Source organism: Dermacentor andersoni, chromosome 7 (genome assembly GCF_023375885.2).
Source record: "Dermacentor andersoni chromosome 7, qqDerAnde1_hic_scaffold, whole genome shotgun sequence".
NCBI lineage: Eukaryota > Metazoa > Arthropoda > Arachnida > Ixodida > Ixodidae > Dermacentor > Dermacentor andersoni.
The window spans coordinates 136,732,671-136,804,759 of record NC_092820.1 but is presented as its reverse complement, the minus strand read 5'-3'; the positions used below and the strand labels follow the sequence as shown (position 1 = coordinate 136,804,759).

General features: G+C 45.7%; 3 protein-coding genes and 1 pseudogene across 3 annotated transcripts in view; 2 read left to right on the top strand and 2 right to left on the bottom strand.

Moving 5' to 3' along the window:
• The window catches only part of LOC126534590 (uncharacterized), a 42,251-nt gene extending 37,049 nt beyond the window's left edge, over nt 1-5,202 (bottom strand). Inside the window, exon 1 of the mRNA XM_050181858.3 lies at nt 4,790-5,202. Within this exon, the coding sequence (XP_050037815.1) occupies nt 4,790-4,838 (49 nt within the window). The 5' untranslated portion in view covers nt 4,839-5,202. The remainder of the gene's footprint in view (nt 1-4,789) is intronic.
• An 11,887-nt stretch (nt 5,203-17,089) lies between these two features.
• On the top strand, nt 17,090-46,119 carry LOC126534562 (uncharacterized). The gene is made up of 4 exons (XM_050181823.3): nt 17,090-17,612; nt 21,681-21,755; nt 39,584-40,394; nt 44,545-46,119. Exons 1-4 carry the CDS (start codon nt 17,259-17,261, stop codon nt 44,697-44,699), a joined length of 1,395 nt encoding a protein of 464 aa, XP_050037780.1. The 5' UTR covers nt 17,090-17,258; the 3' UTR covers nt 44,700-46,119.
• Nucleotides 33,285-33,463, top strand: LOC126535004 (U2 spliceosomal RNA; annotated as a pseudogene).
• An 8,423-nt stretch (nt 46,120-54,542) lies between the features above and the next one.
• The window catches only part of LOC126534589 (uncharacterized), a 19,671-nt gene continuing 2,124 nt past the window's right edge, over nt 54,543-72,089 (bottom strand). Inside the window, exons 2-6 of the mRNA XM_050181856.3 lie at nt 65,266-65,430; nt 63,379-63,508; nt 59,518-59,663; nt 57,581-57,713; nt 54,543-54,873 (exon numbers count right to left, since the gene is read on the bottom strand). Coding sequence (XP_050037813.1) covers nt 54,597-54,873; nt 57,581-57,713; nt 59,518-59,663; nt 63,379-63,508; nt 65,266-65,323 — 744 coding nt within the window. The 5' untranslated portion in view covers nt 65,324-65,430 and the 3' untranslated portion in view covers nt 54,543-54,596. The remainder of the gene's footprint in view (nt 54,874-57,580; nt 57,714-59,517; nt 59,664-63,378; nt 63,509-65,265; nt 65,431-72,089) is intronic.

The window sequence follows — 72,089 nt, the reverse complement described above, 5'->3', positions numbered from 1 at the left end:
AACAAATCTCACGATGACCGTAGACAGAAATGCGATTAGCGTTCAACGAATTAGCGACACGCCGTACGACTTAAGCGACGTTTTTTTTTTTAAATCTGTAGTGGTAATTTTGATACTAACGTTGCGTCGGCTACGTGCGATATGCGCCACTTTGCTATGGCACTCACCTGGCAAGGTCACTCATGAGCATGACGGCATTACCACAAGGCAGTGACGTCAAAGGAATCAGGAAAAATAGAACGATGACGATGGAAAGGCAAAGGCGGTATGACAACGACAACGTGGCGATGAGATGGCGATTCCGAAATGATCACGAGGGTGTAACGATGACTGCATGACTAAGACGGCATCAGTACAACGGGAGGACGGACCATGGCGTGACGTCGACGGTATGATGACAACCGGACGACGGAGCCGGAACGACGACGATGCATATGCAGGACCACGGCAGCATGACAGCAACGGTAACACGAAAGATGCATGGGGGCGACTGTATGTCGATGACGTGATGACGGTGGTTGCAGGATAACAGTATAAGGACTGGGGGATGACGTCAAATGTATGAGGACGATGGTGGGACGACGACTGTATCAGGAGGACTGTGTGACGAGGATGGTGTGATGACGATGGCATGATGAGGATCGGATGGTGAAGCTTAAGTGACGACGATGGAAGTGCTGCGATGGCATCACGATGAAGGTATGAAAATCAATGCTTGACGACTGTATGACGACGATGGCTTTAAGACAAGGGCATGACGAGAGTCAGAAGACAGAGCTGGAATGACAATGACGCAACGAGCACGACGGCATCACGGCCGCAAGCTACTCACAACGAGGTTATGAAATTCTTCTACATGTAGGGCCTTTCCACCCCCTCACCGCAAGCTGAATAGGGCGCAATCCGTTTCTCTTAGACTGTTCCAGACCGTGTCTGGCCGTCCTACATGAAGTCATTGCATGAAGTTATTGCATGAAGTTGTTGCAGTTATTACGTCGATGTAAATCGCGACGACGCCTGCCCATCCTGAGGGCTTACTTCCACTCTGACTCACATGCTCTGGGAGTGTGGGTGGAGATACCCCAATTTCAGCGAGGAGGAGTGATGGGACTCGCTTCTGCGTAGCCCCACCTCTAGACAGGCAAATCCTGGCTGTCGGGCGTGCCCGCTACCGGGCCAGTGGGCTAGACCTGCCGCTCCCGACGTGGGACTAGCCGGGTGCGCGGCGAGTTCGCGTCCTCGCCGGACCTCCAATATAATTCTTTCACTCACTCACTCACGTCCCTAGTGGCCCAAACTATTAGACAACATGGGCCACTGAATCGGCGTAGAAGGACTTACGACTATGGAACGACCACGACGGCATCACGAGAACGAGCACGTATCTAACCGTCGAAGCTGTTAGACAACTTGGGTCACTAAGCCGGCGTTGGAGAATTGATTGATTGATTGATTGATTGATTGATTGATTGATTGATTGATTGATTGATTGATTGATTGATTGATTGATTGATTGATTGATTGATTTAAGTGCGCGTTAAAGAACCCTAGGTGGTTCAAATTTCCGGAGTCGATAGATAGATTAACAGCCTCAAGTAGGCAAAGAATGCTAATCGCATTAAAAGAAAGAACACGTTCACCGCGCAATCAAAGATGGTCGCACAGCTCATTCTTCTTGCACAAAAAGTGCAGAGCGTAGCAGTACTCGCCAGTCGCAAAGGAGCAGCCTTATTTTACACCCATTCAATTATGTCAACTGGGGTATAGCGTATCACGAACGCTAAACTATCTACGCATGTACTCCGAAATAAGAAATATCCAGGTTTGAATAATTACTCTAGGGTACGTATGTCGCAAGTACGAAATTGAAGCTGGTGAGTGGTCGAGCTATGTCCAGATAGTAGGAATCCTGAGGCCAGCACAGCGATTTTGAAGTACGCCGCCTAAAGTCGAAAAAAAAAAATGTGTTTGTGTTCAACTTAACACTGTCTCGAAAAATCGTTCTTGCGAATATCGGCACAAAATTAAGTATAGCATCGATGCACGCGACGGAATTTCAGTGCGAATATTTCGTAAGTTGTATTTAGCGGGTGGGCCAACTCAGTTCAAGTTTCGACTCAAGATAATGTACGATAAGGGATGGGTTGACTTTGTGGACTCGTGACAAAAAAAAAAAAGACAGAAATTATCTGTCCATTCCGCAAATAAAGCCTCAGGGAGCGGAAACTCCCTTTACGGATCAGTTTTTCAGTCACTAAATTGATACGATATATTAACTTTCCTTGATTGGCTTGACAGTTGGATGAAGCATTAAGGGATAACAAGCCCAGAATTAGTATTGTATGCCGACACCCGTAAAAACTGAAGTACCTGTTGTAGCAACTGCTTTTAACATTTTTGTGGTTTAAGTTTTCAAAACCCGTTCCATTGGGCTTGAACACGGTTTCTTTCTGAAGATATATTTAGCTGGGTGATCAAGTGATGAGGTGCTTCCTGCATACTTCACCACACTTCTACGTGGGCTAAGGTGCTACGAGAAACGAAAATTACTCGCAAGAAACGCTGATTAACACGAAAAAAATATAAAATTAAGAAATGGTTGATGATCTACCGTCACCATTAGGTGCGAGGCTGAAAAAGAAATAGAATAAAATAAAGTTCGAACGCATGCACACTATTAACATACCGAGAGTACATAACGCGAAACAAACAAAAACAAACAAAAGGATCCGCACACCACATAATGCCATCCTTGTAACATCTGAAGAACACCCGCGGTCTAATATCATCCCTAAAAAGAGAGCGCCTAATTTCACTTTGTTTTAAACTTTGGGGAATTATTCTCTTCGAATAGTCAGAGAAAAATAGCAATTTTCCTGATAACCTGCAGATGCCAACATGCATGGCTTATCGCCTAGCATGTGTATCGCATATTTCGAAAAATCAGTCTTGCGATATTCGCTTATATATGTAAGCTTTTTGCTGCTGTCATCCGAGCTCTTACTGCAGTCAGAGTAGTGAGGAATAGCGGGAGTGGAAAATCATTGCCAAAAAGGAGCGTTAATCATACCCGGGAAATTTATGGTGTGTGATACGCGTTTACACGTGTCTGACTGTGTGCCCGTGATTTCTATGTTTAAAAAAACCCGCTAAGGTCATCTTTTTTTTTTTTCTTTTTGCAGCAGCAGTGTATGGTTTGTAAGTATTTGTTAAAAACTGGGCGACCTTTAAACTTGCCATCAAGTTTAGCTGGCAATGGTGACATTTAGTGGTACTTTGCGTTGTCGAAGTAGCATTGTTCATAATTTGCTTTGATGCTTACTCAACTTTCCGGTTATCAGTATAACGCAATATCCGCTAATTCAAAGTTTCTGCTTAGAAGATTTGCTATCTTGTGATTGAGTTTTCCTTGCCTTTTCTATTTTCTCTGCTAACAAAAGTTAGGGAAATCTTTGCGGACGGAACATGCTAAAACGTACTTGTTTTCTTTGGTAAATGTTTTCTTTGGCACGACGCTTTTGCTCTGTTTATTTTTTCTTGGGTGCATTGACAAGAGCCAATGAAGTCCCCTATTTTTCCCTTGTCAAACATTATTATATAGATTCTCCTGTGTTTCTACATTCAATATAATATCGGTTGAGATGCAGCTGAATGTCATATTTACAAATGTTCATCACACTGTAAAAACGTTTTGGTAATGAATAAATGCAGAAAAATTGGGCAATTTTCGTGACATAAATTTTTGCTGTTGTTGTTGTCCTTCTCATCCTCCTCATCCTCCTCCTTCTCCTCCTCCTCTTCTTCTTCTTCTACTACTGCTTCTTCTTCTTCTTCTTCTTCTTCTTGTTTTCCCCCGTTTACAGATTATCTTCCTTCTTGTAGTGTCACTGTCATGTTCTTTTGACTTTTCTCGTCAATTTACAGAAAATATTGTTTCAATGTTCTCTTCCTTATGGAAGTATTGTAATAGACACTACTCTCATATACACTACTCTCATAATATATATTACTCTCATGACTGCCCCTTTTATGCAGTACGAAAGTGTCAAGCGCTGAGATGTGGTTGCGAAATATCGCACACGTACAGATAACTCTGAAACTAACGTATAAGAAGCGATAAGCGACACTCAATACAATGCGATACATCTGGGTATAAACACATAGATAGATAGCAATGTCCTGAGCACCGTGCACGATGTGCCCGGTCAGCAGCTGTGTCTCATGTTTTTTTTTTGTTTTTTTTTTGCGAAATTAAAACTGAGATTAACTGAGATTAAACTGAGATATGAGATTTGCCCTTCATATGAGATTTAGATTTCTTTACCGACACTTGCGTTGATCGTGAAGCTGGACACAACTGTGTTCACTGATGATGAAAAAGAACTTAATAATAATAAAACGAACAAAGTTTATTTTAGGCACAGTGTTTGTTCATGACAAGATATTTCTTTATCCTATAGCGACCAATTCTGTTAACGTCGAGAAAAACTCTGTCTTCAATCACATTCTCAATGGTATTTTTACTTTAAAAATTTTTTTCAGATTTTTGTTTTCTACAGTGTGGGATTCCGCCTTCGTTCGAGACCAAGAGATGCACTTGTTCCCCGAGTCCAACATTCGCATTCAACGCAATGTTCAAAACTTGGCCCCCTCTGTCCTGCGTATAACCGACAAAGCGACCATGTGCGTTCACCCATGTAAGCGACATGTTTGAAGCAAGAAAAAAAAAAAGAGGGGGAGGAAAAAAAGGGGGGAGGAATACAGTTCCGCGCATTACAGCGCCACTCACCGAACGTCGCAGCGCCCAGCAGGACACCGAGGAGAAGTAAGCGACTCATGACGGCAGCGTCTTCCAACGGAGACGGGGGTCCACCACGCGCCTAATCTTCGAGCGTTCTGTGTGTCAGGAGCCCAGAGGAGCGTCCGGTGGTCGCGAGCCGCGACACCGAAAGTTGCGAAAAGAAAAGAAAGGTCGCTTTTACTCGCTAAGGACGCGCTGACGTGAATGCCAGACGCGTCTTCGGCGGGAGCAACGTAGAACGAAAGAAATAAAAAAAAAAAGAGGAGAGGAAAGGATTTAGCGACAATCAAGTGTCTGGGAACGGGCGTGAAGGTCTTTAGCTGGAAAAAAAAGAAAAGCATTTGTTTGCTTTTTTTTTTTTCTTTCGAGAACCGATTTGTCTGAAGGAACTGTTGTGAGCTTGCGATATTTTCGTTCTCTGTGGGTGTGTGTGTGTGCGTGTGTGTGTGCTTGTATGTGTGTGTGTATGTGCTTTTATTACATTTTCTTCACGTCTTTCACTTTCCTCTTCCTGACTCGCTGGTCCTTGGCGCCGGCGTTCCGCAGGTGAGTCGTACAAACCCTTGCGTAGCAACGCTTTCGAACGCAACCCAAAGGTAATTTTGTATTTATAGACGGTGCGCTGAAGGCTGCTTGTCGCAAATGGCCGCAGTGCATAGTTCGTAACGAACCTAACGATGATCAAAAGGAAAGGTGAGCAGAAAAAAAAAAAAAAAGTTAAGGGAGGGGGGGGGGGGGTGCACGCGCTTGCGAAAGAGCCATGCTATGACACTGACCGCGCGCTGGCCGTAATTTTATACGGACGAGCACGTGAAGGATTCGGTAATTGCCCGAGAACTTGTGCGCTCATGCTAAGAGCATGTTAGTAGGCCTGCATCACGGTGGTTCATTGCGAAAATCTTGTTTTTGTAAATGCCTCCGTCGCAAGTTGTGCAATTCGTGGGTCTCATTACGTAAGGATTATTTTGCTTAAATTATACATTCATTTCTTATCCCCTGTCGCAGTGAGTTGCCGAGACTGGCGATATCGAAGGTGCGGGCGCCTGCCATGGAATGACGACGGGCAATAATAATGAAAACTGAAAGTAATCGTTACATAATTATGCCCACTGCATGGTGATAGATATGATGACGATGGTGATGATTACGGCCACGGGAATCGTATTATGCAACGCATGACTGTCATTAGCTGGTATCAGTGGCTGGCATGACACCATGCACTTGCTTTCGCTGGTATCAGCCACTCGTTACGATTGATTAGGATATGACTTCGTCAATCGCGCGCTTTATAGCTAGCCTTCGGCGTTTGAGGTGTTTACTTCTCCCGAATTATTCTACATTTCTCTATTTCTTTTCCTTTTATTTCCACCAGAAAGTTCGGATTCTGTTTCGGTGAACATATTTTTTCCCAGATGAACTGGCTCTAACTTCTTTTAGCGGATCATTTATCGCGTGGGCTTTCCCTTTCTTTCTTATTCGTGAATGTCTGCGTTCGTATTTCTTAAAAAGTGTTCTTAGGCTAAAATTATTCGTAAGAGCAGGTGGCCGCCAATGATGAGATTGCACATAGTATGAGCCAATGGCAAGCAGACTTACGAACGAAAAGCTTCGTGAATTTGATTCCTCGCTCACTATTTTTTTTTTTTTTTTTGCGCTGTAAAACGCGCTGTATGAGTGCAGATCCTGGATTTCGGCACTGTAGTTATAATTGAAACATCGTTATAGCGAAACCATTTGCTTCGATTTAGGTGCACGTTAAAGAACTCCAGGTGGTCAGAACTTCCGAAGTCCCTCACTACGGCGTGCCTCATAATCAGATCGTGGTTTTGGTACGTAAAACCTCTTAATTTACATATTCTTTTATGGGGCATAACCAAATAATGGATATGCGGAAGTAAATGCAATTCTTCTTGAAATCACCATACAGATCCAGGTATATAAAACCTCGTTTTAACGAAGCGAAAGTGTGCTACAAATGGATATAACGAATTAGATTCGTCGCTGAAACAAAACAAAACAAAAATACCCGACCGTGCGCGCCGAGTTCATGGCTTTCCGCGTGGTTCGGCACTCGTTAACCGCGTCACTTCAAAACTCCCGCGTCACCGCATCGAATGCGCCGTCGAGAAACACTGGTCTTGCTCCCCACCGCGCGTAGCCTCGCTCAGGCGGCACAAGCAGCGGCTCAATATCGCACTTCTACGCTGACCTGCGTGCCTGGCTGCGCGAGCAGCGTCACCGGGCAGCGGTGTGCAAAAGATCAGTGCATTCACTTCTACGGCGCAGGCTTCACCTCCGAGATCTCCCCGGAGCAATCTCCCCGGCGCGCCGTGCGGGCTGGCAATTGGGCGTGGCCTCCGAGTTCGCACCGGCACCGGTGCGATCTCGGAGGCCACGAGCCGGCCGAGCTAAGTCAACACGGCCAAGTACGCTTGCTTCCTCGATCACACAGCGGAGCGCTGTGTTGTGTGACACGTGCTGCTCGACCGCGACGAGCCAAGTGCAAGGCGGAAGAGAAAGAGCACCACAATGGAACAGGAGGCAGCTACCTAGAGGCTGTCGCTTCAGGTGCCAAGTCACCTGTCACACACGCCTAAGATTCTTTTTGCGGTTTTATTCAAATTTCATCGCATGCGTGGCCGTGTAGCGGTTGCGCGGGCCTCAAATCCGTCTTCTTATTTCCATGCTTACAATTGTGCACCCCATTGGGCATATGTTGCGGTGAATTGCAATATTCTATATAACGAGGCAACGGTTATAACGAAGTAATTGCGGCTCCCTCTTCAACTTCGCTATACAGCGAGGTTCCAGTCAACAAAGACTCACGAAGTTTTTTCAAAGCAGACTGGCACAACGCTTAGTGCCTTTGAGTGAATTCAATAGCTATTCTAACGCAAACAGAAAGAGGCGTTATTCGTAGCATAATGCGGATTTGGAGCTCCACCGAATGCTCGAGAAAGAATAAACCGCTAGTTAGATAGGACTTCGTGTGAGCCTCAGTCAACTTGGCCGTTTAATTGATAACAGAGGCCGCAGCGCGAAGACTTTTACGTCTCCTCGGGCAGGAGGTCTTCCGCGTCCCACTTGCGTAGCTCCTTCCCCATCCTTCCTACTGGGGTCTAATTCACAAAGCTTTCCGCTCAGAAGTACTCTTTGCATAGGCAGGGTACATTCGTTAATAACATGCCCAGCATCACTATATGCCCAGCTCTAACATCTAACGAACAACTCCAGCTTAAGAATGTTTTTGCGAATACTGTCACATGGTTTTCGCTGCAGCGGCAGGCGAAATGGCCCCAAATATGAAGAAAACAATAAAAATTGGTTCGTCGAGAGAGTGACGCGTGACCTTAAATTGACCTCGCCAGCCTCCTTGCATGGAAATGCATGTAGGTTCACAGCCGCCCGCAGATTGCCGTCTTAGCACCCTGGTAAACTTGCTCAAACTTATTTTTTCGGTTAAAACCGAATTCCAGGGGGAAACTCAGTATATCATTTTCGTTATATTTTGTTTGTTTGTTTGTTTGTTTGCTTAACCCGAAAACGCTGAACCCTGAATATAACGCTGTAAACTATAGCGATAACCTATGGCACGGCATTGTGCGTCGAAGAAAACAACGATGACGTCATTCGATAAGCTGTTTATCATAAACTGTCAAGCATGTGGGGTCTCTCAAGAAGCGTAATAAACGACCGTCTACGAGATTCTTTGTGCTTGTAAACCGCGTATGAATTTTTCTTTTATATTGACCCCCTTCCCCTCGCTCCGCAGTTCCATTTACCAGCACAGCTTTGCTTTTCTTTTTTTTTTTTTTGTTTTTCAGGCTTTAAGGACACCCGGCAACAATTTCTAAACGTAATTAACTTTAAGACATTGATATTCCTAACACGTTCGGCGCTCCATTGCAAAAACAGCGATGAATATCTGTGCAAGCAGCCAGAAGCAACACGGTCAAGAAATATCGAAAAGACCCGCCGCGGTTGCTTAGTGGCTATGGTGTTGGGCTGCTAAGCACGAGGTCGCGGGATCGAATCCCGGCCACGACGGCGGCATTTCGATGGAGGCAACATGCGAAAACAGCGAACCCGTGACCTTGTGCTCAGCAGCACAACGCCATATTCACTGAATCCACCACGGTGGTTAGCCGAGGAACTGCGCAAGAAGCGCTAGTGATTGGCCTCACCACCTGCTGGGTAGCTCGAATCGGCAGTCCTGCTGAAAGAGGGGGATCCGTTGCTAGCGCACGCACAGGACAGGCGAGAAGGGGATAGCCGAGTAAGCTCCCCACAGAAACTGCAGGCTGGTGCGGAAGCGCACGCTCTCGGCTTTACCATAGAATAAAGAATGCTTTACCGGCCTGCGGGCAGCAATCCTTAAACCAATGCGCCGCCGGCAGAGTAGAGACCCTCTTTTGGAGTTCCCTCTCCGGCAAGTGTAGCGGCCTCCATGTTACTGGTTCGCAACCACTCTTGGGTATAAGAACGGGCGGGCTGTCAATTGTCGCAGCGCACGCATAGCGGAGCCCTGCAACACGTTTGTGCCTTCCAGCCTTTACATGGGTGTTTTTCTCCTCGCTTGCTTTGTGGAAGTTTGCTGGTTGACGCCCCATCCGTGTGAACAGCTGTCCCATACGGAAAGATGGGCAGCTGCAGAGTCGGGCGAGGCATCGTTCCGGATGGCGCGCTGCGGCGCATAAGAGGGAGATAGGCTACAGCCTCCCTACCCCTTACACGAGAACTTGCACGTACGTAGGTTCTCGTCTCAGCCAAAGTGGCCCTGCCTTTCCTTTGGCGAGAACGCTTGTGCGACACAACTTAATCTTAGGATGTCTAAACGCATTGCAGTTTCCGGAAATCGAAAGATGTTACAGACGCGCTCAGGAGCACTGGTGGCGTCATCTCATGACGGTGACCCCAAAAAAATGGATTGTGGGTTAATTTACGTACGATATATCTAAGGAATTTCACACATTCTTCAAATAATAACAAACTGCACCTCATTCGGATTTTGAGGAGGCCAGAACTAGCATGCAGGTACGATGTTTGCAGGGTCTGTTGAGTTCCCCAAATACATGCGTACTCCTTTAGGAGAGCGCATTTTAAAGAAATCAAACTTGTCGCGCACACCCACTGCTAAGCTTTTTCGACAACCACCGACGAAGTGCAGTGCACAGCGTCAGTCTTCCTCTCCTCGAGAACCACGTCAGGATGCAACATACGTTGAACCAGACGAAAACAGGCAGCGCTTTCAACGCAGAAAGAGCACCGACAAAGAGAGTCTGAGCAGCCACACGCTTCCAGAAAATTTTGTTTCGAGTGCTCTCCTTTCAAAAGGGGAGCACCCAGGTGATGGGAGGGATGAATTCGAGTGTGTGTGTGTGTGTGTGTGTGTGTGCGCGCGCGCGCGTGTGCGTGTGTGTGTGTGTGTGCGTGTGTGTGTGTGTGCGTGTGTGTGTGTGTGTGTGTGTGTGTGTGTGTGTGTGTGTGTGTGTGTGTGTGTGTGTGTGTGTGTGTGTGTGTGTGTGTGTGTGTGTGTGTGTGTGTGTGTGTGTGTGTGTGTGTGTGTGTGTGTGTGTGTGTGTGTGAGGGGGGGGGGGGCGTGTTGGAACAGCTTTGAGTGTCGGGCAATGCCATGACTGGTTTAGAACCTGTGGGGCGACTGCGTCCACTGCCCTCCCGGTTCCGGAGCCCCTGGCAATAACCCTTTAAACCACCGTAACAACAAGCCTGCGTATTGACTCTTCCGCGACACCCGGCGGCCCCAGGCAGGAAAAGAGTGCCGTGCGCAGCGTGCCCGCCCACGGGAGAGTGAAATCCCAGTAGAATCAAGGAGGAAACCACGCGCAAGGGGCAGGGAGTCGCTACTTTCCAAAATCAATGCTGCTGCTGTGTGCGTCGCCGCTGCTCTGGTGTCCGTTAACGGTGCATGACTTCCTTTAAATATCTGTTTTCAATAGAGGCGCAAGTTCACACACATACATACACGGAGAGGGTCACACGAGACGAGCGCAACTACTTATTGTTCTATTAGGCCCTCAAAAGTCGCCTGTATGTTGCACACAACATCTCAAAGACACATGCAGGCGACTTTTGATGGCCTAACAAAACAATCCGTAATGGTGCTCGTCGTGGCTCACCTTCTCTGTGTATGTGTGTGCGTCGACTTCCGCATCTATCGTCATAACTATATTTCCCCAACTAGCCCAACAAAAAATTATCCCGCACCTTATTGTACTGAGAAAGTAAGCCTCTCTAGTTACTGTGTCTGCTGCGTGAAGTATGTTTCTATTACCGTCCCAATTTGTTTTATCAATAGCAAGAACTGTCGGTATAAAATGCCGGTATCAAATGTTCCTTCGGTTCATTTTTTCGCGCTTATTAATAAGTATGCATGCTTTCCAACTCACCCATCTTTCTACCATACTGCAAATGCTTAAATACCGCCGAATCTCTGGAAAAGCTGTACTTGTCCGCGGCTTCGGCGCGCAGCGTGGTATATTGAATTTCCAGTGAGTACTACCAACCTTTCTTTTTTTTTTCATGGGCGCCGCCATATTGCGTAGGCAGTGGCGCCATCTATGGGCAGTCGGCATGCTGGCTTAGGCGAGCATGTTTTGCATGTCAGGTATACGCTCGGTGCTGGTTTCGGGCGCTTGTCTTCGCGCTCGCGCGGTCCATTTAGTATGACGTCGCGTCTTATACCTGGGAAACGTTCTGTGAGACGTACCGAAATGACTTACGTGGGCATGGCCAGAGTTTCTGCTCGCGTTGAGTTGGACGAAGCACTCAGCACGATGTGTGCGCACGTGTTTGAGCCTACGATCAGCCTCGGAGGTCACTTGTGAATTGCTGAAAATCCTTCCACGAATGTGACCTTACCGCGGCATTCTCAGCGTAATTATAAGCTGTGGTTTAGCAGCAGTGAGTAGTTATACAAAACATAAGACGGTTCTAACGGCGTAGGTACCATTCTGTCGCGGAACAAGTTGTGCTGTTTACTCCCACAAGAATTCAAATTTTTATCTGTAGATACACTGTGCGACTATACCTCGTTTGTTGGGCGAGGTTTCCACCCAGGAATAAATAGTTTTGGTTACCATAACAGCACACCGTACAGAGTGCAAATCACACTTGTTGAGTGGTCGAGCAACCGACTGTTTGCTGCGCACACATGCCATGCTTTTGGTAGCTACAGATGGTGGGTTATAGATTTGTCGGTGCTCCATAGCGCATGGTACAAGCATGTGGCAAGACAGATCACACGTGTATGTGTGTAGATAAAGTGCGAGAAACTTACTATACATGCCAGGAAGCGGAGCTATACTCCCTTTGTCCCACTCTGTTGTAACTAGCGGTACTCAATATTGCCGGCGTCCCGGGATTGAAGTCCTTCCTTTGGAGGTTAGCAATACAAAGCAGGCAGAATAGTGTTTTTTTTTTATCCTTTCAGAAAGTCGTACATAGCGAGGGGCTGGTAACACAGGCAGATATTGTGTATAGCGGCGGTCCGTAAACTTGGCCCCAATATCTATTCCATTCCTTAATATGCCACTATTCTGGCAGCCAACTACTGCGCACATCTTAACTTTACCGTCTCACATTTTTCAGCATGAATGGGGGGCAGTACGTTCACGAACACCCAGTTGCGTTTCTGACAACTGATCGCACAGTAGCAGGGCATAACCGGTAGTGGTTTCGTATTCGTGCGCTTTTACTGAGGCAACGTGTGGTGCGCCATCTTGAGCATCTAAAGCAAACTGCTCTACGAAAAAGGTCTATTGACAAGAAACCTACGCCGTACACGCACGTGTACTCAACAGACGACACGAGGAACAATCCACACTAAGTAGAGTACCAACGCCGATTCAGTTAGATTTTGTAAGGAACAGTGTTGTGGAATGTTCAACACATCCCGCGCTACAAACCTGCAGACTCCCAAGATTTAAAAAAAAAGAAAGACGCGGTTTCGTCCAAAAGGTGCAGCACCGATTGCGATAGCAAATTAGTGGACAGCTATACGAAATTAGGATAGCAGGTTCATTGGCCGTATTAATTGCAAACATAGGCATTTTAACTAAATTAACAAGCATGGTGTCACGCGCGCACGAGCAAACATGAACACATCTCACATGATGACCGCGGAAACTCGCTGTCAGAACGCTGGAGGAAGCGCGGAAGCAGCAGCGAGCGAATTGACCTTCGTGCTGCGTATCGAGTTAATGCTAGGTAGTGAAAACACAGGGTGTGGTGGCCTCTCTCCCCGGCGCAGATGGCTTTCAAGTAGAGTGTACTAGAATACGGTGGAGTGTACTAGAATACGGAGCTACGCAGCGGCACATGCCTTGCAGTGAGGCGCGCGACGATGAAAAATACTGTGGCGGCGCTGCGATCGAAGTGAGTTGAGCCGCATCAAGGTCGCGCCGTTGGGAACAGCTGGCGATCCTTCTCGGAAGGGTAATTCGTACCACTTCGCGCGCTGGCCTATACGTTCAGACCGCTCAAACTTTATATAATTGCATATGACACGTATTTATGCCTTAAAAATAGATGTGTTTGTTCCTCTTCATTATCTCATTTTTTTAAATGCCGCTCGGTGGTTGCGCGTGCATTGCGGCCGCAGCGTCAGCTTTCAATCTACCATGTTATTGTACGGTTCCCTTTGGAGAACAAATATGCTTTCTTGTTCTTCAAGCAGCATGTACCTCTCGTGTGTTTTTGCGCATATAGCTTTACATTAGCAGGTCTTGCGAAACGCAGGCGGAAGAACATAAGTAAACTTCCTGCTTCCCACTTCAAACAAATAAAACATGCTTGTCCTTGTCCACCTTTCTTGATTCCGTGTTTCTTTCGCGCTAAGTTACTACTTCAATATCTGCCCCATCCGGCGCCCTATACTCAGATTTAGGGGACGTATTCTTATAGAAAAAGAAAAAAAAAACTGCAGTGCAACATTCCATTCATGTTTCCGTCTTCCTCGTGTAACAGTATGCGGAGTAATTGGTATGGGTTTTTTAATTGCGGCCGGACCTCGGGCGCCGTAAACAGTTTTAGGTAGCCATTACATATGCTAATCTTTGGCCCGTAAGCCGTGTGAATTTTTTTCCAGTTCATGATATAGTCGAAGGAGGAAGAGAAAGAAGTGCCCAGAGCTCACTGGTGCTCTGGGCCTCTCGCTGTTATGCATTTTTTTTACGTTCTTGCCATTTTCGTGAGAGTCATTTCATCAAGGATGAGCAAGAAGATGTTCCCACGACCACCTGAACAAGGTCAGTCGTCTACTTCATCGCTCATTATTGGACGACGTGCCTTTGGAAGCTCGGACCAGCTCGATTCCTGGGAGAGCTCAACGCCAGAAGCCATGGACTCTGACAGCGGGTACACCGTAGTCATGGGCCGCCGTATGAAGAAGATGCGCCGTATGTCGACTGAGACGACTTCATCGAATCAGAGTGAGCAGGAATCCTTCATGGTTTCTTACGTGCCGCTCTCGACGTCACACAGCATGAACTCCCTCAGCAGGCAGTTTCTAACCGAATATTTTGAAAGTGTGGCCCCTGGGCAAATCAACGAGATCAGGATCAACGCTCGCAAGAACATCCTGACAACAGATATGAAAAATTCCGCAATGCTTGAGAAATTAAAGACCATTCCACAGTTGATTGCAATCCCCGTCCGCTCCTTTATTACTTACGGGAAGGAGACAACAAGTGGAGTGATTTGCGACGTGGAGCTTGAAAACAAGCATGCGGACCTCAAGAGTCTTTTGAGGTCATCGGTGCGCATTCTTGAGATTCACCGCTTGGGGCACTCCCGATGTATCAAGTTAATATTAGCTTCTTCGACATTACCAGCGTCTGTCACAGTGGGCTATGTGATACACAGAGTATGACCATTCGTTCCGAGGCCTATTCAGTGCCGAAAATATCACAAGATAGGACACGTGAGCGCTGTTTGTAGAAGCAAAGCCACCTGCTCGCGTTGCGGCGGAGAGCATGATACCACCGACTGTACTGGCTTTCACGAAGCGACTTCGAAAAAATGCCCGAAGATGAAACAAGAGGTTCGTATATTTCGAAAAATAGCAAGATACCAATCTTCGCGTAAAGAGGCTGCTCAATTTGTTCGCCAAAGTGTCCAACGCTCGCGACAGAAGCATCACAAAACCATTTCAGGAGAACTACCTAGCGTGGCACAGGTACCACGACCACCTCTGCCTGTGCGTGCATCGAGGACGGTAACGGCGTCTACTGATAATTCAAGGTCGACGAGAGCACGCGGCAAACATTCCCCTCCACCGGCTGATACAGACACGGAATGGCCTTTGCTGCCCCTAGGCCCACGGCCATGCCAGTGGGCCTTAGTGGTCCTCTGCGCCATGAAGCCAAGAATTACAGGGCCAATGAAACCGGTGACACTACGGGCAAGCAAGGAGATGAGTACAATGAGAAGGAGAGTGTACAAAAAATGCTGAAGCACCTGGTAGAGTCAATGCGCGTGATTCTCGGTGGTCTCGAGAATCCGGCCGCTAAAAGTGCCTTAAAAGGAGTACAAGTGCTCGCCGTGCTGGAGCCGCTTATCGCAGCTCTTTATATGCTATAAAGCTTTTGTTTGGCGCTTGTGCTGTTCACGCAGGGGAGGCCCACACACCAGCTTCGCTCTAGCGCCTTTATTTTCAAGTTCACTTGAATTGGTTACTACAGACTTGATACGAAACCTGATAGTGGCTTCTAGGATGACATTTGTAAATGTTTATCATCAGAGTGTTGAACTTGCTTTCACCTCTGCGCATCCCTCTTGCTATGTCATCATCATCCCTCATCACACCTTTATGTCCCCGTTCCCCCTCCACCTGTGCAGAGTAGCAGGCTAGAGCGCCTTAGCTCAGGCCGACCTCTCTGCCTTCTTTCAATTAAATTAGCTCTCTTTCTCTTTCCAGTCCATGCTTAACAAAAAAAAAAGCAAAAGGAAACCCGGCGAGGTAGCCTAATCAGTGGCTACACAGTGGATATGGCATTGCGCTGCTAACTCGAGCTCGCGGGTTCAAATCAGGTCGCGGAATTCGATGGGAACGAAATGGAAAAACATTCGCCTACTTCTGTTTAGGCGCACGTTAAAGAACAGCAGGTGGTGAGAAGTCAAAAGGGTGCTTCATATCACCAGACGTAAAACGCCAGAATTTGTTCAATTATAAGAAGAACAAAAATAATAAGAGAGAAGGTAGCTGCGGCCTTCGGCTTTTTTCTAGGGGTGTAAAAGAAATAAGTTTTTCTCGAGTCTGATTTCTGAGAAAAGCATAATACGCTTATCTTATATTGGATACCTAAACGAAATGCCGTTCCCAACTGTATACATCAGCTCAACTAAGCAGTTTCTGTATTATGAACGGCTGCGCTTTCACTTATCCGGCGCACTATCATAAGGACAATAATGAAGCAGGAAAGGCATGCCGCGTTTGTGCGCAGGCGCGAGGGCGCGAGTAAGAGCGGGCGCGAGAGAAAAATCTGGGGGCTTTTGCTCCTTCAATATACGACTCTGCCTAGGCACTAGGTACTAGAGCGCGTGTTCAAGGTGTTTGTCCCTAGGCGTGTCGGCATTGCGGTACGTCGGAGACTCTCGCGCCTGCGGCGCTGGTGCTGAGTCAGTCATCGTCACCAGCGGCCTTTCAGCTACCTGCGTTCAACCGCGGTTGCTAAGGCGCTCTGCCTTCTAGATTTTCAATATATGGGGCCGGGCTCTACTGCGGTCGCCACTGTTCCCACAGATTGCCGCAAGGCGCGAGAAAGCTATGATCCACCACGACTGACTTTGCACGAGCGCCGCAGGGGCGAGACAGTCTGTTCGACACAGCGGTCGCCAAATCAGGTGCCAGTGTCGGCTGCTTCGGCTATTCTACCACGCTGGCCTCACTCCACAATGCCGACACGCCTAGGGACAAACGCCTGCAACACGCGCAAAGAAACCTCGTCCCTAGTGCCTAGGCAGAGTCATATATTCAAAGAGCAAAAGCCCCCAGATCTTCTCTCTCGCGCCTGCGCACAAACGGCTGACGATCTCTCAAATGAACGTCTCGTGTATGCGCGTGGCGACAGCGTTCTTAACAAAAAAGCAGCAACAGCAAAGTTTTAATAAAGAAAATACAAACAAGACAGATTAAATGTGGAGACGAAATACACTGCAAATGGAGTCGACATTTTTTTAGAACGTGATATTTGAGCTGATATTTTTATAATGTCGACAGCGCCCTCTTTGTACACGCGTTCTGAGAAGCAAGAAAGTGCTGCAGCGACGTTCCTGACTGCATGTTTCATGGCGGCTTTGTTGCTGCCGTAGGGTTCGCTTGCAGCGTCTCTGTGTTTTACTGCGCACCCCGTAGCTTTCCCTCGTTATTTCTAACATCTTGTAAAGGATCGCTTTTCCTTGTCGTCGCCGCCGAACGAGTCCGTAAATACACCCTCCAATGGAGCAGGATACGCCGGCGATAACCTGCAACATCAGGGGCTGCCCCAACGAATTCGGTCTGAGCGATCCGGCTCACCTGCTGTACGTGTGTACTGCGGATGACATCCAGTGCAAGGCATGGCTCGCCGTGATACCCAAAGTCTCGCTGAGAGACGTGGGCGAGAGACTGTGCGTGTGCTCGTTGCATTTCGAGGATGGAGTCAACGTCAGCGGAGACATCGTGCCGACCATCTTCCCGCCCGTGCCTGTTGCGGTGACGATTACGAGCGACCTACCACAACCGAGCGCGTCGCGTGTAGGGCAGCCAGCTGGGGTCGGACCGGCGATCAGGATTAAGCAGGAACCCGTTGACGTAAGTTGTCGCTCACCACGAAGCCGAGAACGTGGCGTTTACGAAGCACGGCGCGATTGCGTTCGTCCTTGTTTTTACACGTTCCGTCATGTCGGGCGAGGGAGGGAGAAATGACGGCTGTCTTTCCCCCGTTCGAAATGCGGAAGCGTTGCGCAAATGTTTTGGATGCTTATCTTTACCCTTTAGCCTGCATTGCCGATGGGTTCAGTAATTGACACTGTCTCCATAGGCTGCCCTGTGCCATCAAAACAAAACAAGAAAAAAAAAAACAAGAATTGAAAGGGGAGGGAGATTTTCCGCATGATGAAATCGGGCCTGTGTTAAGCCAAAATAAATAAGGCGTATTGCTCTTTGCTAAGCGAAATTGTCAGGGTTGAGCGTGTGATCGGCAATATAAAATTGAAAGTGAGCGGAATGTTTGTCAGCTCCAGACGAGCACTCGAAAAACAGTGCTTTGCTTGCTCCAGGGGAAGGCGGAAATTCCGCCTCGCAAATCGTCTATCAACAGAACTGTGCGAAGCGATTAAGAGCGGGAGGTGAAATCCCGTGAATGTTTGTATTGCGTTAACCTGTTTGTCAGTTATTGACTGATATTGTCCTTATTGTGTCTCACTTCAGCGAGTTTACCGCAGCCGTGGCCTCGTCTTTGAGTGTCCGCCTGGGCTGCGGGAGGCCGTGTTTTCAAAACCACGTGGCCGCCGGGTACCCACCGCTCATACGAATGGGCACAGACGTGCCCCGGCACGACACTCTGCTTTCTTCAGAGGTGAATCGCCCTGAGATGGCAGCCCGCCATGCAAATGCCGTTGAAACCTGTGGGCCCAAACAAACCCCGATACAGGGGGAAATACAGCTCCGCACCGTTCGCTCCGACGCCGGCATAAACGCCACGCAGTGTTTATACCTGCAGCTCAACTCAACTTTGCGGGTTTGAGCCCTCGTCCGGGTTTGAGCCCTCGTCGACTGTTTTCGAAAGCGACATTTGTTTTGTCACTTGAAAAAGACATGTCCACTTCGTTGGCTCCCGCTTTTACCCTGTTCTGGTCTTGCTCGTTTCTTTTGTGTGTGTCTTCTGCGGCACAGCTGCAGAAAGCAGCCGGTCAGGGAGGATTGCCGCGTATTTCCCTGCTCATGCATCCGATCATGCTCAATAATGCATGCGTGGTCATCTGTGCCTATCGAACTTTTTTCAGTCATGAATTTTTTTTTCTGCAGTGGAGTCCGTTTTTGGGACATCAAATCTTGGCGAACCGGTCTATGCCAAATCAGTATCCAAAATTTTACATTCACATAATTGTCATATACATAAAACACTAACTTCTGTTTTCTTTATTTCAGTTAAGAAAAACATGTTTATATCATACGTCTTGGTCTAATCAACAGTGGTTACAAAAGGGGTGTGGGAGCCTAGATTTGTTTCAACAATGGTACTTGTCTTTCACTGGTAAACATTATATAAAGACAATACGATTATATACATAGACAAAAAGGGAGAATGGGGGTGGAATGAGGGACCAGCACAGCATGACCACCGCCTCACTGTGGCATGACATGTGTACGGTTAAGATTCGGGAACCCTAGTTTCTTTCGAACAAGATGGATGGATGCTACGCTGCTCGCTGATCTGGCAGACACTGAATTATTTTGCAACTTCTACTATCTCCTGTGTTCACTGGCTTTGTGTACAATATCATAGTGCACTTGTCGAATAGCTCTTTGCATCCTCATGTGTTAGTGCATTTACCACTTTGTCGGCATGTCCCCTTGTCGAAATATTGGCTCCAGTTTGTTCGTTACTTGTTGGATCCCTTGTTCGATGACTGTTGATCACTTCATGTCTCCATCTTCCTGTAAAACTCTGTTTGCTCGGGTTTCTTGATTTGAGGAACATTCAGAATGTCTATTATCCCCTTCCGTACCGGGGACAAGCAGTTGGTAGCATGGGCTAGTTAATGTAATTTGGCTATTTTTGGTCAAAAATTGGGATATTGGAATTGGGACCCGACTTAACGAAACCTGATTTCACAAAGTTCCAGGTCTAACAAAGAAATTTCCATTCCCCGGCAGGTGCCCATAGGGTTCAGTGTTGCCATCAACCCGAATTAACGAAACTAGCTTGGCCAAACTCAATTTGAGGAAGTTTTTCTTGAATTATTTGAGTAAAGAAAGTGGTGATTTCTTTCTAATTTTGACACAGATATGTTTTCCTTTGAGCGTGTGCTCCAAAGTGAACATGTTAAAACATTTAGGCACCGAAGTCGTGGCCCTAGCTTTACTTTGACGACCTAGCTTTACTTTGACGAGGCCGCGCGCCGCGCCCATGCACGGAACTGTGGATGGGCTAAACACTGGCCTCAGTAGGGGCGGCGGTGGTTGCTTTCATTATTTCATGGTTTGTGCAACAGATGGCTGGATTAGCTAGCTGCAAATATGATGCCGCAGTAGCTTTTACATGTCACTACACCCGCCGTGGTTGCTCAGTGGCTATAGTGTTGGGCTGCTGAGCACGAGGTCGCGGGATCGAATCCCGGCCCCGGCGGCCACCTTTCGATGGGGGCAAAATGCGAAAACATCCGCGTACTTAGATTTAGGTGCACGTTAAAGATCCCCAGGCGGTCGAAATTTCCGGAGTCCTCCACTACGGCGTGCCTCATAATCAGAAAGTGGTTTTGGCACGTAAAACCCCATAATTCAATTTCAATTCAACATGTCACTACGTTACAATTTTTTGTTTCGAAGGACCAAAAAAATTCTTTCTCGATTTTACAAGCTGCCATATTTCACGAAATAATTTGTGCTTGGTCATCACTTCGTTAAATCGATTGTCAACTAAACTGGGCTTGGAAGAGGTTAGAAAATCATGTCAAGCAATACTAGCTTTGCAGGTGACATTTTTACTCTTGCCAGTGGCACTGATTATGGTGAGGTCTAATGGAGTCTGGCCACTAGCCATCGTGGTTTGTGGGTAATCAGGATGAAAATAAAATATGGCAGGGATTTCAAGTAGTTGTAAGAAATAGCAGGTGCTAAACAAGTGGAATTTTTGGTAAAAAATGCCAAGAACAAGCTTCAGCTTGTCAGTGGTACATTGCATTTTCTAGCAGTGCAATTTTTGTTTCAGTGGTTATCATGCTTTTGGTTGATTGCACACTATGGGACAGCACTAGCAGATGCGAATTTATTCTTTCTGAGAGGTAAAACATCTTGTTAAGTGAGCTGTTTCAAAATAATTTTGTCATCGTTGGTCGGAATTTTAGATAATAGTGTGGTGCGGAAGCGGCTAAAAGAATCCCAGTTGCTTAGAATTAATCCAGAGCCTTCCACCATGGTATCTTTCATGGCCTCAGTGTAGCTTAGGGATGTTCACGCATGAAGCGCACGAACGAATCAATCAGTGAACCTCGACTGCTGTTTACATTTTTTTTATGTATTACCAACTAGGCCGGCCAATTCCACATCAACTTAGTGCTACAAACATCACATACTGTTATGCAAGGTCAGTGTTTGTGATAGATGTGAAAGAATGGCATCCTGAAACTTGTTACAGTGGAAAAGACACTCAACCATATGAAGAAACGAGTGGACAAGAAAAGAAGTGCCTCTCTCAATGAAGTTTGTTCAGGGAAAACAAGTACAACCAACCACAAAATTTTAAGGGACACGAAATCTGAGAGAAAGCTGAATATCTACGCAGCCTCGCACCGCAGCCTGGTAGTCGCATTTACAGCCTTGACCAGTACAGATGGACAGCATTGTGATGTTCGGTTTTACTGACTACTATTGCAAGCTGCTTGGAAGTTGAACGTTTTTGGATATACCGGGGGCTGTAAGTTTTGAGGTTGGCTCTACACTCAAAGGAAAGTGCTGGTTTGTGCAAACACGAGAACAGTCCAGATATCAATAGAAATGACATTACCAGCATACCTGCCTATTCCAACACAGCCGCGAATAATCGATCTTATTTACAGTGCGAGGCCACAGACCGATTGCTGAGATGTCCCGTTTCTTTCTGATGTAGTGAAAAGTTACATGCTTAAACACCTTTTTTCTTTTCCTTTCTTGTCACAGGACTATGACCAAGCAGCACAGCCATCCTCTGATATGGAAGACAGTGAGCATTTTGACAGCCCTGCTGCATTTGAGGTAAGCCACCTAACAAGACACGCTTGCTTAGACTGCTGTCATTTGAACCTGTGGTCTTCGATCGAAACTTTACTGAACCCGGAGGGTTGCCGTAGTGGTGCTGCAAAAGTGATGCAGGTCAAACAAGTGCATGAATGCACAGAATGAGCACTGTGTGGTTAACCTATATGCAGTGAACCACTAGCACTTTAGTCTTTCATTGCACTATTTGTGGGTGCACCCTGTTGCGCTCCGAGTATCCTATTTGTTTAATTTATAGTTGTAATACCGCCAGCTGCTTTCTGGCAGCAATGGCAGTGGTGACAAATGCCATTGCTGCTTTGATTGGTTACGAAAAATATGAAGATACAAAACAATTTTGGAATCAAAGTGATGCAAAACTTGTCTGATGTAACGATGTATAGTAAAAGCTCGGTAATTCAAATTTAATTTAATTCAAATTGTGAAGCCACTTCGAATTAAACAAAATTTGAACTTGTGAAAGTGGGCAAGATATTGAGGCGTTTGGGAACCAGAGAGCATGAAAAACATTTATTAGCACAAGAAATCGGTGATCACTTGCTGCTTGCAAGGCCATAGTTGCTGCATTCTGCTCCATTGCGGAAATGCAACACAGTCGTCCTACAGTCTTACGGTCGTCTTACAGTCGTCCATGCACAGGCACCACCTCCTCCTTCTCTTGTCATAGTCTTCACCTCCCATCTCTTCGATGACTGTCTGCCTGCCTCCTACTTTAGCGATAATGTCTTCATCCATTAGGGCACTGCCCACTGATGCACCACTGTTGACTTCGGCATGATCACTAAAAGTCACATGGTGAATTATGGCATGCATCACTGCAGGCACGAGCTCCTCAGCCCCGTTGTCGCCACTTCCTTGTACAGTTCCAGCTGCAGAACCACAGTGGCGGAAACAGTTCATAATTGTACTGGCCGTAAATTGATCGCAAGACCGCATCAACATGCGCATGGCAGTGAGTAGCAAAACTAGGTACCGTAAAAACCGGACTATAGGTCGGACCGGAATATAGGTCGATCCCCCAACTAACGAATCCTCAAAATGAAAAAAAAAAATATCCTTTTCAATGGCAAAAGTACCGAAAGACATGACACCCTTACCTTGAAACAAATGCGACTCGGGGGGTTGCACAATGGTGACAGTATTTATTTAAATGCTGCTCGCATGTGCACCCGGCCAAGTTTTTAGCGGTTTCGCGCGATCATCGACACGCGTGCTTGTCAACACCTTATTAATGGCGCTGAGCAGCGAAACAAACGAGATACGCGCATGTGTACACATGCCCTTACTTTCGCTATTTCGCCGCTCCGTGCCGTGATGATAAGGTGCTGACAAACACGCGGGTCGATGGTCGCGCGATACTGTTAAAAGTTCGTCGGGTGTACAGTACACAGAAGGGCACGAAGTGCGCAAGCGCTACTCCGAATCAGAGCAACGCCTTTGATCAGAGTCGGATGACGAGTGCTTCTCGCTGCCCAGTCCATAGGCGCGTGCGATCTCTACCGCTTTCAAACGGATGCATTCGGCAGTCACAGGCAGCGATCTTACACGCAGCTCGCGGACGGACTCCGCAACCTTGCTTTCCAGTTCTGCAGTCCACTGCGATCCGGCACGAAATGACGTTTTCTTTTGGTTGCTGCAAGTTGTAATACGTTGCTTTTGCCTCCGCCACTACCGAATGCTCTTTTCGGATACTTCAAGTTCGCGCTGTGCCGCCAGGTTGCCGTGGGCTTCCGCGTACTCAATCGCCTTTTTCTTGAAGGCGACGGTGAATTGACGTCGGCTTCCGCTCCCGCTCATTTTGAAACAAAATGAAAGTGCAGCCTTTAATTAATATAACTTTGCGACAATGGAAACGCAAAATGCCGGTGTCACAGGTGCCACAGCGTCGCCACGCCGCCATGCTGCTGATGGCGATGGCGAAGGCGGCTGTTTACTTTATCCGCCCATTGTTGCAAGACTTCCGTAGTTTTTCCGCCAATGTCCGGTATATAAGTCGAGGGTCGACTTTTCGCGATGGGTTTTTGAAAAAAAGTTCGACCTATATTCCGGTTTTTACGGTAGTTCTTCTTGCTGCCCGCTCACAAAATCATTCTTACAAGCATGTGGCACCTGTAGAAACGTTTAATGTTTCTGATAATGTCATGATCCATTGGCTGTATGACTGCAGTTGTGTTGGAGAAAAACCAGCCTCATGGCTCCCTGCTCAACTTCGACCTTGTGTGCTGAACAATTGTCTACCATGAGAAGAGCTTGTCTGCTGTGGAGTTCCATTTGTCTGTCGAACCTGAGTAGCCACTTACAATGCGGCCATCATTCACACTTTTGCATTGGTGGCGTATTCTGTTGGCAATGTCCGAATGTTTTCAAAGCACTGGGGTTTGTGTGCTTTCCCAGTCATAAAGAGCGGGGCTTTTTCCATCCCGGTCAACACAGAGACACGCTCTTTGCTGTGCTTTCCACCAACACAGATGTCCCCTTTGTAAGTCTTATCTGACTGAAGTTTGAAAGACAATGCTGTCTCGTCAGCGTTAAAGGTATCACTTCACGAGTAGCTGTCCAGGAACTGCCACAGGGTGTCGCTTCTCCGTGTCACATATATATTGGCGTGCACTTCTTTTGCCTCGCCAGATATTGTGCTGAAAACGAGGTCATGCCCTTCCCTGAAATGATGGAACCCGATGCCTTCGGACGCGATGAAGTCTCAGGCGTCCAAGCGCTGGGTGAAATTGGCCACCTTTGTCATGATTAAGGGTCTCCTCAAAGCGAAGTTCTGGCTTTCATTTCTTTGACCCACTTAATCACATCACTCTCAAGTTCAAGGCACTTAGCTGTTCGTAGCCTTTTTTGGCTGCTGCCAATATCTTCGGCTTTGTATGCATCTTCGATGCTCTCTCTGTTCCTGATGTAGGTAGACAATGTGCTCTGTGGTATGGCATGTTTCTTCGCGATTTGAAGCTTGCTGGTCTTTTCCTTCGTTCACTTCTTACGGAAACTCTACCTTCTCCTTCATAGTCTTCGCGCAGTACTTTCCCCACGAGGAAATCTCGCCGCTTTGATGCAGACATAACAATGCAGTAGCACTACTGCCGTCACCAACATGCAAGATGGCTGGACATGAAGTGATGGTGATGTGGTTATTCTCTTTGACCGCCGTGCCAGAACGACGGGAATGCCACCTATCTTTCAACCATGAAAGCTTTCAGTGGTGGATTACAATTTTTGAGTGAACTAATAGGTTGTATTAAACATAGACTTCTATGCACTGTGGACTGAACCATGGCAACCAGTTCAAATTATAAAAAAATTTCGATTTACTGTGTAGTGAATTAACGTTGTTTTACTGTATTAGCATTAGCTGATGACACACGAGCGGCAATGTTGTCTTTAGTGAGCTCTCGGTGTCACAAGAATGAAGGCAATTTTTGAGGTCTGTTGAGGAAAGAACATTCATGAGAATTGTATGCTCAGATATGTATGATACATATCTAAAAATTGATAGCCATCCACTGTGCATATGATCTGTGTAAAGAGAAGCTATACTGAAGCAGTTGAGAGCAAGGTACGGTATATGAGGCTTGATGTGAATTGGAATCTTGTGCATTTCATACATGGCTAAACTTAACACACATATGAAAACGGCAAGAGAGAGTGGGCAATTCTTAGGTAACATGTATCCATCTTGACACTTAAAGAATGAAAAGTAATTAAGTATAATGCAAACAAAGAAAGCAACAAATGTGAGAGAGAGTAATCTTTGGTGCAATTTGTATCCATCTTGAATACTATTGCCATGCAAAAAAATAAAAGTGGGAGTCGGCACTGGCTGATAAAAACAAAGCACTAGCAGTGGATTGCAGATTTCAATATAAAGCAGCAATGTCAAGTAACTAACTGTTATCCAGAAGTGCGGTGCATACTTGCTAAATCTACTACACTTTACCCCAGCAATAATACAGAGGAACAGCTGTTGCCCCTTTGGAAACCCTTGTTTCAAAGCAAGGAAAATGGCAACAGTTAACAAGTTGGAAAAAATATAGAGGTAACAGGGACAAAAGGACGATAAATGCAACGAAGAGAAATGAAGCCTGGAAAGAGGGGAAAAAGAAGGAAAAGAAGGCCAGTTGGTTCCCTCATGTTGCATTGCTTTTAAGACTACCCAGCACAGTAGCCCATTCGCTATGATGTTGCACTGCTGGGCTTTTCTAGGGGGGAGGGGAGAATGCAGATACACTTGTGCGCTTGCATTTATAGATCCATGTTGAAGAACTTTACATGGTCAAAATTAATGTGGAGTCCGCCACTACCGTGTGCCTCATTATCAAGCATCGAACGCGTAATGTGAAGACATGGGATCATTCCCTACCTTCGGCAAGTTGTCTTTTTCATCCACTTTCATTTCCATTAATTTATAATTTCTTTAATTCAAGTTTAAGTACAAGTAATTCCCCTGCATTGTCCTTGGTGTCATTGTTTTTTAGCTTCTCATGATATCATTAATAAAAAATTGGGCCCCTCGATTAACCCTCTTTCTTAGTGTTGCGCTCAAGCTGCTCGAATGGCATTCTATATGCGTATAACCACATGCATTTTGCTTCGGCCTCCTAATAGTCCCTGGAAATTTCTTGGCGGCCTGGACCAGTTTATACTACAACATAATCCATCTGCCTGAGATTTTGTCCTATTTGGTGACATTAACGCTCCCGGAATTGACTGGTCCTTCATGATCCCACTGGTAATTGTGCTGTGTCGGATTTTGTTTTTTCAGCACTGATGTAGTCAACACATGTTTCAAATACGAACTATTTGAACGTATCTCGGTTCATGATGCTGTTTTTTCTCTCACCCGGCCGATCTATAACCAAAATTTTACACCCCCATGTTTAAAGGTATTATAAAGGATGACGAAGTTGTGAGCTGCTGAAATAAAGATGTAAAGATGTATGTACGATGGACGAGTTGTCAAGTAATTTTTGTGCATTTTCGGTACTCGGTGCTTCTAGTGAGGTTAACGCACTTGTGGCTGATTCTATATCTCATCTGTAGACTGCTTTGTTCCACTAGAAACTAAGAAAAGAAGCAGTAATCTTCCCTGGATGAACCGCGAACTGCTGCACTTATTGTGGCCGGCTAACAGACTGCTTTCAAGGGGTGCTGAACCGCCCCTCAGGCTTGGTAAAAAAACATAGCCTGCAGATAGCTTACGCTACTGTGAACACCTCAGCCAAGTTTTGTTGTCGTATGCATCACGTGGAGCTTGCAAGTGGAGTGCAAAGTCACCTTTCTCTCAAATGCTCTCTTTTCAACGGAATCCTGCTCCTCATTCTCTTCTGAGCATTTTATTTCTTAATAAAGCAAATTCTTATACGTGGCTGCTATTGGCCAATAACTGATGTCAGTCAAGAAGGGTGTTTGGATCAGTGGACTTCTTCCTACTGTTACAGTGTATATTTACTGATGAAGTTCAATAAACAGGCTGAACTTAGCGAAAGTGTGCTTTCGAATTTCGATACTAATCATGCACTTCCGGAAGAAGCCCACTATTGTCTGCTCACATACGGTTGGCTGCGGCCATCTGCATAGGAATTAAACTTTGGCCAGGTCTCACCAATTTTGACTAGTTTTGAATACTGAACTAGCCGCAAACCATACAAACCTTAAGAGTAGACCACACGTACGCTTGCCAGCGCGCTCTCACTCTTGGCTGCTCCTGGTTAGACACCTTGGCAGACTAATTGATAGCACTTCAAAAATGTGCAAGTTGGATGTGGCTACTATCCGTCGGTCAAGCTGGTGAAGGACAAAGCCGCATATGCATATGCGCATATGCACCACGTAGCATGGTCAGACTTTAGCATATACAGTCGAACCCACTTATAACAATACGGGCTTTAACAATATGTCGGCTATAACAATGAGAAGCTGCTGCACCGCTGCACCGTCAACTTTTGTATGTTTTCCATGGTGAAATAACCTGCTTACTACAATGCCCTGATGCCGCATTTTCGGTTATAACAATGAAATCTGGCTGCTGGGTGTCCGAGCCGAAAGGAAGTGAAATGCGAAATCCCTGAAAAGAAACAAACAAAACGAGAAATTTGAGCCACTGCACTATGGGCTGCTGCTCCGATAGACGCCGAGCACTCATTTTCCTGCCATCTCCATGCGCATCTCTCCCGTCCCCCTTGCACCTCTCCGAACATGAATCGGCTGCGCCCATAGGTAGCTCTACGCCGCCCCACCAACTGAAACACGGATGGACCGCGCCAACTGCGCTGGTTGCAGATTGCTCGCATGTAGCTCGCTGGCCCCTCAATCGGTGCAGTTCATGCTGTTCTGCAAAGAGCTTAACCGCTTGCGTTCATCTTTGTTGGTTGCGTCAAAATCGTTCCTGGCCACACGGTTTCTCAGCCTCGTTTGACCAGCAGTTGGTTTGACTCACCGCTGAAAGGGAAGATGGCTGACCCGCCTGCTGATCATCGGCAATGCACGATGTTGCCAGTGAAAAGAAACTGCACGGCTATAGATTTGGAAACTAAGTGCTTCTAACCAATGAGGCGATCATCCTGAACGTGCTTGTATCAGATAGCGCTGACGGCAGTGATGACGCGGTATGGCAGGCTGCCTCAGCGTTGTACTCACAGGAGGCCCAGCAGATGATTCAGCCCCTCTGTGGCTTCGTTTTCGCGAGGAACCGGAGGGACTGAACCAGAGAGACTTCTGCTGCAGTGCGTGGAGGACCTGGATGGATGCCTTGGAGAAGGATGTCGGCAAGCTTCGCGTAAAGCATGCAAGGCTGATGGACATAAGGTTTTTCTCGTTAATAAATCAGGTTACAGAAAGCTTTTATCAAACTATAGGCCTACTGCTTTAACTTGAGCCTCTTGTAAGATATTTGAGCACAGGGTGCCTACCAACCGGGAAAACTTACAAAACCTGGAATTGTCAGGGAATTGGTCAAAGAGCTGGCCAGATCATGGGCTCTTACAGATGGAAGTCTGCAAATTTCGGTGGAAACAATCTTAACTCTAGATCAAAGCTAACAAAGTCGCTCCCTTCGCTTCACCCACAGTGAACGGCAGAGCAAGAGCGTACGAAGATTTCAAAGCACAACTATTGTTTCTAGGCATCATACAGGAAATGCACCGATAACGCAATGCAACTAATGCTGATAAAATGTTTACATGTCTTAGCTTGGCTCGAAAGCATTCCGGTTAGGCCAGTGTTGGTGCATTTGTATCAGATAATGAATGAGGGACCAGACTAACACCGCTATGACACTCGTGGGCACAAGGGCCTTTCTCCGGGCTGGCAAAAAGAAAAACAGAAAAACTATTTTCTTTTCATTATGCCTTGGGAACCTAGCTAAAGATAGTTTTTGACTGTGCACTAAAAAGAAAAACAAAGATAGAAAAGAAAAATACAGCCAAGCCAGCAATACAGGTTCAATCCTGCCCGATCTGCGCTGGGCGGCCACCATATTGCCATTCTTCTGTTGTCAACAAGGTATGTAATATGTGAGCTGCCATGCCGCCTGCAAGGAAGTGCTCATTTAGCCGATTGGGTGAACCCAGACGCTTCTGAGTAGTCGTCGTGGATCAGGGCTGTGCCAGACGACACCACCATGGCTCAGTGCAAAGTATGCCACAAGACGTTCTCACTCAGCAACATGTTCAACACAGCAGTTGCCAGCCACACTGCAAGCAAGAAACACGATCCACTATGAGCTTGTCGCAGAGGGCTTCCCAGATGAACCTTTGCGCATAATTTAGTGCTGGACTCAACTTACCATTTGCTTGTTCTGTGAGTGCTACTACTGATCATGCCCTTGGGGTACCTAGCACGAGCAACGGAAACACTCGTGCAAAGCCTCTGACTGTCGCGTTGGGCGTGTAAGCTTCTGTAAGCAGTTTTGTGATGAAAAAAAGAAAGTGTCGCAATAGGTGAAATGATTTGGTGCTTGAGTGCTGAAGCAATACATGGATCACTTCGTTCAGCAGCAGTGTCTGCCATGCTTTTCCACCCTCATGTTTCCCACAAGCGACATCGCAAAGAAATTTCAACTTTGAAAGGACAAAGTCTGCTATACAATTTGTCACAATATTGTCCTGTACTTCTGAAACAGGCTGCTGTTGAAGCTTGATGGTGTGTCACACATGATTGTGGCTTTTGACAAGTCCCTGATGAAAATTGTGCAAAAAGAGCAAATGGCTGTATTAGTCATGTTCCGGGATGCAGCTGATGCCAGTGGGAAAATCCACTACCTGATGTCATGCTTTTTAGGCCATACTTGCATAGAGGATTCATTTAGCAGCTTCTTTCATAAAAGCTGCTGAGAACATTGAGCAGGCAAATATTCTGCAAATATCAATGGACAGCCCCAGTGTTAACTTGAAGTTGTTGAGGTCCCCGAAGGAGGAGCTTGTTGCATCTGATGTGAGTCGAAATATTCTGGACATAAAGAGCTGTGGATTGCATGTGAACAGTGCATTTAAAACAGGACACAATGGGTCATTGTGGTGTTCTTTTGAAGTATATACAACCTATTCAAGAATGTGCCTGCATGTCGAGCCGACTACATCAGCCACACGGGAAGCACTCTCTTTCCACTGACATTCCGCTCATTGAGGTGGCTAGAGAACACCAAGGTTATTGCAAGGGCACTTCAAGTTCTCTCAATCTTGGTGACGTATGTTGAGTGCTCAAAGAGAGAGAAAAAGAAAGACCAACAGGCTGCATTTATACCAACGTTGAGAAGGCTGTGGCTCACCAGATGCTGCCAATTAAACTGACTTTTAGGCTCACCATTGCAGAAGAACCACAACCATTGCAGACTGAATTCCAATCAGAGAAACCAATGGTTCCTTTTCTTGTGTATGCACTAGAAGGCCTATTGCACTTGCTCCTGGGGTGAATTGTCACAAAACAAACGCTAAGCGCTGCTGATGACTGTCCAAATTACTCGGGATTGACCTTTGCAAGTCTGAGAACATGATTCCTATAGCTGCCTTTGACATTGGCTTTACTGCCAAAACTGAGCTTTGGAAGATCACCAAACCTTCTAGATTGCTATGGTGAGCTTTAAGAAAGAATGCATTTTCTTCATGAAGGTCTGCTCACAAGAGATAATGGAGAGGTCGCCATTAAAGTTCAGGCTGATGAGGGGGACCAGTTGCTCAGATCCAGCAGCTTGTGCCTGATCCGTGCAAGCTGGCTAGAAGGGGCTAAACATTGTACTAGAAGTGCTCATAGAGGACGGGTGGGTCACCGACTTGCAAGCAGAGAAGGCAGATGGATCCTATGCCTGGGTGTGTTTGACCAGCTCTGTGCAAGCATGCATGTGAGACTTTGACCAAAACGAGCAGCACTTGAAAACTCTATGGCTTGAACTCTGCCCAAGTGCTCTTAAAGAAGTACTGCTGTTTGTGAAGATTATTCTTTGCCTTTTGTAAGGCAGTTCTTCTGTGGAAGCTCTTCAGTAAATAAGGAATGTCTCATTGGGAACATGAAGGGTAACAGTCTCTTGTAGCACATAGGTTTTAGGCCTCCCTCTTGCAGAAAGAAATTGAGTCTGTTAGAAAGTAACTTCACTGCCAGAAGCGAGTGTTCTGCATTTGATTCCCATAATGTACAGGAATTGTCTTTTAGTAGTGCATTTTTCATAAAAGAATTCCTGCTGCCAAAGAAGCCTAATAAAGCAGCGTGATTTGTAGAATTATGCAAGAGGGCGCTGCCTCCCAACTTTTACCACTCCAAGGCTCGTTTTCAGTACTCCGAGATCTTGCTAAACAGGCTTGTGGCTACTGATATCAGCCCATAAAATGAAGTCATGGCAAGCTCTTCATGAATTCAGGAACATGTTTCACAAACACAAATGTTAGGTTACAATTTTACTAGCCTGTTTGTTGATAGCAGGTCATTGGTGGTTAATAATAGCAGTGGTTTGTTTGAATCATTATGCATGCGAAAACCCATGTCTTTTACTCTTGCTCATTTTATGTCAGTAATGCCAATGCCTGCATCGAAGTGCAGTTGAGCAGCCAGTTCTAATGCTGCCCACAGCTTTCATCACTAGCATGGTGGTTTCTGAATGCTCTCCTCAGCTGCATGAGAACAGTCAGGGAATTCGCTTAGAATTGTCAGTGAGAACCTGAAAAAGTGAAGGAATTTGGAGAAAGTAACTTAGTAGACACCCTGGGCACATTATGAATAAGCGTATCGTGCTGTTCCTTGAAAATAACCTCTTCACCAGTTTTTAACATGGCTTCAGGTGTGGTTTTAATACAGTGGCCCAACTCGGGGAGTTCGCCCATGATCTTTCTCTTCATATTGACCTAGGTAACCAGATTGATGCCATTTTCATCGACTTTAGCACGCTTTTGTCACTGTATCACACTCTAAATTGCTTTTGAAACTCCACAACATTCCAAATGATCTTCAGTTGGTTTCCTGGATTTCCAGTTTTGTCTCTTTACGAGCACAATTGGTATACTATGATTCTGCGGAAGCATCTATGGTTGACGTCACCTCAGGCTCCCGTAGGGATCTGTACTTGGTCTGCTGCTATTCTTATTGTTTATTAATTACCTCCTAAAACATGTTACTTAAAAGGTATGTCTCTGCGTCGACGATTCTGTTATGTGCAGCTGTGTTGGCTCTCTCGCTGATCATCAGCACCTAGGGGAGGCCTTCGCTGCATTTTGCGAATGGTGTGCTACCTGGGAAATGAACATCAATTTAGCAAAACTGTTGTCTTTTACTAACAGGCGGACATCCTTTTTGATTACAATTGCTACGGTGTACCACTAACAAGAGTTTCACTTTACAAATATTTAGGAGCTATTCTTATACCCACCTTGTCCTGGTCTACATATAAACATATAGCTTACATCTGTTGTTGAGCATTTAAAAAAGATGCAGTGCCATTCCACTCTGTGAAAGTAGATGACCAGCAAAGCTGTGTACGTGGGCCCCTTAATGGCAAACTGTCCATTGCCGTGCGTCAAACGCCATATGCACGTAAATGGAAAGCGAGGCGCGACTAGTCACTCCTACATGATGTTGAGCATCGGAAGATGATGAGGCACTGAGGGTACACATATCCATATATTGTTGCAAAACATGGCACAACGTCTTTTACTAACGAATCCTGGCACGTTGAACAGACGTGCACACACTGCTTCACTGTAGCCAAGGCGATCGTGCATTGGTCGACGTCTCACAAGGCAGTAATGGTTGTGAGGTCACTCGAAAACCTCAAGCAGTCACACACAACACAGGCCACACAAAATTGGTTCCCCACAAACTCCCCATGAAACTTGGCCGTTCCTCCTGTGAAATGTTCAAGTTTGCGGAATCGGGGCCAGATGGATGGTTCGCATTTCTTCCTGAGTTGCGATCCTGGCAGGCCGCACGCTTATGGGACGGCCACCACTGGAGAACAGAAGGAAAGAAAAGGAGGTATGCAAGCATTTGGAATGCCGAGAAAGATAGGGCAGTGTGAACGTAGACATGGCCGACATGGTAAAAGTGTAGTATCTGTTCTTATCAGGTTAATATCTGATACAGGTTGTATTTGGACCTAAGATATTAAACTTACTTTTGCAACTTGGCAGAGGGCTTAACGCTTGCTTCACCTCTGCTGCGGGTCAACCCGGTATTGCACTATCTTCGGGATCGGCCCACGTAGGGGAGAAATTTTCTATCTACATGGCTTGATAGACACACAACCTAGCCATATACATTGTTTCATCCAATATTAAAATATGCATCCTTCGTTTGGAACCCATATGAACAGTGCAAAATTAATTCTATTGGATCAGTTCAGAGGAAAGCTGTTTGTTTTATTTAACGTCGCTTGGACCGAGATTTTTCACCCACAGCTGCTCTTTGGGAATTGAACCACTAGCTTCTTTCAGTACGGCAGCACATCGAACCTTTCAAGATTCTGTACTATCCTATCCTCGTGTTAGTGCGTGGATAGGATACTATCCTATCCACGCACTAATACCCCTGTCACACTGGGAGCTTTAATGTCATTCGAATCAAATGGCATTCGCTGCAACGAATGTCATTTGCCCGCGGAGGTGCTACATGTAAAATTAATGTCATTCGGTGGTGATATCAACGGCGATCATTCCGAAAAAAAAAAAAAAAAAACGTGGCAACCAAAGTAGAACAAGGTAAGTATAAAGTGCTTGCATAAGCAATCCATGTATTTAAATATATTTTTGGGACGTCACTTCACTGAAAAAAAATATTTTAGTAATGCCTGTAAAAAAAGTTGTTCTATTTCAGACTATGTGGCCACTATAAGCCAAAACAAGGCTTAGCCACCTAAGTAGCTGATAAATTGAAAACAAACAAAATGGCTGACATGGCGACTATAGTGCCTAGAATATACTATCTATATGGCGACGCTGGACGACGACGCTAAGTTGTAGGAGGTGAAGTGATCAGTTGCTGCGTACTTTGCATTACGAGCAAGGCGTAATAATCAGAGGAAGCGATTAGACGTTCTATGGCCGACAAGCAGAGTGGTGGCGGCATGGGTGGCGGCCAGACGCTGCTGAGCTGGAGAGTAACAACATTTTGCGACAGCCTGCCACACAGCTTTTGTCTCTTTAAAGTAGCAAGTCCATTAAAACACGCAAATGTTATTATTTCTATATGAGTGCGGTTCTATATTTCTATATGAGTGCGTCAAATTGCAAATACTGTGTCCTGTTTTGCTTTGTTTCTGGGGTTGAGAGTACACATTCGCTCCGAGCGCGAAGCCGAATGAGTTCGAGAAACTCATTCGATTGCGGAAGTCATTCGATGCTGATGCCATTTGGTTCGAATGACATTAAAACGCCCAGTGTGACAGGGGTATAACACTTTCAAAAACAGCTTTTTCACTCCACGTGATTGAACATTGGAATTTGTTGCCTGCTGAAGTCCAGTTATTACCTCTCTCTCAGTTTTTAGATGTCACAGCTGACGTATAGTTCTTACATTTTTCTTGTATTTTTGTATTTCTGTGTACATGCGACTGTCATTTTTTGTGCACTCACTCCTGCTGTAGCCCTAATGGGCTGCAGTATGCGTAAACAATCCATGAGGGCAACGTGCAGGGTAGACTGGGCACACGAGATAGCTTGTGCTGTGCAGAAATGGCACCCTGGCAGATACCATTCCATTGCAGATGGCTCAAGAATGGAATGCGAACATTTAGAGCGTGTTATGGCAGTGCATATTTGTCACTTACGGACCACTCACAAGACTTTGCTCACCTTTCACGGGCTTAAACAACACAGAGAACTGCGTCACTTTTGCATAAGCAAGAACGGGCCTGCTTAAGACACAAGTGACCCACAGTCAAGTTCGCCGTAAAACGACAAAGAAGTTAAATGAACAGACTGCCGTGCTCTGCTCGAACTATTCGGCAGATGAGCAATGGCAGCGTTACACCTTTACACAAGCTCAACGAGAGGTTGCACTGTTTGAGCGTGCCATGAATGCGAATTCGAGCAGCTTCCAATTGCCTCCAGTGGTGTGGCCATAGGCATTTGTAGGACGATGACAAATGGGCCACCATCCTAAACGGCGAGACGCAGCACTGTCGAGCCGCCCCACGTGTGAGCACCCCTGTCACCTTGTTCGACACCGGGTCGTCAATGACGCACCACGTCTGTCCATTGAACACGGAACAAACAATGGTGGCTGCATAGGCAGAGTGGCTAGTGTAGGCACACGCAGGCATAAATAACGGCGCAGCGATTACATTTAAACAGCCTCTGATTAATTATAGTAAATTTGCTTTTTATTTTTTACAGTATAGCACATTTTATTAGCCTATAACATTTCCAGTCGCGAAAAAAGGTGGTTTAAAAGGACACTAAAGGCAAATATTAAGTCAGGCTAAAGTGGTAGATTAATGCTTGAGACATAGAACACATCCTCTGGAAATACACGTACACTACAAAGCTCTTTGATCACAGAAACCCAGACCCCCTTGAAGAACATTGGCGCAAGGCTCTGGCCAGCTCAGAACTACAAGACGAAGTTTTAGCCTCCCAGCGTGTGAAGAAAAACAGACAAAGCTTGGAGAAAGAGCTGGCAGTCAAAGTTTTGGTTGTTTGTTCAAAACACTTCTTGAATATACTAATAATAAAACATTGCCCACCTGTAGGTGAGGCTCCTGTGAACATGTGAGCCAAATATTACTGCACCGCATGCAGCATGCAAATTACAATCTTCAATGCTGTCCGAAAATGCTAGCAACTCTTGGCTGCTTGCAATGTAGCTGCTTCGTTGCAAGCAGCCAGGCCCACCTAATCTGCGAGAACATTCTCAGTACTATTATTGCTAATTTTAGTTAAATGAATAAAAGATATACTATGTCTGCAATTTCAAAAAGACAGAACCAGCATTTCATCTTGACGCTGCTGGTCTACACATGTTGCAAGTCGCTGGTTGTTGTTGCAGGTCTACACATGTTGTTGCGTGTTCCAAGTAGCTGCGCCAGTTAAGTGCGGCCTCCGAGATAGCAGTGCCGTGCTGCATAGCATAGATACCGCAGTCACCACGGCGTGCTGCGATGAATTCTCTCGCGGGTGAGACACAGAACGTATGGGTGGAGCTTTTCCCCCTTCCCATCTTCCCTGTGTAGCATCCAGTGCTCTAGTAGAGAATAAAGGAGCGAGGAGAGAGAACGGCGCTCATCGATGTTATAACTACGTTGCACTTTGTTTATACTTAAAGGATTCGAAAAAAACCTTACTGCAGGAGACTTGTGAGGCTACGTTACTTAATAGTGACGCCATTGTAAAGTGTTTCCGAGTCCCCTTTAAGGCGTGTATGATTCAGAAAAGGCGCACAGCACAACAAATAAAAAGGTGCAGGCAGTGCGGGTTGTGGCACACCAAGCTGCACCCACTTGCTGCAAGGCTTAACTGTGCATTGCACCACAGCGGGACCTTACCTTGCACTCTGCGCAATCAAGGATGGGCGTGCAGGGTGTGCAGCTGCACCTCGGAGAATCGAGAGCCTAGGTGAGAAGGCGCAGAGTAACTTGATTGAAATCGAATAGACCCTCAGCGTAATGATTATGCTCACGAACGAGACCATTATCACACTATGCCAATATGCAACTGCCAGTTAAGGGTGGACGCACACTATGACACGTTGATGCAGTGATGCCGCGAAGACCACAACAATGTTTGATATTTGTTCAGGGAAGGTTGGTGATGAGAGGTGTGTGGGCAGAGAGAAGTATTACACATCTGTAATGTATCCCATGTGTCCCTATGTAGATGTGGAAGTGCATTTAGGACTTCTGTGCTCCTTGCGTCATAGTGGCACATATTCAAGGGGATTGGCCAGGAATTAGTACATATGCTTGTGCCCAAGAACGGGGGTAGGGCAAATAGCAGAAAATTCAAAGAAGCTGTTGAATATCAAGCACAGAAAGGGTTGTGTGCATTAGATGTACTTATGTGGCAACATTACATGCTTTATGTCATGATGCATTGTTTGGTATTAACAGAGCTGCAGTTGCGGGCACTACATTGAAGGTCACCATTGTGTGCTTACATATCTAGGTGGATCAAATGAAAACAGAACACTTGGAGTTCTGGACATTGAATTGAATAAAGTTGAGTATCATTATGAAGGAATACACTTGGTGAAGCTATTGGACAAGTGCCTGGGTAACCATGGATATTATGTTTAAATAAACATGGTTCATACCATGTTCTGAGCACTGTTCTGTCTTCATTTCATCCATCGTTAAAGGCCATTTTGCTGGAGCTTGTATCAGCACATACATTGTTAATATGTGCAGGATTATCATTTTTAGGTTTTATGGAATGTTTAAGAATCGTCTATGGCAGATAGCACAATTCTTGTCCTTGAGCTGGATTATTCGAAGAGGCGGACATTATTAGTATGAGAAATCTAAACACATATTCACCTAATTAAAATATTTGTGAATTAACTTCTTAATTAATGACTTACGGCACATATTGCTATTTACAAATTGTAGCCGGTGAGCTTGCAAGACTTATCCATTTGAAGTGAACTCCCAGGATGACACCAGTTTCGAGATATTTCCTAAAGTGCGGAAAGAAATACTTGGGCGTTCCAGTTACTTTTGTGTTTCAATGTATAAAAGAGCATTTTGTTAAAATAGTACATGGAGCAACGGTGCATATTTAGGGCAAGTTTGATGCTGCATATCTCCAAACTGGTGTCATTGTGAAAATTCATTTCAGGTGGATACACCATACAAACTCACCGGCTACAATTAGTAAATTGCAATATGTGCCGTGAAGGAATTAATTTAAAATGTAATTGGTGGTTTTTGTTTAATTAGCGAAATATGTGTTTCAGTTTCTCAGGCAAGAAATGTCTGCCTCTCTAAATAATCGAGCTAAAGGGCTAAAATTATGTTATCTGCAACAGGCTATTTTTCATGATTCCATAAAACTTAAACTTGATCAGCCTGTATACATACGATGAGATACCAACTGACCAATTGTTGCGAAAATGTTGTGAGCTAGGCATAGAAAGCTTGACTTATAAAGGGACATTAAAGGCAAATATTAAGTCAAGCTTAAGTGATTGATTAGTGCTGGAGAAATTGAGGTAAATGCAGGACATGACTAGAGACTTCCCCGGGACATTCAAGTACTTGCCCAATGACGAAAACACTCCTCAGTTAAATTCTGTCACTAGTACTCAACCACTCATTACAAAAACATCCCTATATTTCTTTGTAAGATGAAATAAAATGCTACTTGTCCAGTTTCTATTTAATTTTTAGAAAAGATCTCATTGAGATTACCCTTGGCAATGACGTGGGCAGCCGAAAGGTTTCATTTTTTCTCAACTTTGCGCCACCCATGCTTTTGCATTTCAGTAGTTTCGTTATCGCGTAGTGCTGCACCATGTTTTGCTGGCTCGTGAAGCTCGCACAAACTGCAAGTAGCAGAGAATTCAACTTCCATGTGATGTCGTGGGATGCCCGAACGGTCCGCGCCACTTGACCAAAAAGCAGCTGCAGTGGTGAATCCACTGCTCTGTGCCTTGGCTCCGTTTCTCGATGGCCGCGTGTTTGCGTTTTGGGCAAAAAACCATACCGCTGTCAGTCGGGCGCCGTTTTACTCACCGGCGGCAGCAAAGGGCGCTGATGGCGTATGCAACGTCGCCACTCCCCGGGTTGGGTGGTGGGATAGTTGAATAACTAAAAAGGTATTTGAACCCTCCAGGTGCAATTTTCTTGGAAACTAAGTCTTTTCTTGGCATGCAACAAGCGTTGCAACATTTATGTAATGGTGTTTAAACAGGCCCTGTCGGCTTAGTATTTGCCTTTAGTGTCCCTTTAAGGTAGTGCTCTCACAGTCTAGTAAGGTATCGCTTGCATGTTCAAGACAACAGAGTTGCAGATTGATACATGCGTTTGGTGTATCTGAAGCACACTATTACACCATTCTTGCACCGTACTGTTTGTTGCAAGTTGGATCATAAATGGGCTTGGCTGTAGTATAAATTCTTGGAAGGGTCCCCATAGAAAAGCAGATCGACAGAGCTGTGGTTTCTTTGTTTGGGGTAGAGGAGGAAGAGAGGAAAAGTGTTTTTATTTTTTGTTTTGTTTTATTGTTATTGCCTTGATGAAGAGGTGCCTTCCTGTTGAAATGTTCACACCAGGTTGGCGGGCTTCACACTTATACTAGCATGGTTCGTACCATGCTACAAGACACATATTTGTACGAAAATGTTTTAATTGTGTGGTTGTAGTGTTTAATTATCACTCTCTATTTATGCAGAATGACGAATCAAGCATGGAGGTTGACCATGCAGGCGCAGGTCTCATCCCAGCTCACGCAATCAAGAGGGAGCTAGAAGACGAGTCAACCGAAGGCTTGACTTCCTCCTCAACACAGGAAACTCACGGCGATGACTCTGCCCAAAATGGCGAGGGTGGACAATTCCTGGGCTTCCTTAGCTCCTACGTTGTGAAAGAGGAGATCCCCGACGACGACGAAGACGACGACGGCGGCGAAATCGCAGCTCCCCCGCCCAGCTCTGGCTGTGGCGTAGCATTGCAGGACGATGCGCCGTCGTCGTGTGCCTTCAAGATCCAGGAGTTTGGAGAGATCCCAGTGGATGAAATTAAGACCGAAGATGGCATCACACCGACGTTGCTTCCGTCGACATCAATGCGTCCGTCCACATCATCGGTGACCATCAAGACAGAGCCCCCGGATTACAGCATTGTGGAGAACGGCATCTCACACGACCAGGGCTGCCAGGCCGACGACGTTGGCAACCCGTCGTCTGTCGTTTTGATGCCTCCAGGATATGTCAGCGAACCTTCTTCGTCGGTGGCTACGGGCTCGACAGCGTTCGCAGCCAGCAGCAACGGGGTCCTGACGGGCGATGCAGGTATCGTGATCTCCAACGTCCAGTCGTTCTCGAGCACCAGTGCACAGCAGGAGTGCGTCGCCGAGGAAGTCGTCCACTGCCCAAAGTGCATCAACGGCGACTCCAAAGGGAAGTGCGACAAGTCGACGTGCACAAGCCTGCCGACGCGCACTGTCTGGACACAGACCGTAGAGCCAGAAAAGCGTACTGTCTGTACGTATCACTTTTTCATTTTCTTTCAAAATATCAAACTGGACAAGTCGCTTCTTTCTACAGCCCTCGTGTTTTAGCTTTTGTTCTTTATTTTGTATTTTTACCACATTGTTGCAATTATTACCCTCTGATGCAGTCTAGTTCCGGTTCTGAAATAGTAGTGCCACTGTATCTCCACGTTTCAATTTACTGCACCTGATGATGCCAGTTCAGTGGAAATGTCCTCTCCAGACGAGAAAATATTTGCTGCTGCCGAGCCCACATTGCTCCGCGCAGCATCTGAGACAACCAAACTGGCAAAACGAATCGGAACTACTGAACCCTGGATAACTCGGGAACCAGTTCTAGCATGTACTGTGCACTGTCTTGCCTTATTACTTTGGCAGCTTAGTTTGCATTCCAATTGTGGATTTGGAAGTATTGGCCTGTGCTGTAAAAAGAGTTGCTCACCTGAAGGGCAGATCTACCACTCCAAATCTGAAATTGTAATTTGACATATGCTACCAATGTCTGCGCTGGTTAGTATAGTGTGCCAACAATTGGTAGTTGGTGCGTCCAGCAGTCTTCTGCCTGTTTTACAGCCAATTGTCAGCACATTTCTTTTTCACTTGCACTGTTCTGCAGCTCAAACAAATTGTTAGGTTCCCGTCTGACCTGGTTTTCAGCCCCTTTAATAAATGTGTGACCAATGGTAGCATCGAACCCCTTGTCTTCCAGCACAGCAGCCCGATGCTCTGGCCATTAGCCCACGATCGCCCACGTACTCCTATGCCAAACTCCTACTCCTAGCTCTCTGAGGTGCTTGATGGTGCCCTCTGTGCCACTTTCTCAAACTCATTGTAACAGCTAGTGATTTGTAACGCTTAGACTTCAGTGTGTGACACTGCCTTCATGATCGGTCCAAGTTTTTGTGCCAGAGTACAAATGGCATCATTGTTTTATGATAGACCGCGTGACATAGACACACAGTTCTGCAACACCTAATCACAGATGGCATCACAATTCGTGTTTCTTTCACAACACCCATCCAGTGAACGAGTGTACATAGAAAAAGAAAAAAAGGACCCAGCACAGAACCACATGGCCACTGCCCATGTCGGCATCTCAACATATTCGATTCGATTACAAAATTTTGCTATTTGAACACCCCTCTGAGCTTCTACTATTTTCCTTGTACTCAGTATCTCCATCATCATCAGCCTCTTTCTATGTCCACTGCTAGGCGAAGGCCTCTCCTAGTGATCTCAAATTACCCCAGTCTTGCGCTAGCTGATTCTAACTTGTGCCTGCAAATTTCCTAATTTCATCACCTCACCTAATTTTCTGTTGTGCTCAATGGCACTTCCCTTCCCTTAGCACCCGTTCTTTAACCCTAATGGTCCACATTTGTCTGCCCTACTCATTACATGGCCGGCCCAGCCCCATTTTCTTTCTTGTAATGTCATCTAGAATATCGGATATCCCCGTTTGCTCTCTGATCCACACCACTGTCTTCCTGTCTCTTACACATCACATTTTTCGGGCCATTGCTCTTTGTGCAGTCCTTGACTTGTTCTCAAGCTTCTTTGTTAACCTACAAATTTTTGCCCCATAAGTTAGCACCTGTAGAATAATGATTCTACACTTTTCAATGACAGTGATAAGCTCCCTGTAAATATTTCGTAATGCTTGCTGTATGCACTGTAAGCCATTTTTATTCTTCTGCAAGTTTCCTTCTCATGAACGGGGTCCCCTGTGAGTAGATGTCCTAGATAATCGTACTCCTGTGCAATACTCAGTACAGATGCCTATAAAAAGAAGCTCAGAAAAGAGGGGCAACACGTTGAGGCACCGCGGCATGTACCCCACACTCTTGCAATGGCACTGCCAAAAATGATTGTCTTCATATGTTGCTCTAGAACAATACAATTCATTAATATTGGTGTAAAGAAAACATTGATTTCTGTCTCTCGTTTGTGCCAGGGAGCCCATTTCTTTTAACTCCTGACAAAACCTGTGCATGTGCCATGCATACAAGTTGGTAGTACTGTGGAGCGTGCCGCCATAGGCAGAAAACATTGTACCTTCCCGAACTGGTTCTGTGTTGTGAACTGGTTCTCATACCATTATGAATTTTAATTTTTCCAAACTGGAAATGAGCCAGCATGAAATTGGAATTCACTGAACCCCAACCAGCTCTTTCTTTTCTCTTTTTTGTTTTTTGGTTTCACTCAGCTGGTAACACTTTGCGAAACCATAGATGACGCTGAATAGCCAGCTACCTTCAAAATGCTTTGCATCACATCAATTCTTGCAGTGCGTTGGATCTGCATTATCTTTGTTTACATTCCTCTAGCATTGTTTGTGCCTTGTAGATTTTATTGGATTTTCTATTCTTCACTGAGACTTAAGCAATGCTTAATACTTTTACTTCCTTTGTCAGGTGTTGGTTTTTGTTGTACCAAGCCAATTCACTTGTTTGGCCACGTTTCTCAGCCCTGTACGGCCAGAAAAGTTTTGTAACCAAAGTGTTGTCTGACTTATAAGCAGCTTCATAATGCACTGTAGACACTGTGCCCCATCCAAAATATTGAAGTTTGTATTATAACCAGAATCCCTAATTAGCCAAGCTTTAACTCTTGTGGGTTGACTGTAGCTTAGAATAAAGCTGCCTGTACAGTACGGCATCAAAGTAACATCTTCTGTTCTTTTAGACAAAACAGGTCGGAATGTTTTGAGGATTGCATGCTAGCGGTGATTACCTGGGGCGCTCACCTTGTGGCAGTAACTGTATAGACATTATAGGTGCACTCATGCCATCGCCACCACTGTGCTATATCCCAGTTGCAACGGCACATCCGTGGCTTGGGTGTCAAGTATTGGAGGTACTTGTTACAAGCCCAGTGGCGAGCTTGCGAGGATGACAGGGAAGTTGGAACTGAGTTGGCTAGTGCCTTGATGCACGCTTTTGTCTTGCGCACCCAGTGTTGGAGGTCACATGAACCTCTAAGTTTCGAAGGCATGGCACTGTGACATGACAAAGGGTATCGGAAGCATGAAATATCTATTTGGGAAAAGTATGCTGGCTTCCTGCTGCTGCCACTCTTTATCACAGCAATATTGTGACCGTGACCGCTTGCAGCCATCGAGTGCGCCGTCTTCATGCGTGTCTTTGGGGGCACGACACCATGCAGGTTTAATTAGTAAGCAAGTGTCTGTTGCAATTTATGCTGCTCATGAAATTACGAGCCACGCTTAGGGTAATGTAGTAATGTATTTTGCTGTGGCATCTGTCATTACACACTTTGTCATTTTTCAGGACATTAAACTTAAACAAGTTAACTTTATCCATCTTCTTGTTTAGTTTTGCCTAGTCTTTCAACAGTTCAGAGGAAACTTTATCTTGGGGCCACTACCAATTTCCCTATTTGAATACATGTAATACATGACAAAAGTGTTTTATGAGACAACCATTTGACCGATCTGAATGAAATTTGTTTCATGTTAGAGAGAAAGTTAAATCCTTGCAGCTATAGGAAGCCGAATTTATATTTAGGGCCTCTAATCTTTTAGAAAAATGGACAAAATTTGCAATTTCCCCCCAAGAAGTACAAGCATGAAGTTTACACATCCATAACTCTGCATCAAAAAGAGCGATCTCATTTATGTAAACTGCAACTGTTAAAGCAGACAAATATGCTACATGATTAACAGCTTACGCAAAATTGTTAGAATGTTTACAAAGGTTTCGCAAAAGCACTACTTACAGTCGGTGGTATATCTTAGAGTAGTGTATAATGCATCAATTTTCTCTTCTTTATACACATTATTAGGGGCAGTTTACAGAATTGCGACAATGTATCTGGTTGCAGAGTTACAAATGTGTAAACTTGACACATTAGCCTTTTGAAGTTCTGGAGTTTTCCAAAATTTTAGTCATGAATACGTGAATTGAAAATCCACTACATGCATTTACTAGCCTTTAACTTTTCCTTTTAAATGCAATGAACCACCACACTAAAATTAGTGCAGCGGTTGCTGAGAAAAACAGTTTCTCCATTCCCTATATATTTACGTAGCAGCTCCCAAGCTAAAGCGGCCTTTTAAGTTTTCTGCTGATCTTGGTTGGTTGATGTGTCATTTGACCTCTTTGCACATATGGCACCTGCAGGGACTCAGGTTGCGCAGCTCGGCGACCTGAAGATGCTGAAACACAGGGCCACACAGACAGACCCATGGCTCGAGCGCTCTCCACGGCTGCCCAAGATTGTGCGCAGGAAACGAAGATTCGAGGAGGAGGACGAGGAGGATGTAGACAAGCTCTGAGATGGTCACCACTGTTTCCATGCTTGCAACCTGCCAGGATGTGCGTTTTGCTCGATCATTCTCCTGGCAACACTTACTGTTTGCATGCGTCGCTTTCACTGTTTATTTGTTTGTCTGTGCATTGTTGGTCAGCTCAAAAGAAAATGCTGATAGTGCAGTTAATTGCATGGATGCTATAGTAGCCTCACTATGAACTTTCCCCTTCACTCTTGAAACAAAAAATATCCCACATTCTTCAGCATTCCTATTAGGCTATCCTGTGAGGAGTCCTCTTGTCGGATCGTGTTGTTGATGTTCCGGGAATGCCGCAGCGCAACAGCGGGATACCTCTGTTCCTATTTCTCAGCTTCATGGCTGTGGGAAGTCTCCCAAAAAATGGGATGGGACGGAAGTTGTGTATTATGTTGATTGCGATCAACGATTAAAAGCTCACTATAATTTGGGGTTGATGCAGGCCTTCATAACCCACAAAATTGATTAAGTGTGTTGCGACATTTTGCGGACAGGAGCATAAGCAGTTTTCAGCGAGTGTGACAACACTGAAAGACACGTTGCCAATAGTGAAAGTATAGTGAAACTCGCCTTTGTCACTCCTAGCACCTACTTATTCTGTTGCGATTTCAAACAATGGCAGTCTGTAATCATTGTATAGTCATTTTTGCCAGTTGCAGACAAGTGCTCCTAAGTGTAGCAGATCACAATCATTCGCTGCAAAACCATTGCCTGTGTTTCGAAATGGGCCACCAATTCTGCTGTGTGCAAAAGACTTGAAGAGTTTATGCAGTGTGGCTTCTGTAGACAAGTTGAATACCTGCTCAGTTTGGCCCTGATACTTGTATCAGAATAAAGCACTGTATTGGGGGCACATACTGCTAAGAACTGCAGATGTAAAGTTTAGGCTTTTTGACCAAAGTTTGTGTAAATTGAGCCTTTTTCTCAAAACCTGCACACCTTTCAGCTTTTGGGGTATCATTTCAGCTTTGCCACATTGTGCTCATTCTCCTTGCTTAGTTTGCATACATGCAAACCATCAAATGCACTTTAACTGTAATTTTACAAGCGGTAAAAATAACTGCTTCATTTTTATTGTCTGATGGTCGTAACATACGTAGCTGAAAGGAATTGCCTGTCGAAGTAAAAGGAGAAATATACAGCGTTTTGTTTTCGTTTTGAAACAATCAATGTGGTTGTTCGGCATAAAGCACATTTCACAAATGCACATCTTATTGAAGCAGCATTCAGTTATGCCACTGAATACTTCAGGTGTTCTGTCAGGCTAGCTTGCTGCTGCATACCCTTCATGTCCTTCAGAGAGAGAAAGAGAGCAACTGACGAGCATGTGGATTTTACCATAGTCACTGAGTGCGTGGATGATGACTGGATATTGATATGTTTGTTCAATAAATGTTTTCTTCCTGGAGACACTGCCTTCGATCTCTTTTCCTTGGCGCCCCTCACATTTCTTGTGTGTTTTGGCTAGCTACAGATGCTATGTGCGTGCTACAGGGAACTCTGGCGTTGTGATCGTTTAGCCACCATGGGAAGTACGGCGAATCTGTCTCATCTTTACGGTCTAGGCTTCAATTGTTAGTGGTAATGTTATTTATTATGATTTATCGTTCAAAATTTCGAAGCACTCGTAGCTTTCTAAACAAAACGAGCCAATTAGTCACTGCTCTCATGTGCAACCTTTGCAAATTGCTGCATTTGTAGCGGAATGTTTTTGCAAAAGTTGCAACCAGTCTGAAAACCATGAAGCTATTAGAAGCCAAAAGGATGAAGTTTAGGCAAAGCAATTTACTGCCCATTATTCCGTTTGTGGCCAAATCACTATACTTTCAGCTCCCACATACACTAGCGCTCGTGTTCCCTCTAGTAGATCTTGTAGGAAACTATGGATGCAGGACGAAGACATAGTTTCTGAGATCTCAGTATATTATATGCACTGCCAATCTCGGAGGCCATATCTGCTAACCACTAGCTGTTAATCACCAACTGTTGTCTGGTAAAGTGTTCCTTAAAGAAAACATAGTTCATGCAGGGTTCGCAGTGGTCCTTGAGAACCCTAGAATGTGGAAGCGGCACTTAAAAAAAAACCATGAAAGCCATCAAGCATCATTGTATTCTTGAAAATAATTAAGCGTATTGGCTACGCCTAGCAGATTCAATCTTGTACCTGATCACAAGATTATGTTTATCCAAGCCAATTCGATCCGATTAGCATTGTGAGAGCACACAGTTTCAGTTTAGGAAGTTTCCATTTTGCCTCTGGCATCTGGCAACCATGAAAGGCCCTGGTAAGCTGCCGGAGGGAGCGGGTAAAATAAACATTGGATCAAGTTATGCAGAGAGCAGACCAGACGCTTCCGAAGGGAACAGACGTGCTCGTGGGGCTTCCGTCATGCTGTGATGTTTACCTATTATAATAAGTAGTTCAGCAGTTCAATATGATTGCATAATTATCCTCTAGATAATTGATGACCCAGAGTTTTGAAAAGGAAGCGCTACAGCCTTAAAATATTCTAGACAGCTCGCCAGTTAATCATAAAAACGGCAACATTAAGCGAAATGGTGAACACTGACGCTACCCAGACTGAGACCCCAAGGAGCCCCACAGTATCCTGCCTTTTCAGCTGCCACTCTGAAGCTCCCATGTTTCTAACCTGCAGACCCTTCTCTTTGGTTTCACTCAAATGGAACCCCAATTTTCTACCATGAGAATTGTGTCCCAAGAAACTAACTTTCATGACGTTATTGCGGCTCTGATACCAAGCGAAGCACCTGAGGAGCGTGACATTATCCTTGCCCCTCCAACCGAGCAGCCATACGACATGCTGAAACGTGAGCTCGGCCGCAAACCATCGTTGTTACTATGCGGCGTGCCTCGGCTTTTGGGAGAGAATGCATTGAAGACAGATGACTCCCTCCTCTGCCAGCTTTTTCTGCAGTGCCTTCCATGCAAATGTGTGCATGGTTCTGGCAGCAGTGGGGGAGAGGGGGGGGGGGGTGCGGTCCTGCCCCTCGATGACATCTCCGTTCTTGCTGACTGGGTGCTGGTGGTCGTGGCAATGGCAATTTCTGCTTTTGATAGCACTGCAAAAGGGAATGAAGCTTCTCCAGAGCCATTGATGGGGAGTCCCACTGGAATTAAAGTCGCTCAAGGAGGAAGTCCCAGTGAATTGCACACACTTTTGAAGCATTGAAGAACCAAAGAGAGATGCCCGTGTTCTATCTCGTGCAACTGTGCCCCATTTCCTTCTTCTGACACTGCGCATCAGCTGGTACCATCGCCACTTTGGAGAAAATGCAAATAAGTGCCTAGTGCCCTGCGCCCATCAGGGAAACATGCTGGCAGTGCACTGAAAGCGGCTGGTGCGCCAGGCTCAACTGCACGACACTTCTGATCTGCTACTGGCTGCACCAAGAAGGTACAACATAAGCCACCTGTCGAAATTCCCTCTTCCAAAAAAGTTTGTTTTTCAACAGATCAGCATATGCTGCCTAAAAGTGATAACCCGCCAACTGCACGAAAGCGTTTGTCTCAAATATCCAGCCAATCCAAATCCTGCTTATTTTATGTTATGGAAAAAGTGTCAAAAAGCCGCTTCCTAGTGGACACAGCTGCCGAGGTGAATATCATTCCGGCGATGTGCAGATAGCCAAGGCCACCTCAGAAACAATTTGCAAGCTGTGAATGGCACACCATTTGCAATGTAAGTGCGATGGACTTTGGGCTGTGCTGAACCTTTTGTTCGATATTCAATATTTTGTGGCAGATGGGAAGCACATGATCAACGGATCAGATTTTCTTCACCACTTAGGACTTGTATGTGTGCAGAACTCCTGGCTATAATGCTACAATGCACTTGAGCATTCATGTCATCACATCCTGCACGAAAATGATGACACGAATGCTCCTTCGACCGGTAGGACCAAATGTTCACCCCGAATTCACGCACTTGTTGAAAGACTTTTCCTGCCTCACATCTCCTGTGAACACGACACGCACTGTCAACTACAGCATTACATATCATTGTGACATTGGGACCCCCAGTGCATGCCCGTCATCGCTGCTTGCCACCTGAGAGGCTGAACATTGCTGGAATTTGAGCATACGCTCAAACTTGGTTGTGCACCCATCCTCAAGTCCATGGTCATCCCCACTCCACTTGGTCCCAAAGTCCACCCCAGGCGATTGGCGCTCATGCACTGACAACTGTTTTCTGGACAAGGTAACACAGCTGGACCGGTATCCAGCCCCCATTTGCTTGACTTTGTCGGAACACTGCACAGAGCCACTATGTTCTCCAAAATTGACCTCATCAAATATCACCAAATACCTGTGGAAGACAGCAGACAGCATTTGCAACACTCTTTGGCTTCTTTGAGTACACCACCAAAACGCCATTTGGACTGCGTAATGCATCGCAGACTTTCCAGCGGTTCATCGATGAGGTCACCCGAGGCTTGGATTTCTGTTATGCATACGTCAACGTCATCCTGGTCACCAGCACTTCGGCTGAAGGCCATGCTACCCATTTGCAGCAGCTCTCACCTGGAAAAACGCGGAATTGTGATCAGCCCAGACAAATGCCTCTTCGGAGTGGCAGAAATCCGTTTTTTGGGACATCACATTATGTGTGATAGTATACAACAGCTGAATGACAAGGCCTAAGCTGTTCAACATTCCCCTCTGCCGACCAAAGAGCAAGAGCTTTGACATTTTCTTGGCCTGGTTATTTTCCATCGCTGTTTCATACCACCTTGTGCGCACACACTTAAACCATTAAATGATCTTCTCTCAACACCTGAACCAGCCACACTATTGTTGGAGTGGACAGATGAAGCTCACGCCACCTTCAACACAGTCAAGAATCATCTAGCGAATTCAGCTCTCTCACTTATCCGTAGCCTGACGCAACAACCAGCCTCATGGTAAACATTTCCAGTAATGGTGTGGGTGCCATACAGCAGCAATGCATTGGGGATGGAAGCCTCTTGCATTCTTTTCGAAAATGCTCTCTCCTGCACAAACCTGGTACAGCACTTGCAGACGTAAGTTACTCGCTGTCTATATAGTAGTGAAATATTTCCGCTGCTTTTTCGAGGGCAAGTCGTTCTATATTTTCACAGATCGCAGGCCACTGACTCATGCTTTCACAGCCTAATCAGATGGATTGTCACCAAGAGAAATTCAACAACTGGCATCCGTATCATAATTCTGCACTGATATTCACCATGTCATCAGCTTCAAGAACAACAAAGCTGATACACTCTCAAATGCATAAATGAACAATGTAACTTTGCATTCAAATTCAATCAACAAAGGAAGGATGAGCTCCAAGAGCTAAGAAATTCTTCACAACTCCTACTTCAAAATGTGCCATTACAAACATGCACTCAGTTGCTCATGTGTGACATGCCCAGTGACATGCCACTCCCATTTGTACCGAAATCTTTTCACCACTGTGTATTCGACTCTGTCCACTCTCACACCTGGGATTCTGGGCAATGCAAGCACCTGTGACCACGTTACCTGGGGCGAAGCATGAATAAAGACATCAGGCATTGGTCACACACATGCACTTAGTGCCAATGTTTAAAGATACAGCGTTGCACTGTGACTCCACTGTCAACATTCCTGCCACCAGATACCCCGCTAAGATAAGTCCACGTCGAGATAATTGGTCCTTTGCTACCTTCCCAACATTCCCAACGTAGCAACATTGTTGCTACATTCTTACCTGCATCGATTGCTTCACTTGCTGGCCGGAAACCATTCCTATGTGAGATATGTCTGCTGAGACCGTCGTGAAGGTATTCGTGTAGACATGGATTGCACACTTTGGAACACCATCCACCATCGCAACAGACCACGGACGCCAATTCGAGTCTTCACTTTTCGAGGAACTTTTCGCTCTCCTCGGCACACATCATATTCACACTACCGCGTACCATCTAGCAGCTAATGGCTTGGTTGAACGAATGCATGAGCTCGAATCTCCTATAACCGCCTATGGGGAAACATCTCGATGTGCCGAAGTGCTGCCACTTGTTGTTTCCTGCATGCACACTATGCGGATAAGTGACTTGATATGCACCAGGGCTGGGTTGCTCTATGGCACCGCCCTTCGCCTCCCTGGCCAGATTATAGAAGCAAGCAAAAACGGGCACATGCCCAACCCCCTCTAGTACGTGTCTCGCCTGCCAACAATGATCTCCGTTCCACACCTACTCGAGTGAAGCAGACTACTCTTGTTCACATGTCCAGAGACTTGGGTAACTGCACCCGCATTTTTCTGCGCCACAATGCTGTGAGGAAATCCCTTGAGCCACCATACGATGGCTCATTCAAAGTATTTCAAGAGAATTTGAAAACTTTACAAATGAAATTCGTGGACGATCCGAAGTTATCTCCGTGGACTGACTGAGACCGGCGTATGTAGAGCAACAGCTCAACAAGCCCGTCACCTACCCGTGCCAAAGACTGACACATCCAGGCACCAAGCATTCAGGAGCAGAGCAGACGCTTCTAAGGAGAAAGGACGCGCTCGTGGGGCTTCTGTCACGCAGTGATGTGTACCTACTATAATAAAAAACGGTTCACTATGTTCCCATATAATTATCCTCTTCAGCATTTTGTGGTAAGGCACCATCTTTGTGGGGGCTAATAATGGCTTTATGCAAGAGAGGCTTAGCACTTTTTTGATAAGTAAGCAATGAAAATATGATTCCTCGTTGGGCAAGACAGTTTATACTTTCAAGTTGTTGGCCATTGCGGTGCTTTAAACCGTGTTGTTCGGGGCCCTGAAGGCACTTGAAAACATTCATAGATGATCTGAAGTGAAGGTGTGAGAACGACGGTGGACGAAGAAGGAACACACACACACAGGGCACCACTTCCAACAATGTTTAATCAGGAAAAACGCCACTATTTTATACAGGGAGCGCAATCACAGTTTCTCAGTGTGCATTCATGTTCAGGTAAAGCAGTTCTTTGCGTGATAGTGATATTGATGCAACACTTACACACTTATCACCTGCCTCAATGATCCTTTTGGCCTCAATTATTAAACCCATTTGTCATGGCTTCTGGCCACCACAGCGCAGGCGTAGAAGTCTGGCTTACACATGCAATTTCTACAATGGATTGCGAGGTGGCCCTCCCTCCCAGTGTTGACTTTGGTATTGTGTTGCCTCAGCCTGTCATTCAGGCTCTGCTCTGTTTGGCCCACGTACTTTCTACCACAATCTAAACGAATCTCATAAACAACTCCTGCCTGACGATCTACATATTTGTTATCGTGTTTTGGGACACAGGTTGGTGCCTTGCGGAAAAAAGGGCTGGTCATTCTGCAGAGCTTAGAGAGCTTGTACGGGGCAGAATACAGAACATTTACGCTAGCTCGCTTGGCGATCTTGGCGAACCAGACAAGAATTGTGCACTCAGTTTGTGCTAGAAAAATTTGGTTGAAGCGCAACACCAATCGAAGTTATTCGACTACACAACAACGATCATGTATAGATTCAACTTTGACCAAGATTTTGTCTTAGGTTGTAACCGAACTAATGAGTGTTTATCACAGCAATTGGAAAGCTATCGTCACTGCTATTACCAAATCCTTAAAATAACTACATTTACCCTTGTGTAACCCTGTGTGATGTGCTACAGCTTCGCTGGTCATCCACCTTCACAAAGAGGAATGGTTCCTCAATTTTGTAAAAAAGCTTACAAATAAAATGTCGTTATTTTCATCGATAGAGGGTGAAGGAAGGAAGCCTGGCACTGAAACACGTTGACAAGGAAACCGGACGAATATGAGTCCTCTTGTCGAAACCTTGGCTCAAGACTGAGGCTTCTCTCGTTCGCACATTTTCAAATCTCTAGCTTCTGGTAAATTCTTTGTCTTGTTTCAATAATCTTCATTCGAGATTATGATTTGGAGGCTTTCTTGCTCTGAAGGAGTTACGGGGCCACTATATAAACACTTAATCAATATGGAATTATAAAGCATTACTTCAGAACTCTATCTTCATCAATTTAGCTGAAAGAGCTTGAATGATAGCTTAGAAAAGATAGCCAACGCTTCAATTTTTTTATTTTATTTCACGCTGAAATCGAAGGGTTCGTTCACTCGCGCCGTGGTGACTTAGCAGCTGTGGGTGTCGCGCTGCTAAGCACGAGGTCACGGGATCAAATCCCGGTCGCGGCGGCCGCATTTCAGTGGGGGCGAAATGAAAAAGCACCCGGTTCCTCTTGCATTGGGTGGAAGAACGCCAGGTGGTCTTATTATTAGCCCGAAGTACCCCGCTACGACGTACCTCATTATCAGATCGTGGTTTTGGCGCCTAAAAGCCCAGCCAGAACTTTTTTTCTTTAGCGTTGGTAACGTGTATCTTGTGGCGTAGTAAATTTCTCGTTGTGGCCTAGTATCTTGTGGCGTAGTAAATGTTCTCGAAACTTAACAAGTCCATCCTTCCTCTCCTTCAGAAAATTGCATGTTCACCGATAAACAGTCAACTATAGAATTGAGCGCGTATTTCCAACTGCTTGTAGGTACAGCGGGTCGTGGCACTTGCGGAGACGATGGACGTTTGCGCGCATGCGCGAGTAAGAGCGGGTGCGAGAGAGAAAATGTGGGGAGTTTTGCTCCTTGAAAGTACGACTCTGCCTAGGTACTACGGAGGAGTTTCTTGGCGCGCGTTGTATGCGCTTGTCCCTAGGCGTGCCGGCAGAAGTCGCGGGGCGCGGTAGTGCTGAACTTAGCATCGCAAGTTGGCGGCTCGACGCAATCATATTTATTCGATCATGTTTTTACTAATGAAAACAACGTGTCATTATTTCGCATTATTGGCGGCGCCTCCAGGACACCAAAGCGGCAACGGGGACATCAAAGCACTCCCTGGCACGCTTCGACCTCTGCGGCCCCAACCCACAGGCAGCCCTGCTTCCAGCTTTGATCCTCCCGTTACCGCTTGGGTGCCCCGGAGATCCTGCGCCGCCTGCTTTAATTTAACCTCAGGTGCTCTCCTGAGACCTCCGTTTGCCGGTTACATGTGCCCTCCTGGAGCAGTGCTTGTAAAAAATCCGATCTATCGTCGCGACGAAAAAAACGACCTGCGACTTGTACAACACCAGTCAGAACATTGTCCCTTCAGACACAGCGATCACCAAGCGGCGTCCGCGCCCACTGCCTCATCGCGCGGGCAGCCAGCGGCGGAGCGTATAAACCAACTCGACCGCACTCCGCAATGCCGGCATGTCTAGGGGACAAACGAATGCAACGCGCTCTAAGAAACCTCCTCGGTAGTGCCTAGGCTGAGCCATATGTTCAAGGAGCAAAAGCCGCCAGATTTTCTCTCTCGCGCCCGCTCTTACTCGCGCCTGCACGAAAACGTCGAGTTCCGTCAAAAGTGCCACGCCCCGCTCTACCTACTAGCAATTCTAAAAACGCGACCCGAGTAGACGTCAAAATCTGTGACGTCACAACGAGCCGTGCGGCAATGGATGGGTGGATGGATGCTATGAGCGTCCCCTTTGGAACGGGGCGGTGGGTTGTGCCACCAAGCTATTCCTATTATATTGCCTAATGTCTTACGTAGGTTAAAAAAACAACACCATGAACTCCCACAACCAAATTTTCTGACCCCCTAATGCGAACTTTGCTTTTGTACGTCTCCGTTTTTTGTCGTTTCCCTACTTTTTTTCCACCAATCTTCCAATCGGCAACTCCCAAGGCTATAACGCCGCCTGGCGTCGTTCTATTTCGCGCCTTCTTTTTTTTCTGGACTTGTCACGCCATCCTGTTACAGCAAGAGCGTAGTTTAAAGAAAACAAAACAATCAGACGAACCCCGGCGAATCCGGAGGAAATTTTTTTTTTATTATTGCATTTCCCTACTGGTTGGCGTTGTCGCGTCGACTGAAGAGCTGCATGATGAGTATGCCGTACTCGACAAGGTTGCTCACTGGTTCGGGCGCGCCTGGGCCGAGCTCGGGCAGGACGGGCAGGGCCGCGCAGCTGGCCGAGCCGCGCGTGTGGGTGCCGCACACCAGGCTGAGCGACTCCCCGAAGATGTGCTCGAGCCGTCCCATGATGAACTGCTTCGGTCCGTCAGCGTTGTCGCAGCTGTCCAGCGAGGAGTCGACGCACTCGAGTAGCTCTCCGAAGTAACTGCGCGCATTGGAAATGTTTGTTTGTTTGTTTGTTTGCTTCCGAGAGTGGTTCGTATACCCGCTATGGCACATCGACCGAGAACCGAGTGACTTAAAGAAATGATCATGCGAGTCTAAGGAAGAAGCACTGCTGATAAATTCTGAATAGCTAAAAAGAATAGAGTCAGAGGGAAATTGAAGAACTTTAGCGAGGAAATCGTCCTGAAATGGGCAGGATAGTAGGTCGTCATTAGCATCGTCATCTTTCCCCTTCGCCATTATCACCATTAATTTGCATTACGTTTCACGTAAATCATTAGATTTCTTGCAAAGTGTTTTCTTTAAATACTTAATACAATATAATAACGTAGATGCAAACTTCATTTTGATGCGTGAACGGAGAAATTATCTGCATATATTGTCTAGAGTTCGAGGAAGTAAAGTAAGATTTCATCACTGTTTGTTTATTTTTTTTCTCTTGCAAACTCAGTTATGCTGTAGTTGTGTGCAGCGGTGCTGTTTTGAACACATTCATGTTTTTCTATATTGTTGAATTCGCCATCAGGCCAGCTCTGATTGGTCCAGCGGCTTGCTAGGGCCTCTGTAATTCGCTCAAATTGCCGCCGTTGCAGAATTATACAGTATGGTTAAATTTGACAATGTCCTAAATTGCACCCCAGGTGTGACTTTGCATGGGCAAGGTCAATAAAGAAACAGAATTAGAATTTGTGTTGCGTGTTACATAATATTTATACTAGTGCGCTATGGCTATGGGTAAATCAGTACTTAGTACTGCTTAGTTGTGTTTTGTGTTTGCATTAACATTTTATCGTATTCAATCTGTAGACTGATGTGCAGTTGAGGGGTAATTTTTGTACGGCATGTTTTATGGTTGCTTCATGCGCGGCCTGAATTTGGGACGAGCAGCTAGACAGACTGCTGCTCAGTAGTTTCTTTGTTCTTTTCTTAGCGTTTTATTTCTTTCTGTCTCATCTGTATGAAGAGAGAAAATGTCGAAAAAAGCGAAGTGGAAGAAGTGTATTACCTAAAGAGAAACGTGGTGCGCCACTGGCAGTGCGAGTCTCCTAACGCGTGCTGTGCCACCATGCGGGAGTGTCGGTACGGGTGTGCGCTAGGTTTGTCACCAACGTGGTTTACCTTAAAACATATTAATGTTAGCACAAAGAATGCTTTCCTCGAATTAAAGCACCGTAAAAAAAAGTATTTGCCAGTAATACATATTTTGTTGTTTATACTCAATTTATAACAAGGAAATGAAAACAGGCGAGTGAAAGTACCGCAGAGTGAGCGCAGGCGTTATAATATTCAAACCGCACCTTCTTTCTTCCTTATAGATAATGAATTTGCTTACAAATCATGCAACAAGAAGTTCACCTATTTGCATTACTGCGCCTACTGGTGCTCATATTCGCAAGGATAATCCTCATCAATCTTGCGCGCACCCGCCATGCTGGCTTAGCGGCTATGGCGTTGCGTACGTTATCTACGTTATCTATATTCTTAAGCGAACGTCACTATGTTCACACTGAAGTAGTGTGTGCTTTCTCTGATTTCGCTTTAAAAACACTGTTCGACTCTACGTTCGAAGTCAATGTTTTTCAAACTTTCGTATCCGATTCCACTGGAAAGTTTGAACACCCCCATCGAGCGCCGACCACAAGCGGCTGCACTGCGCATGCCCTTATCTCTCAATACGCTTAGCACTTCATCCTTGTTACAAACTGATGCCCTTTAGGGGTAGGAAGGGGTTTTCATATTGTAGATATGAGTGTCTGTATTTGAGTTGTGTTGAGTTGCACCGAAGTTAACCGCCTTAATCCACTCGACGCAGCTCGAGGGGTCGAGTTGTATTTCCAGTGAATTGAACTAGTCAAAATTCGATGAGGTAGCTTGGAGCAATACCCATACGCTTTTCAAACTTAATTGGCAAGGAAGAAAACTATAAAAATAATTAGTTGCTCAGTGGCTATGGTGTTAGGCTGCTGAGCACGAGGTCGCGGGTTCGAATCCCGGCCACGGCGGCCGCATTTCGACGGGGCGAAATGCGAAAACGTCCGTGTACTTAGATTTAGGTGCACGTCAAAGAACCCCATGGTGGTCGAAATTTCCGGAGTCCTCCACTACGGCGTGCCTCATAATCAGAAAGTGGTTTTGGCACGTAAAACCCCATAATTTTAAAAAATAATGACAAAAAACATAAACGAAAAAAGAGATAGTGGACACGTGTGAGGTACTATCGTAAAAACGTTACGGACAAACGAAAAAAAAATATAATCGAACTTAAGCGATTCTTCCACCTGTGCACTCGTTTAGCTTTCTTAGGGACCCTTCATAACCATGCTCCATTGGCGTGCCTACGTCCTGTTTTAGGATGACCTTTGAAGAGGTACTATCTGGTCGCTGGTCGCTAAATGCTGGACCAAGCTTTACGCTAAGCTCATCAGTATTTATAATAAAAAAGGAGGCTACAGCAATGAGGCCACCCAGACTCAGATATAGGCCGTGGCGTCCGCCATCGTTGGTCTCGTGCAAGCCATCCGATTTCTTGAATGAATGCCGCTGTGCAACCAACCGCTGGGCATAAGGCGGACATGTTGGGCTGTCGCGTCGTTCACAACGGCCGCAGCTGAACGCGACCGACCGACCCTACGGTGGGCGGCGAGCTTTTTTTTTTTCCAGGCTTCGTGCGCGAAGCGACCACGTACCAGCAGGCGTGATGAACGGCCTGGTTGCTAGCTGCCTTTTCCACGGCTTTCTGCAGATTGTGGTACATGCCTCGGACGCACCCGTTGAGCTTCGTGCCGACCGAGTTGCCGCACGGAGCACTGAGATGGTACTCTGCAGACAAAAGGAAGATTCATTGTTAATGGATTACAACTGGGTAAATAAATAAATAAATAAATAAAACGCAAAATTTTCGCATACCGTGAACACCGTCAAATAAATTTGTGAAACCATTCGCCTCTGTTGCTCAGTTGGAGCGACTGGTGTTCGTAAAACAATACATTGTATCTTGTTGTGAAATATGCTACAAATCTCTTGAGTAGAACTTTTGCGAAGCTCTCGTAAACCCATTGTGAAAATTTCTCGTAAACTGTAAACTTAGATAATACTCTCCCGGTGAGGGCCTTTATGGGTAACATGAATGAATTGAACGCCTGCCAGCTTAATATCCTCACACGTGTAGCTTACAGAAGTGCGATATCTGTCCTCATCGCAGAGTTACAAATTTGTAAACTTCGTGCTTCTGGTATTTTTTAAGCTTGCCGGTTTTCCGCATTTAAAATATACTTGGTCCTAAGTGTGAATTTGCTTCTTGCAGTAGGTATAATTCAGCTTTCTCTACTAATATTAGTTAGCTTTCTTACTATTATTAGCTTTCTCTGCTATTATTAGTTCAGCGGTTGTCAACGAAATGCGAGCATTTCTGCGTTTCACATGCACTCGAAGAGGGAAATCGGAGTTCCCACCGTGTGGATAGCTTTCTTTTAAGCTGGCGCGCTAGCTTGCTTATGATTTATTTGTTTGTAAACTGTTCGCGTGCGCATTTGTGCCCTAATGTTATTCATTTAAATGTCCACGGAATAAAGCCAGAGCGTTACGATAGCTGCGGCCGTTCTTTCAATTCACCCTTCATATTTCCACTAAGCTATACTATACTTCTATTACGGAACTTTTCTTTCACCACTTTCTCGTAGCAAATTTCTGTTGTTGCTGATACGAAATTGTACAACAGTCAATCACCCAGGGATTTTGGACATAAGCATTTCGAAAATCTGTTGAATTTCACCGCAATACGCAAGCGTAATTCATTGGGGAGCGTTGAAAAAGTTATATTTCAGAACATCTACCTAGTTTTCAATCAATCAATCAATCAATCAATCAATCAATCAATCAATCAATCAATCAATCAATCAATCAATCAATCAATCAATCAATCAATCAATCAATCAATCAATCAATCAATCAATTAATCAATCAATCAATCAATCAACAAGTGAGCTTTATTTAAACAAGTCAAGTAATGTGTACAAAATAGTTGGACCAATAGCCTATGTGGCTAGTAGCTGGTCCAATACACAAAAGTACATATACAGGTCAACCAAACACATATCATGTATTTTCAAGAAGCTTTCATTAGCTACTTCGAGAGGGTACTTCGGTCCTACTAATAACATACGCGTTTAGGACACTTAATCGGTACTTACTTAGTGCTGCGTTATAGCAGTTAATTCTGATCAACACAATGCTATAAAGCAGTAACGAAGTTGAGACGAAGTACCGTAAATGCGTTTGTTAGAAGAAGGAATTACCCTCTACACGGTGCTAATTGAAGCTTGTTGAAACCCGGCAATTCCTTTAAAATATGTATATAGTTTTTTGAAAATGGTACCCATTGAGTTACGCTGGTGAATTGCGGTGAAGGTCGATAAATTTTTGAAGGGGAAATGTCCAAAATTTCTGGACTTCAGTACTTGTGGAAGCGAAATGACATTGTCCCCAATGCGCCGCAATAAGGATTTCGTTTAATCGCGACAACAGCAAAGGGGGAAAAACGTGACGACTACGTCCCCTTTGCTTTTGGGGACGAAGTCACAAACCCAACACTAGCATTTTACGTATGCGCTGCGCGCCTTCTCACGTTTCGCCATGTCGGATTCCTCGGTGCAGATGGCCTCGAAGTCTTCCTCCGCAGCCTTGAGGACCACCAGGCACGTTCCGCGGGTCGTACCTTCCAGGCAGTCGTCGATGTACTTCAGCGAACACTCGATCTCGGAAGTCCACACCCTAAAAGGGGCGTTACGTTCGTTTTGCACTGCAGTTAGCGGGCATGTCCAGGGTACGTTCGACTCGCCTGCACCACTTGAACCAGTTCGCGAGGTGCTGCACCCTGCCATTCGTTACAGTGGTGCAGCAATGGCGCCCGCAGAAACACGACGTTCGTTTCAAAAGGCGCAGGAAAGGTGCAGGGCTGGTTCATGATTTTGCTACACCCGCTCCACTGTCGGTGCCGACTTGGTGCAGGCATACAGGTGCGAAGCAGCGGCGCAGCAGACGGGCGCGAGCACCGTAAAAAGCCCGCTTACGCACGTGTGATGCGTCTACACAACTGTAGTGTGTATTTACGCCCCAGAAACCGATCATACCTGCAGTTCAGCACCTCTCAAACTTACGCTCTCCGTGCACGTTAGTCTGACATAGCATAACGTCTACACCGCGTCTGCACCTTTGCCTTCGTTTCGAGTGTTTCGCTGATCCTGCACCTCCGGAATCGAGCTGCACAGTTTCCGAACTTCTCGTGAACCGCCGTGAACTGGTTCACAGTGGTGCGGGCGAATCGAACAGACCAGTGTTAGTGGAGGCGTAAACGTGATGTTGATGACGATATGTTGCCATCCCCTTTGAAAGGGGTTGGTGGCAAAGAGTGAACTAGCCCGCTTGAGTTGCGTAGGTATGCTATACATGCTTTTCATTCTAGCATTCCTGTATACATCTCTAATATTTTTTTTCTCATACTCCAAACTTCGCTGTCTACCTTGCAGCGCTGCCTATGCCTGTAACGGATCCGGTCGTATCAGTCTCTTCCCTGCTTTTTGCCCACCAATACCCTAAAGGTCTCTTGCTTATCTCGACCGCTGACCGGTTGATGCTTCCCTCCACTTTAAATCCAAGCACTTCTGGAAGGTGTACGTTATCTAGAGGTCTCACTGGGTGGATCCCCTCGCATTCCATTAGGACGTGCTCAGTGGTCTCCGGATATTTGACGCAGCATACACATGCGTCACCTAGGGCCCTATAACGTAAAACTATTCCAATATATTTCTATTCCAATCTCGTGACGTCAAATTTGCGTAACCGCCAACGCAAACACCGGGCGGTCACCCGCAGGGTTGTCAGAACAGACCAATCAAACGCTTTCCTCGTTCATAGGAGGTCACTTTTGTTTGCTTGAAAAACGAATAAGATTGCCTACACTGAGCGGCTTGTTGTATCTAATTGGCTGACAAGAGGCGACGAGAACGCTTAAGTGGAGAGGGATTCGATGGGGCCGAGCCACTGCACTGAAAGTCGATAACCGGACGAAGAGGGTGGTGCCGGCGTCTACGATTGGTCGGCTTTCCCTTACTTAGCTTGCGGTGGCTGGTCGAAAATCGCGGCGGCATGCAACGGAAGCTCAAGAATGACGCTAAAACGGACCCTCAGCAAAGAAGAGTTAGCAGAATGAGGGGGTAAACGTGCCGAAAGTGCTCGAAAACGTTACACGGCCACGCAAAAAGCTTTATTATACGTAAATACACCCATGCTCTCCGGCAGGTGCGAGTAGCCAGCGTCTGAGCGATCGGCGGCAGCCATCTTCTATTCCTTTCGGAACGGGGCAGCCTGCGGCTATTCCGAAGAAAATTCAGTTTTGTTCGGCATATTAATGCATCTTTATCGCGTACACGTCACTTTGACGCGGTGAGTTCTTGCGGTTTTGTGACGTCGCCTGACAGGCAGGTGAAGTGGGTGCAGCCCGAAAACTTTTTACCAATAGCCGAGGGCTAATGGCGAAAAGGGGTCGAATCAGAAATAACTGTTTTTCTTTTTTCTGTCAAATCATGCATAATCAGTGTGTACACATCATATCAGATGGGGAGGTATCGCGGTTTTCGTAACGTCGCGTGACAGACAGGTGAAGTGGGGGTGGTCGAAAAAAGTTTTTGACCAATCGTGGAGGGCTGATAGCAGAATTGGAATAGAAAAATTTGGAATAGTTTTACGTTATAGCGCCCCTAGTTGCGAATATTTGCTGCAGTAGGTTTTTGTCCTTAGGCAACCAGCTCGATTTTCGAATAGCAAGGCACCTCGTGTTATCGCACACATTTTTCCCTTCTAAATTTTTTCTGATGAGCGGTCGGATTGGTGGCACCAGCCGGCGTCGCAGAGTTCAACCAGACGAACGCAGCGCTAATATTGTAGTAACGAAGTGTATTGTATTTCGATGCTGCTGTAAATTATCGGGGGGGTTGAGCCGTGGCGTAATCGCGAACACGTTGCGTTTTAAATGTTTTTTTTTTTCGACAAGAACACTCATGAGACACGGAAACGCTTCTATACTGCATTGTGGTTAGACGAAGCGACACGAGATGTCGCTACCAGCGTCCAGTAGTCCGCCATTACGCAGGCGCCCTTGCGTATACCGGAATACCGGACACGCTATAACTCTCCGATGTTTCCCTCGGTCGCCTGTGTGTCGCACTCTACGAAGGTGTTCTAATTTTTTCTAAGCGGCACTGGTCTCAATGAGTTATTCTAATATTGCATGTCTTATGTGTATGTTACGTGGGCGTGCTAAGCGTTGCATGTCTGGTGCGTATCATTTCATTTATGATATCGCATTCGCCTAAAGTACTCAGCATGCTAGGAGTGCCGCCAGGCTTGCATAGAAGAGAGAGCATCTCTCTCTCTCTCTTTTTGTCTCTTCTCCCCACCTTCTTAGTCCTTATTTTTTAAATCTTCAATTTAATTTTGAATATCCTCTTCTAGGTGCCAATTATTTCTGTTTGATAGTGAAACTAGTTTCACCAGTCCTTTCTTTTTGTTCATCTTCAGCATGGTGAAAAGCGTATTGCTGCCGAACGAATTCGGAATTTTCATTTTTTTTTTTTGTGAGCATTCTCATGTTTATAGGATGTGGACTCCATTCCAGAACTCTCTGCTGGAACGTCAGATATGAGTACGTAATCTATTTTATGTCGAGAAAACCTGGAAAGCTCCCATCCAACCACTTGAAATATATAGGCTGGATGCAAAACATCGTGAAGGCAAATGTAAGAAGTGAACCCACTACACGATGAGGAACTGATACCGACAGCAAGCAACACATTTTAATGAAATAATTTATGCATATTCAAACTTGCAACGTGACTCCAATAGGAAGCGTTCCAAGTTGTTTGCGGCACATTTTATTTGTACATCATTTTCATGATTCATCAGCGCTTTTCCTTTTGGTGAACCCTGCCTTGGCGTGCGCAATTGTACACACAGAGCCTGAAGGGGTTAATATTTTTTCGCTGACAGTTCTGTAGTGGTCATGTGCCCTGTGTTTCTCCAGGGATACATGCTAAAGAAGTTGGGCTACCGCATTCTAGAATCGATTTTTAATGCAGAAGCTAGACGCCCCTGCGTGCGTTCCCAGAGGCAGTATTTTCGATCGACCGCTTTGTGGGATATCGCCTCCAGTGCTAGTTGAACATCAAAATCAGACGATGCGAGCTTGACATCATGTTTCACACAGTGTAGTTCTAGAGTGCATTTCTTGGCGAAATGCTGATTGGGTAAGTTAGGGATCGCGGTGGGCATTTAATCAAGCCAAATAAGATATCCCCAAATACAATCAATCAGTCGATCAATCGATCAATCGATCGATCGATCAATCAATCAATCAATCAATCAATCAATCAATCAATCAATCAATCAATCAATCAATCAATCAATCAATCAATCAATCAATCAATCTTACCGGCAGGCCTCCCGAAGTTCTTGGGGCGTTTCTGCAATTGTCGTACTGTTGCCGTAAACGACGAAGCTTGAGCCGCATGCTCGGAGCCGTTGTATGCCGCAGTCCCGGTTCTCCTCAGCGTGGCAGAGAGCTGCCGCAAGGAGAAGTGAGCGTGCTTAGCTTATTAAGAAAGTTCCTTGGCCACTTAGGGCCCAACAAAGAGCTGACTTAAAGCCGTGCTACGATGCTTCTATAATTATCCCTATAGTTCCCGATTTGCCAGGAGAGGGAAGGAAACTCTCTTCCTCGTATTTCAGAGCGTGGTGCAGGGCGGAGTTTGCGAAAGCTTTCTTTTTCCATTCCGTATGCTTCACAACTCGGGGACACCATAGTTGTCACAGGGATCTGCTTGGTCAAGCGGGTCGTCTCCCTCTGCCGAAAAATGTCTTCTTCAATCTTAATGCCCGTTTTCATTTATTCAGAGAAGCGTATCGCAACTTTAAGCTAACCTTTGATTATTAATAGAGAAATAGTTAATTTACCCCTATGCTTTTCTTCGCCTCATTGTCTGCTTTGCGCAGTTTTCGCGTTTAAAAATTCGTCACGTTTATTGGCCAACGCTAAAGATGGCATAGTCTGAAAGGAAATGGCAGTTTGAAAGGAAATAGCAAAAGCTGTGCCCCAAAAACCCGTTCCCCGTTCTCTCCCATGCACGCGTCCTGTTTTTGTCAACAAGGTCAACGGCGATGCTGTTGACGTAGAGCGGTGGGTTCCATTGGAACCAGCGCGCCCGCCACTACAAGTCAGCTTCGTTGTTATAGTTCTTTTATCTTTCGCACATATTCTACGTTTCAACATTGTTAATCAGTTGCAATAAGAAAAAAAATATCCATAATACCGCGTTTTATTCTTCAGAATAGTGGCTCTGCATTGCTTCTTGCTACGAACGCGTAGTTCAGCCTACAGCACAAAAACTGGACACAGAAAAGGGACACCCGACACAGGCGCAGTGTCGTGTGCCGCTTTTCTGTGTCCCATTTTAGTGCTGTTTGCTGAAGTAGATGTTTTAATGGTCCGAAGCACCCATAATTACCCTGCCTCCCTATGTTTCACTCCTTACCTATCCGTAACCAGCTGCCTAAACGTATGTTACATATAAGCTGACAGCAGCATATCATTTAGATACTGTCTTAAAGCTCTAGATCAGGCCGGTGTCATGACCGTCGATGTGGCAGTTACAAGCAAGCTCTTTCCTAAGCTTTCCTCTCTGACCAATTTGATATTTGCGAATCAAGGGGCAATAATAATGTTTAAAGAAAAGCTTACCGCGTATATCTGACGCAGTCAGTGGTCTCTGATAATCTGACAATATGCGCCTAAGTGTTCTTGCGTTTTTTTTTTTTGCACGCTATAAGCTACTCACCTTCCCGGTTAACCCTATTCATATTGTCTAATTGTGACCATGCACGTAGTGCCACATGATATGATGTCAGTTCAGCAGTTCTTCGTTTAGAGCAATGAATGATCGAGAGTGATCCAGAAAAATGGTGTAAGAAATGAAAAGGAAACACAAAAACATACCGCAAGAGAGAGAGAGAGAGGGAGAGAGAGAGAGACGAGTGCCTGTTTGGACTAACCTTCAACTAGTTTATTAGAAGTGTAAGGGAGAGGGGGGGAGCAATCCCAAATGCTTCTGGACTTAACGTTACAGCACAAGGCGATGCGCTCCCAACGAAGGAAACAAACAGCAGACAGATACGCATTTACACGCGCGCACACACAGTAATGATGTGTTGAACGTAGTGAATACGCCTGACGCGATGCATACCGTATAGGTAACGCATTTCTTTTGGCGAAAACACTATACGGAAACGGTGCTGTGCAGTTTGAGATGGAATGCAAATTTACCAAAAGCACATGCCACCAATGTCACCGCCAGACGGTGAAGAGAGTGGCTGGCGGACATCCCGTTCGGTATGCGTCGGCTCCGAAGAGGAAACGAAGGGCTCCTTTGTTTCGTGGACGAGGGCAGTGGTCTGTCGCCTCGGCTTGCTCGCTCCGTCAGCGTTGACCCTGAGCAACGCATAAGGAAGCACGCTTAAGTCAGGCTCGCCGCGAGGAGACAACTCGCTGCCTTCTAAATCATTTTCGACACACTGAAAGCACGCAATCATGCAACTTTCGATGCACGATGAAACGTTTCTATATACGCGCGTAACTATGAACTTTGCTTTGGGCAAGTTTTCTTCTCTACTGCTGCAGCTATCGTAAAGTTTACTTGCCACAAGAATTGGCCAGAAAAGAAAGTTTCATTTGTTCCCGTCAACGATTCCATCTTGCTTCTTAAAGGTGAGGGTTGCAGTGTGGGCTTGTTGGTAATGCATCTGTCTATTAGCCATTCATGTTGTCTATTCATGCATTGTTGGCCTTGGGACAATTATACACCTTTAGGGGTGCGAAAGTTATTACTGCGTTTATATATGCTCGCCTCAAATGGGTTGTCTAAGCTTTCTAGGAAAGGCACGGAAGAGTTCTGCCAATTAAAGGGCGTCTCTTCAAGAATATTTCCCATCACGTACCTCGTATAAAAAACAAAATTAATTTCCCAGGGTTTACATGCCCAAAAACCACGATATGAAAACGGTGCACGGCGTAACGGGGCACTCCCGATTGTTTTTGACCGGTCGGGTTTGCTTGCCGGGCCACTAAATCTGAGCACACAGGCGTCTTTGCAGTTTCCCCCAATCGTCCTGCGCTCAAAGCTGCGTCGCCGTGAGCCCGCACCCACCGGGATACAATACCCAACACGTTCCGCCCATCACTGCGCTGAACTTTGGTATCAGCATGATGTCAAGATGGAGGTGCACTACAGAAGGGGTCAGGCTACTCGATTAACCGCAAACAGAACAAAAACAAACAAACAAACAAACAAACAAACAAACAAACAAACAAACAAACAAAAAGCTTGGAAACCACCCAGTCTTCAAAAGGGATGCTCATAGTCATTTTTACGATACTTTTCCGGGGTCAGTTCTGATAGAGAGACTGGTTAGTCGTGACGTTTAAAGGCGCCTGGCCAGTACCAAGCGTATTCGCTAATGCGTAGGAACATATACCGCAGATGTTTCGGGGACTCTAGGGAAGTGAAGGAGGTTCTTTGAACAAAACTGTAAGCTCATTGTTACTAATACACAAATGATATTGGGCTCAAATGTTCATGTGAATAATTTCGAACGGTTATATAAACTTATTTACTTCGTTGAAAAAAGTGTTGCAGCCTGCAGGGGGCCCTTAAAGAGAATAAGGTGACCAAATTTAACCCATTATGGTCCCCCAAAACCCCCAAAAATGTAACAACTACATTTTGTTGATTTTTGGTACCCAGTGCCATTTGGTACTCGTACCATAACTTTATTGTAAAAGTTTCGCCATCGCAGCATTCGTTTTTTTGAACGCTATGATGGGGCATTTCATGAAGGATACCATCGAAGAATTCCGTGACTTATTACTGATCAAATGATTGTTCTTTGATATCCTCCCCCCTCCGCCTTCTATGTAACGCCCTGCGGAGCCTTTAGGGCATATAAATAAAAGAAATATATAAGTGCACTGGACTTCATGGGAATAAAACTCGATACAGGTCTTAGAAGGTACAAGTTATGTTCTGAAACTTTAAAAAAATATTGGGGTGAAGAATCAGTAATTACTTTGCGCAGGCCCGCTTATCGTTCTAATGACAAAGCTATCAATTTAGTGGGAATAATCCTTTGATAGGGAGTAGTTTTTTACGATTCATGCGTGTGACCTCTGACTTCAGCAGGTACCGGGGAAGAGCTTTGGTGTTTCTTTCCGATACGCGCGCAGTGATATTGTAGTGATGATACTTTACTGATATGTTATTGCTATTTTACGACGGATGCAGGCATACAGGATATTCAGGCATGCAAGCGTTAAGTATTTGGTTCAACTGCGGGTGAAACATTCAACATATCTATGACTTCTCCGACGACAGCACATTTCTTGCGTCAGAATCCGGTGGTTTGACTTGCTCGGTGTCATTTCGTGGGAATTTCTTGGCCTGTCAGCAGATGGAGCCCGCCCCTGGTTCCCCAATACGCGTTGTCTTCCTTTTATTGCATAGCTCATCTTGTTCGGTAGATGAACAGACATCTTCGTTGTTTCTTTCTGTTGCCTCCCTTTAATTTTCAAATTTGTAATACTACTTTGTACAAGAGGTGTATATTTATAAATATAGCTTTAAAATTATCGAAGTTATCTTTATTAATTAAAGTCAACCGTAACACTTCGCCACTTCAAGGACTGAGAAGAAAGAAGCATCGTCATATTTGTTGGTGACAAGAAATGGACCAAGAGGATTAATGAGAAGGTTGATGTGATCGACATTCTCTTCTTATAGTTGCAACCCTGTCTGCAATATTTGCAGCCAGCAAAAAATATTTTGCCAGAATACAAGAAAACACAATGCCGTATGTGGATTGAGAGCAAGGAAACCTCTGTCGCGTACACATAGGCCCAACGTACTTTATAGGGTGCACATATATTCATTTTTTTGCAACGCTGTGAAAGTCACTGTATACGGAATGTCACGCACTCATCAATTACGCCATTCTTTTCTGAAGCTTGCGCACAAGGGTTAGCTTGGCCAACCATATGGCAAGCATGAAAAAAAAAAGGTAATAAAGAAGATGCGCGCACACCCGTACTCGTTATGTCTAACACTTCTCGAAGTTCGGTCACAAATAAATCAAAGACATCATGCGGCTGACAAAAAGAAATACAATGTGGTATCCTTTCTTAAACGATCGCGAAATAAGAAAAATGGTACGTTTCGACCAGAAAGCCTGCCTTCGTGCATAGCGTTCGCCGCGAGCGTTTCCCGGTAAACATTATGGTTACATCCGCTGCAGTTGCTGGAAAGCGTGAGAAGCAGTCAGGAATCTTTGAATGCCATCGCGTTGCACTCTCAGGTGAAGCTTAGCGTCCTACAAATTTTTGATGGGGCCTTACCGAGGCGCAGTCAGAACGCAGGCGAGAGCTTGCGCGGACAAGGAACGCGCGGATAACACGGACTTCCGAGATCGCGAACACCTAGCGCGCTGGTGTTCCGCTTCGCCGCTTCGCCGCTTCGCTGTTTCGCCGTTTCGCCGTTTCGCCTAGAGTTACTGTATACGGCTCCCGCAGGGAGCCATATACAGTGGCGTAGCAACAGGGGGGGGGGGGGGGGGGGGGGGGCCGGGGGGCCGTGGGCCCCGGGTGCACGGGGCCAGTAGGGGGGTGGGGGGTGGGGGTGTCATATACGTCTGAAGACACCCGAAAATTGTTGATATCGTCGCCTTCCTCGACTACACCCGGGGGGGGGAGGGGGTGACAGAAGAGCTAAGGGCCCCGGTTGCCAGACGACCTAGCTACGCCACTGGCCATATGCTTCCTGCGGTTGCCATATACACTAACTCTAGCTTCGCCCGCTCAGCCAACGCCTCCTACATGGCACAAGGCTGGCGCACATAACTAAATTATGGGGTTTAACGTGCCAAAATTACTTTCTGATTATGAGGCACGCCGTAGTGGAGGACTCTGGAAATTTTGACCACCTGGGGATCTTTAACGTGCAGCTAAATCTAAGTACACGGTTGTTTTCGCATTTCGCCCCCATCGAAGTGCGGCCGCCGTGGCCGGGATTCGGTCCCGCGACCTCGAGCAGTGGCGCACTTCCATCCTTGACGTCATGTTACTTTATCCGACAGCCACATAATCTAATAGGGACGCTCCCGAGAAAGCCGCGGTGATGTTGAGGTCACCCATTCTTTGGTCCAGGTAGCATGACGTCATAAAGCAGAGTGCATATGCAGTGGATCAGCTCCGTCGAAGCGCGCACGCGCCGTGGTGTCGCAGCCAATGGGAATTTAGGCTGCTACAGATGCCGGACGCCGGCTTTTTCACTCAATGACCCACTTGACGCTTTCGCATCAAATAAAAGAAAAATAAGTGTAGCGCGCGTGTTGCAACTGCAGAAATCGAACGAATGGAGCGAGCTAATGTGTTATGACGTCATGACTCATCCATGCCATGGGTACCGAAACGAAAGTATCAGAGCAAACTATGTAGCGCGATATGACGCTTGTAAGCATTTGTTTCCGAAGTTTGAAAATTTGGTCTGTGTTTAATGACAGTAAATGAAATAATGAGGTTTTACATGCCGAAACAACTGTCTTTTTATGAGGCACGCCGTAGTGGGGGACTCCGGAAATTTCGACCAGCTGGGGTTCTTTAGCGTGCACCCAAATCTAAGTACACAGGTGTTTTCGCATTTCGCCCCCATCGAAATGCGGCCGCCGTGGCCGGGATTCGATCGTTTAAGGAAACTAACAACAAAAGGACAAATAGAACATATCGTGCCACTGCTTCTTTAAGCTTGAGAGTCGCGAGCAAGCTCTAATCTGTCTTATAGCGTAGACACGCAGCCTGCAAGGTCGTGCCAAAACCAAAGTCCCCTCTCGGTGTGAGATAACTAAATTCACGGCGTTTAAGGTATCTTACCTGTGCGAGACAGCACATTGACATTGGCATACGCTGCAGTATGGAAACTTCTTTCGAGAGCAAACATAGAAAGAGCAAACGTACAGGCGATATGTCTGCCTTCAGGTGGCTCTTGACCTCGGCGACAAGTAAAGCCCTCTCTACGGTCCTTCACGCTATCGCAAAAAAGACGACGAATAAGGCCTTTTCGAGCCGCGTAAGTCAAGGGCGTAAGAGCGTTCACAGATCTTCGTCTAGGCACAACACTGACATGGCGCTCTTTTTTGTTTTCTTTTTTGTTGTTACAGTTATAACGGTTATAGGGACTTTGCAGTAGCTTTCACGATGTCACAGTCACCGTGTTGGCGGTGTTAGCTCCCAGGTAATGGTCACATGTCGCCATGACAGCTATAAAGTAAACCACATATCTGACATATTGAAGAATAGAAGGCATCTCGTCCGGTTTCAATTCTGGGACATTTGTGCCAGGGCGGTCGTACGAATTTTGCAACAGCAACAGTTCTGGACAACCCTCGTCTTCGCATCACGGCTCTCAATAGTCACTTGTCTGCATTTATGTATGTATGTATGTATGTATGTATGTATGTATGTATGTATGTATGTATGTATGTATGTATGTATGTATGTATGTATGTATGTATGTATGTATGTATGTATGTATGTATGTATGTATGTATGTATGTATGTATGTATGTATGTATGTATGTATGTATGTATGTATGTATGTATGTATGTATGTATGTATGTATGTATGTATGTATGTATGTATGTATGTATGTATGTATGTATGTATGTATGTATGTATGTATGTATGTATGTATGTATGTATGTATGTATGTATGTATGTATGTATGTATGTATGTATGTATGTATGTATGTATGTATGTATGTATGTATGTATGTATGTATCCTATCTCAGCATTGTGCATATTGTTAGCGAAGCCTGCGCCGGGCACTGTAAGGCAAGACACAAGAGGAGAAGCAACAGTTCAGGTTCCCAACAGGTGCAGAAATTTCGTTGTTTGCATCAGCCCACAGCTGCTGTCGAGACGTCGGAGTTACAGGTTAGGTAGCTAGAGAACCTAATGTGCCACCGTGTAGGTTTCGGGACTCTCGATCACGGATCTTTGGGCAGACCCATTAGACATTCGGGCTTTCTAGGCAAGTGCCGAAGGCGGCTCGACTTGCCGTTGCAGTCTGGGCGGTCCCGAACCGAGGTATATTGTCTGTACGGGAAACATAAAAATGGTGTCTGGCGAACACAAATTACCTAAAAGGGAGTAAATGATTATGCCCCGCTGCAGTTAACGCAAAGGATGCTTATAGACTGTACTGCGCCAAGTTACCGCAATAATTCGAATAGAGGTATTATAAACTTCGCCAACCACCCCACGTATTCCCGCGCCTCGCTGAGTGCAAGTCAAACAGGTGGACACGCGGAACCTTTGACGGGGCGTGTAGCCGCCAAACTACGCTCGTCCTCCTCCATCTTTATTTCTCTCAACTCTTTTATTCCCTTTACCCCTTCCCCGTGCAGTACTGTTGAGGCGACCTCCTAAGTGAGAGACAGTTACGTTACTGCACTTATATTTTCTTTTTCCCAATTTCAAAGTCACTGCGACGGACTGACGTTTTCTCCTGCTACCCAGTAGAAAACGAGCGAGACGGAAAACTGGTAGGAGGCGTAGTACTTCGGCAAATATACGCCGATTGTGCCAGCAATTGGAGCACTGTCTGACGTGAGTTATACAAGGTTCCGGTTCCAGTCTGCAAATCCCGTTGAAATAAAGCTAAGAGCTTTATTTGCAATGCCGACGATCCTGGCTGCCGCTGTTGGTATTATATCAGCGCTGTTGCATCCATTCTCGGAACGTTGCACCCCCTGTCTTGTGGTCCAACAGTGCAAAGAGTGCAAGCAACCCCCTGGTGGCACCAGATAAAGAGTGGTGACAAATCGTCTTGTCAGCAAATAAACCTTAAATAACAGCAAGTTATAATCTGCGTGATCATGTAATTTGCTCCTGTTCTACAAATACCACCGTCTCTTCTTTAGTTAGTTCGGGTAGATAAAAAAAAAAAAAAAACATCTGTCGTGACAGATCGCGTTGTTTGGCGTTTTCAGGTTTCAGCTGCATTTATGGAAGAGACAGACGTTATTTGTGCTACATATGCTA

Bases quoted from the DNA above. Each gene is read 5' to 3' on its own strand.
- LOC126534562 (XM_050181823.3), top strand. From the start codon at position 17,259: ATGGAGCAGGATACGCCGGCGATAACCTGCAACATCAGGGGCTGCCCC. The intron at 17,613-21,680 runs GTAAGTTGTCGC...TTCTTGTCACAG, and splicing joins TTAAGCAGGAACCCGTTGAC to GACTATGACCAAGCAGCACA. The intron at 40,395-44,544 runs GTACGTATCACT...TGGCACCTGCAG, and splicing joins GCCAGAAAAGCGTACTGTCT to GGACTCAGGTTGCGCAGCTC.